This window comes from Schistocerca piceifrons, chromosome 6 (genome assembly GCF_021461385.2).
Source record: "Schistocerca piceifrons isolate TAMUIC-IGC-003096 chromosome 6, iqSchPice1.1, whole genome shotgun sequence".
In the NCBI taxonomy this organism is placed as follows: Eukaryota; Metazoa; Arthropoda; class Insecta; order Orthoptera; family Acrididae; genus Schistocerca; species Schistocerca piceifrons.
Window position 1 is genome coordinate 509,566,265 of NC_060143.1, and position 72,089 is coordinate 509,638,353.

Genomic DNA, 72,089 nt, shown 5'->3' on the forward strand with positions numbered 1-72,089 from the left:
TTAACCACCTTCCTTTAGAAGTTAAAAAGTGAAATACAGTACTGGCTGCAGTTACTATATACATTCTGTGTCAGGTCTGACCGAAGTCAAACCTTTGATATTAATTAAGGTGCACCCGCCTTCTCCTGTTGTAAGTGAAGTTTCAGTGTCACTACTTACAACATTCACTGATTATTACGACAGCTGTTTCGGAAGATTTCCATTTTCAAGTGCCTGAGTTTACAAAGATTGAGAATTACAATGTGCTATAGTTCTCTAGGAATTTTGGACTTAATTTTATATAAGTGAAGAATTTCGTGAGTTATTGAGGTATAATTTTCATTATGAAGAATTACGCATACAACTATGCTATAATTAATTTTATTATATCTGAATTATGTAAATAAGAGGGAGACTTATGTCTACGTTTTACTGGCATATAGCTGTTTGTGTACTTCTTGACAAGGTAAATTATGACTGCAATTTCTGTTATAGCTCACGAAATTCTTCACTTATAAAAAATTAAGTCTATAATTCCAATAGAACTATTGCACGTTGTAGTTCTCAAACTTTGCATACCCAGGTACTTGAAAACGGAAATCTTCGGAAACAGCTGTCGTAGTAATCAACAAACGTTTTAAGCAGAGATACTGGAACCTAACTTACAATCTCCTTTCAAGACGTATACTTCATTGCAGGCCAATCATCAAGAAACTTCTTACGTTGGTTCCACTGACGGAATTTTGCAGAAAATTAGTTTGCTACCAATCTACTGTCGCCAACCCATACATGCATGCTATGAAACGTATTTGGAAACATTATGCAGAATGGAATGCGTAAGGGTAATTGATCAAGCATGTTGCTGACCGAGATGGAAAAATAACATCCAGTACTTTTGCTGCTTTGACTCTACAGTACTGGAAAGAAGCAATATGTTACTTTAGATAAAAGAGTGTGTAATTGCAGGATAGATAATTTTGTGGACGAGAAAACTGAAAATACACTAAAATTTATCAACGTGGATTGGAACAAAGACTCGCCAGCATCGATCGCTACTGTGACATCGTGAGCCGGCTGGAGTGGCCGAGCGGTTCTAGGCGCTTGAGTCTGGAAGAGCGCGACCGCTACGGTCGCAGGTTCGAATCCTGCCTCGGGCATGGATGTGTGTGATGTCCTTAGGTTAGTTAGGCTTAAGTCCCATAGTGCTCAGAGCCATTTGAACCATTTGAACGTGCAGAGTTTCCTTCTATGCAGCATCTCTCTTATGATTTTCGTCAGCTATCCTTTATTTCGTGACTAAATAAAGACGTGAGAGCTCTTAGGATGCGATTACGCGTACCGCCGTTCGCGCCTCGAGGCCAGCACCGGGTGACGCGGACCCCATATGCGCGGCAGTGTTTCCTGCGACTCGTCATAACGTCTGTGGCGGCCATTAACGCCATGATTCATGGTGACCCAGTCGCCCCGTAGGCGACGCCGACATCTGTTTCTACAGCGTCTTTATTTAGGACCTCATAATCAGCTGCGAAAAAGATATCGTGCGCACTCGTTTTATTAGACAGCCTTAGAGTGTAACTATTAATGCGGCACAGTCAGCAGAGTGGATCAGATGATAAATAGCTCAGTGGGTATGGTGCGCATCTAGTCTGTGTGAAGACCCATGTCGAGTATATTGGGTATTGAGAGTGTATATCCGAAGATGACTCAGAGCAGGAGTCTGTGTTTCAGCTGAGATCTACGAATTCAGCCTTAAAGGCTTAGTTGGGGTTCTTATACTGTGACTGCGGAATGTAAGATCTTAACTACGTCATACTTGGATGTCGACGATTAAAAAGAATGACAGACACAGATAAGGAGATTTGGACATAGAGGACATTTTGACGTGGAACTCTGGCCGTAACTAGCTGTTCCATAGCAGAGAGACAAGACCGTAACCACTTTTACACTCTGCAAACCACAGCTATGTGCATGGCTGAGGGTACTTCCTACAGTACCAGTAATTAGGGCTTCTTCCAATATCATTGACGTATCGATCGCGAGAAGATGGCGTTATCGTCACTTATTAAGTAAATAACGCAAACCTAACGACCCGTAGGGAGTTGAAGTATATCCATACAGTCATCATTAGGGCCACTTCTCGAAGCTGTGCACGTAGGATTTCTCAGGACAATAAGGCGACCGTCTTCAAGTTGTAAGTAGGATGTTTAGGTTTTTATGTTGGTAACGCCACGTAGCGCTCTGTATGAAAATCACTGACTGTGATGTGTGCAGTCTGTGGCTGGTTGGCATTGTTGGGATATTCGCTATTGTAGTGTTAGGCAGTTGTATGTGAACAGCGCGTAGCGTTGTGCAGTTGGAGGTGAGCCACCAGCAGTGGTGGATGTGGAGAGAGAGATGCCAGAGTTTTGAGAGATTACTATGTGAGCACGATCTGGACGTGTGTCCGCCAGAAAATGGAAATTTGTAAAGATGTATGTCATGACTTTTGAATATTATTAAAGTAAATATATTGTTTGTTCTCTATCAAAATCTTTCATTTGCTTACCATGACTATCAGTAGTTAGTGCCTTCAGTTGTTAGAATCTTTTATTTAGCTGGCAGTATTGGCGCTCGCTGTATTGCAGTAGTTCGAGTAACGAAGATTTTTGTGAGGTAAGTGATTCATGAAAGGTATAGGTGATTGTTAGTCAGGGCCATTCGTTTGTAGGGATTATTGAAAGTCAGATTGCGTTGCGCTAAAAATATTGTGTGTCAGTTTAGTGATGACCAGAATAAGTGAAGAGAAAACTGTTTGAGTACTTCTACATCTACATCTATACTCCGCAAGCCACTTGACGGTGTGTTGCGGGGGTCCCTTGAGTACCTCCTATTGTTCGTGGAAAGAAAGATTGTCGGTATGCCTCTCTGTGGGCTCTAATCTCTCTGATTTTATCCTCATGGTCTCTTCGTGAGATATACGTAGGAGGGAGCAATATACAGCTTGACACCTCGGTGAATGTATGTTCTCGAAACTTCAACAAAAGCTCGTACCGAGCTACTGAGCGTCTCTCTTGCAGAGTCTTCCACTGGAGTCTATCTATAATATCCGTAACGCTTTCGCGATTACTAAATGATGGTGTAACGAAGGGCGCTGCTCTCCGTTGGATCTTCTCTATCTGTTCTATCAACGCCATCTGGTACAGATCCCACACCGGTGAGCAGTATTCAAGCAGTGGGCGAACAAGTGTACTGTAACCTACGTCCTTTGTTTTCGGACTGCATTTTCTTAGGATTCTTCCAATAAATCTCAGTCTGGCATCTGCTTTACCGACGATTGAATTTATATGGTCATTCCATTTTAGATCACTGTTGATGCCTACTCCCAGATAATTTATGGAATTAACTGTTTCTAGTTGCTGACCTGCTATATTCTAGCTAAATGATAAAGGGGCTTTCTACCATCACATTAATTCATAATCATTCTAAGGGGACGTTACAAAGTGTCTGGCAGTTCAATTTCTTCAGCATCTCTTTGACACCCTCCCAGGGATCAACCACGCCCCTGACCATTCGCCCTGACCATTCGTGCTGTCCTTCTCGGTACACGTTCAGTGTCTTCTGTTGGTCTTAGTGGGTACGAGTTCTACACACTTGAACAGCGCTTTAAGGTGGCTCGCACGAGAGATTTGTAATAAGTCTCCTTTGTAGACTGGTTTCATTCCCGTAGTATTCTGCCAATGAACCTAAGTAAGCCACCTACTTTACTTATAACGGCTCCTATGTTATTATGCCATTCCAGACTCGTACTAACTGGTACCCTTACAAACCTAGGTATATCTATGAGCTGACCGATTCCGGCTGGAACTCGTCGATATCATAGTCATAGGATAATATATATATATATTTGGTTTGTGTACAGTTTCACGTCTTTGAAATTTAATGCAAGTTGCCAATTTTTCCACCTTTTCAAAATCTTATCTAGGTCTGACTGAATAACAGGGCAGCTGTACTCAGACAGTATCTTGTTATAGGCAGCTGAAACATCTCCGGAAAGTCTGAGGTTGCTATTCATATAGTCTGGAGGGTCACTAACATATAATATGACACAGATCCTTCTTTATTAATTCATTGCCTATGTGAATGATATTGTATATTTTTATAATTTTCATGTGTGGTCATACTTGCACGAGACGTCAAGAACGTAGCCAGAGATCCACAAGTACATCATGGGAATCTCGCTTCTGAATTCATGACTGTAACGATGAATATGACTTGAATACGTCATACTAAGATGTTTGCGTAAATTAGGACATTTTCCATAAGTTTTAAATGGTATCTGACTACAAAAATCTAAGCCAGTAACTTTATTTGAAAATAGGTTCTTTACATAACAGCATGAACTGCCAATAAATGAACATTTCTTTGTTTCCAATCTGTATCATCGACAGGTAAAAAAACACATAATTACTGCAGTATAAATAGCGTCATCTATGATGTGGGGCCAATAATAAAGGATCTTTATAATTGTAGTTTTGTTGTTAACGCCACAGCTGTAACGGTTGCATTTTTAAGTCATCAGTTCTTCAATCTGGTTTAATGCTACCCTCTGGTTTTTGCAGTCTTGTGCCAGCATTCAGCTCATAATTTTGTGTACGTGTCCCTCATATGAAGCTCCATTCGAAGAAATTTTGAAGAGTTTCAAAAACTTTAATTTTATTTTCGACTTTTAGAGATACGCACTATAAGACTGAAAGCCTTGGCTTCACTTTGCACGTGCTTATTGTTGCGACTTCCGGCCGCTGCGAATGTAAGTCTAAGCAGCGTTAGCACTGTGGAAGTCTGCTGTTATGAGTACATTTTATTTGGCTTATTAACTGGTACAGTAGAAACAAATTGCAAGTACAAGTTCGATGACACACACACACACACACACACACACACACACACAGGCGCACACAGCTTAAGTTGTCTACATGTACAGACCAGCACAGAGAACATTCATCGAGAGAGAAAACAAAAGGCTCTGCGCGGCAGGCGCTCGGTTATAGCCGGTCGGAGGACACGGGGTCCTGTCGAGGCCTACGAGAAAGACAGGCCGCGGCTCGTCCGTCACGAAGGTAGGACGAACTCGCACGCTCAAGACGGCAGAAAAAATGCGTTTCTACACCTGTTAACTCGTAACTTGGTGTGTATGTACAAACGAGGATTGCATCTTCTACTGGAATCCATAATTATGAAATCTTACTGTTATTAGTCCTACAATGATACAGAGTGTATAGGCCTACTAATAATTTGTTATGGCTGTACTGCAGTATAATAAAATTAAAATCACGTGAAAAAGATTATGAGTTGCGTAAGGCACCACATTTTGTATGAAACGAGGACTGCTGCGCGGAAGAAACGAAATTCAAAAATGGTTGAAATGCCGCTGAGCGCTATGGGACTTAACTTCTGAGGTCATCAGTCCCCTAGAACTTAGAACTACTTAAACCTAACTAACCTAAGGACATCGCACACATACATGCCCGAGGAAGGACTCGAACCTGCGACCGTAGCGGTCGTGCGGTTCCAGACTGTAGCGCCTAGAACCGCTCTGCCACCCGGACGGCAGAAACTAAATGCTGCGAGGTTGAGAAACGCATTTTGTCTGCTGAGTAAAGCGAGCGAGCGAGCTCAGGCCTAGCTTCGTGACGTACGCGCCGCGGCCTGCCATTCTCGTGGGCCTCGGGTCCCGTCATGTGACGTCACGTGAGCTCCGGAGGCGAAGCGTCTTCGCGGATTGCTTCCTGTGAAGTCACCTTGTAGATTGCGGCACCACCGGCGGTGAGAGCAGGAGGCAGGGATCGATCTCCGACTATTGTGACAGTTCCATGTCACTATCGAGGCCGTTACTACTGGCACGGAGCAGAAAATTACCTACCTATTTTTCTGTAAAAATTTCACTGTCAAACTCGATAAACGTTAAATCCATAAACAAATTTCGAACGTCGTTAAAAGAAGTATATAGTTTCACTGAATAATAAATTGTTTCAGTATCATTTGCTCGAGCCTTTGGTTGTATACACAATATCGTGTTACGAAACATTCTGATTCAACCTGTAGACAGAGTGAAATGATGAAGGGGGTCGTCTTTGAAATACACACACACTATTTAAAAGAGGATCAATTATTCAAAAACAGTCTCAATCGCATTTATTATTATTATACCGCCAACCGGTTTCAACCCGACGTATGGGTCATCTTCCGGGCGTTTACACCATTGGTCGACTGCTGGTGGTGTCACTCCTGTCTACATAGCTTCCTGCCGTCAGCTTTGCTGCCAGCGCCTGTAACTCCGACGCCCTGTAGTGCTGTTGAATGACGTTTCCGTTCAAAAGTTCCTATCCTCGATTTGTTCCCCAAGTTCTACAAGTCCTCGATGTTTCTGGGACGCCCTGTAGAGAAATATTCTATAGATTGTCAGGAAGTTTCATATCAGCGCACACTCCGCTGCAGAGTGAAAATCTGATTCTAGAAACATCGCCTAGGCTGTGGCTAAGCCATGTCTCCGCAAAATCCTTTCTTTCAGCAGTGCTAGTTCTGCAAGGTTCGCAGGAGAGCTTCTGTGAAGTACGGAAGGTAGGAGACGGGTACTGCCAGAATTGAAGCGGTGAGGACGGGGCGTGAGTCGTGCTTGTGTAGCTTAACCGGTAGAGCACTTGCCCGCGAAAGGCAAAGGTCCCGAGTTCGAATCTCGGTCGGGCACGCAGTTTTAATCTGTCAGGAAGTTTCATTGCTGAAGCTGTTCAACAGAAGGACAATCATGTCCAGAAAAAACAGAACACCTAGAACGGCAAGATAAAGGACCTTCATATTCACAGGATATGTTCTGGAGGAATGATGAGCATTTGAAACTTGTCGACCCGCGGGTTCAAGCTCAACATCGACATCGCGGTGTAACACAATATATTGGAAATATGTGCCTGCGGCTCTAGTTGTCAGTATAAACAGATCAGAGTAACCTGAGCAGACGGGCAGGATGTCTCGCAGACGTATGTGCGAACCCTACTGTCAAGCCATTGAGTTTGAAAGAGGACGCATTATTGGCATGAGAGAATGTGATGCATCCATACGGGAAATTGCTGCTCGTGTGGGACCAAGTGTTTCGGCAGTAGAACACAACGACATGGAACAGGTCGCATCACCTAGACCACCCCCCGAGAAGAAGATCGACACCTCATCCGAATGGCATTGCAGGATAAATCTGCGTCCTCTTTTCCTCCGGCGCAACAGCTGAACAGTGTAACAAATCGTACACTATCTGAGGTGACAGTCAGTCGCCGTTTAGTATGGCATGGGTTACGTGCGTGTCGTCCACTTCTCCACCTACCTTTGACGAAGGTGCAGAAACATGCAACGTCAATGGGGACAGAAATGGCATAAGATAGTATTTGCAGACGAATCCAAATTCCGTTCGTTTGAAAATGATTGTCGCATTTTGGTTCGCCGCAGAAAGCGAGAGCGGTATAAAAGTGACTGCATTCGCACAGGACATACAGCGAAAGCTCAAGGCCTTATGGTGTGGGGTACTATTGGGTACAACCGTAAATCACAGTTGGTGCGTGTCCAGAGCACCGATGAGTGTGACCTACGTGAATAACGGTCCTGCGACCCGCAGCCATATTCTTTCTGCACAACACCCCAGACGCCAAGACAATGAACGACCACATGTTGCTGCACGAAGACGTGACTTCTTGGCGCCACGGGATGTCAGCTTTTTGCCCTGGACCTCCAGATCACCAGCACCGTAACCCAGTGCCATCCACCACAGATGAACTTTGGAACCAGGTGAATGCAGCATGAAGCGCTGTACCACAGGACGTTAGTTGCTCCTTGTACCCGTCAATGTCATACACATAGAGCAAGTTATCAGGGCCCATGTCCGATCCTGTGCCTGCTAGGCAACAGGACACGTGCTGAACTGAGGTGATTGAAATGCTAATAATCGCTGTAGGACATAGAAACGCACATGTCCTGTGAATATGAAAGTCCTGTCTCTAGTCGTTCAGGGTGTTCTGTCTTTTCTGAACGCAGGTGTATGTACCCGTAGGTGGGACATGGTTGTGGCAACAACGTTGCAAACACTGTTCTCCTCTAAACTCAACATGGTTACCGCCCGCAGGGTCAAAACAGAGGGGTGCACAGACAGCCTCTCGACCGCGATCTGCTCACCTATGGCACTGGCAAATGCATCACCAGCGCTACAACCTCTCAGTATTCACGTATTATGCCGAGGTGTCATTGAACATTCTCCTTGAGGGTGTTAAGTTTTTCTCCCGGCTGTGCATTTCCAACTGTTACCAGTGCCCTGAAGTTGGGACATTTGGCGTCCCACGAAAGCTTGTTTGTTTATCAAAACACTGAGAAAATGTTATCGTGAAACTTCCCATCGCCGACTTTCACACTCACACGAGTGAGTGCAGCATTACTCGGACGCAACGGCTTCCATTCTTACCATCGCCGCTTGAAAGATCCCTGTCAAAGGAAAATAATGACTCGTCATAGATAGAAAGTGCAGTTTTCTGCCAACAGTTTAGTAATGTTTTCAAATTTTCAGATAATTTCTCGGGTGTATTCTTTGAAGACATTGTGGCGACGCTAACAATGAATAATAGCATTCCGATGAATTCAGTTTCACAATGCGGAACTGTTTTTGGTCTAATTAACGGCAGCAATGTAAAAGACGGAATTTCTTGCACGAAAGACCTTTAACAAGCTATTTTCTAAACGTCTCGCATTTTACCTCCTGTTTTGCATGCGAAAAGGTGCAGAAAACGGGCTGGCTAACGATTGCTAATATACATCAGAAAACGCGAGTATCAGTTTTCTCCATCGCCTTGTTATGCTGCTGTAATGAAAGGGTTAGTAGGAGAAAACTACGAAATTAATGTCTCTGCTCACACCTCTACACTGATACCGTAGTAGAACTCGCAGCGCAAAGCGTATTATGCCACGATTATTTGCGTTACAAATGCGGGCGTAGTGGTCAAAGTGCGATCGCAGATTGCAGTGGGTATCTGAGATCTCGAGTTGCGGGAGGACGATTTTCCCCGACTATGTCTAATTAGTCTAACCTCCAAATAAGCTGGAAATGATGCCCATTACGGTCTTCCGCCACTATCTGACGAATTCCGGTAATTACAGTTGTTAATCGCGTCCTGCGGTGCTCGTAAATCATTTCCTGATGAAGACAACATAAATAGTGTGCGGCGTGTGTTTACTTTACCATCTAGCCCTGTCTCATCCCTGCACGTCTCGCGCGCCTACAGTGGCTCATTACAGGATCGGTTCGAGCTTTCCCGCAGATCGTACCCGAACGCCGCTCTCACCCTTAAACGCTGAGTTGGACAAATATGCGAAATCTCAGAGCTTACTGGAAAACGTAGAACTGCTGGTTGTTGTTAGAAGATGTGTCTTATACCTCCATGAGGGTACTGCTTGAAAACGAAAAAAAAAAAAAAATGGAAAGAAAGATTAGTGTTTAAAGTCACGTCGAGAGCGAGGTCATTAGAGGCGAAGCATGAGTTTGCGTTATGGAAGGATGGGAAAGGAAACTAGCCGTGCTCTTTCAAAGGAACCATACTGGCGTTTGTCTGCAGCAATTTAGCAAAATCACGGAAGACCTATATCTGGAAACCGAAAGGGGATTTAAACCGTCGTCCTCCGGAATGAGAGTCTAGTTTACTGAGCACCGCGCCACCTCGCTCGGTGGTACTCCTTGAGAGGAGAATATCGTGTATTTTTTATGTAATAATAGGACAATATGATACTGTGAGAACAGTTTAACAGAGCACCTAAAGACCTAAGTCGAAACAAGGCACTAGGGACTAAACCACATTCCCTCAAAATTATTGAGATCCTTCGAAGTAGCTGCTGACACATGTGAATATTACCATACTGCTACTTTCATAAGTCATGACTGTAATATACTGTAATGGGTTATTTACAGAAGAATAATTCGTAGAAACTGCTCCCTAAAATGTAGCAAAAAGTGAATGAATATTGCCCCTGCAACTTATAACACGTAATACACGAGAGTAAGGCAAACCTACGCGTATAGCATTTGTGAATTTAGAGAAAGCTTTTGACAATGTTGACTTAAATTCATTCTATGAAATTCTGAAAACAGCACGCATAAAACACAGGGAATGAAAGGTTATTTACAATTCGTACAGAAACCAGACTGCAGTTATAAGAGTCGAGGGGCACGAAAGAGAAGCACTGGTTGAGAAGGGGTGAGATATAGGTGTAGCCTGTTCCTGATGTTACTGAATTTCTACACTGATCGTGCACTAAAGCAAACCTAGTATAAATTTGGTAAGGGAGAATAAATAACAACTCTAAGGCTTTCCTATGACACTGTAATTCCCTCAGAAAAGGAAAAGCAGTTGGAAGAGCAGCTGAAACGAAAAGCCTTGAAAAGACGCTATCAAAAGTAAAACAAGTGTAATGGAATGCAGTCGAATTAGGGGGTGCTTTGAGACTTAGACGTGGTTTGTTATGTGGGTAGCAGAATAACTGATTATGGCCGAACGAGAGTGGATATAAAACGCAGACTAGCAACAGCAACAAAATAATTTCCGAGAAAGAGTAATTTGCTAACGTTGAATATAAACTTAACTTCTAGAAAGTCGTTACAAAAGAGAAATAGTTCGTTAAACTATTGTGACAATCGTGGATACCGGAGAGCGGCCGGTCAGATACCTGCCGAAGAAAAATCACCATACAGTCATGTGTTTTCATTAGTTGTTATTTTATTTACACGACAACACAAAGGAAGTATGTTACAGTACACTTGTTCGCCCACTCCTTGAATACTGTTCACCGGTGTGGGATCAGTACTAGATAGGGTTGATAGAAGAGATAGAGAAGATCGAACGGAGAGCAGCGCGCTTCGTTACAGGATCACTTATTAATTGCGAGAGCGTTACGGGGATGAGAGATAAACTCCAGTGGAAGATTCTGCAAAAGAGACGCTCAGTAACTCGGTGCGGGCTTTTGTTGAAGTTTCGAGAACGTACCTTCATCGAGGAGTCAAGCAGTATATTGCTCCCTCCTACGTACATCTCGCGAAGAGACCATAAGATCAGAGAGATTAGAGCCCACACAGAGTTATACAGACAATCTTTATTTGCACGAACAATACGAGACTGGAATAGAAGGGAGAACCGATAGAAGTACTCAAGGTACCCTCCGCCACACACCGACAGGTGACTTGCGGAGTATGGATGTAGATGTAGACTCGTCTCGCCACCCCCTTAATGTCCTCTTCATGGCCCCGTACCCTCCATGTATAGAGAATCAGATACATCGATGCTTGCATTTCCGAACATACCTGGATTCCCCTGAATTGTTTGTGGAGTGTGTACTTAGAAGACTTGGTTTGACAAGTCTTCGATCCACACACTCCACAAAAGACTCTCGGGCTCCAGGTATTGATAGCATCAGGTATGCAGGCAACGACGTTTGTTATCCTTTTATTTGAAGTCCATTGAGGCCGGCCGCGGTGGTCTAGCGGTTCTAGGCGCTCAGTCCGGAACCGCGCGACTGCTACGGTCGCAGGTTCGAATCCTGCCTCGGGCATGGATGTGTGTGATGTCCTTAGGTTAGTTAGGTTTAAGTAGTTCTAAGTTCTAGGGGACTGATGACCACAGATGTTAAGTCCCATAGTGCTCAGAGCCATTTGAACCATTTTTTAGAAGTCCACTGAGGTATGATGACCTTAATCAGATGCCAAAACTGGTGGTGTAAATAAAATAAAAACTTCTGAAAACATACGTCTGTATGGTGATTTTTCCTTAGCAACCTTATGAAATGTGGTGCTACAGAATATTGCTGAAGATTGGACGAGTAGATCGAATGATGGGGATGTGCTGAATCGAACTGGAGAAAATGAAATTTATGGCGCAACGTCGGATCGATTCGTAGGACACAGTCTGAAGAATCAAGGGATAGTCACTTTGAAATAGACGGAATTGTGGGGAGTAAAATTTGTAGAGGGAGACTGATGGATGAGAGTAATAAGCTGGTTCAAATAGTTGTATATTGAAGTAGTTATACGGAGATGAGGAGAATAGCACAGGATAGACTGGCGAAGAGAACTGTACCTAACAAGTCTTCAGGCTAAACAATGAAACAACATGGAATACACGGTATGATATATGACGCCCCAACGCAAAATTAATTCGACAAATACGCCTTTACCAATTCTTTAGGCTCATTCTTTAGGGTCATAATTACGCAGATGGAAGAGGAACCTGCATTTTTCTAAGGAAACAATGATTGAAAATGAATGTTTCGGGTGGTACAAAGACTAGAATGACCAACACGTGTTTGTAAGCTGCTCCCACTGCATAACAAACTACTGCCCACCGCACTGGCTTTGGTGACACTGCCTTGAAAAAACAAAACAGTGCAGAACAGTCTGCGATTTGTCCGCGGTTGAGATTAACAGATGTTAAGAACGTCTCACAGACCGCGACTCGTCGTCGAAAATGGTTTCTGTGGTGGACAGCTGGATACTTGCAAGAAGCACCCAACTTGTGCTAATCCTACAGAAATGCCTCATTTTAGCCGGTGAGTCCGTAGAGGATGGTAGCAGAGGAGTACAGTATGATTGGCTGTGCTTTTCCATATGAACTTCGGGGGGATTAAGACAATCCTTCCTTGTATTTTCTTAGTGAGTCGTCGTGTAGGATTCTTTCTACCCATTTTGCCAAGGAGCTCTCGATGTTTATGTCCTTCACAGAAGCACTATCAACGCCGTCGGGTTATCTGTAAAGTGCAGTTCTACTTCCTCCGATTCTATGTGACGAACCAAGAAGCTATATTATTCGGAATAACGTCAAAACTGCTGCCGTTATGATGTATTTATTTACTAAACGCCATAAACTGATGATATCGACACAACTAGTAATGATTAAGTGAAAACTAACAATTTCCTGAGACCATAGCCGGCCGGAGTGGCAGAGCGGTTCTAGGCGCTACAGTCTGGAACCGTGCGACCGCTACGGTCGCAGTTTCGAATCCTGCCTCGGGCATGGATGTGTGTGATGTCCTTACGTTAGTTAGGTTTAAGTAGTTCTAAGTTCTAGGGGGCTGATGACCTCAGAAGTTAGGTCCCGTAGTGCTCAGAGCCATTTGAACCTGAGACCATGATCTTACAACAGATCTAGATCTGAGGGTATCCTGTCGGTGATTGGCGATTGTGGTGCACAGCCTGTACCTCGCAATTACACTGGTGATATTTCATAGCGGTTCATACATATTCGTTAGTTTAAACATAATTCATCTATTTATTTAGGTGATGGATATCTTTCTTATATTGCTATAAGAAAGTACTTATGATCTGTGGGCTTCTACTAATATCTGTGTTGGAAAAAGCGATTTTTATTAGCAAATATTTATTGACAAGATTACTTGCTTCGCACCGGAATACTCTGTTTTCCCTACGTTCTCTCTGTTGACATAACGGGCGTTCTCATCTCTATCCACAGCGCCTCACACCGCCGTCCACTGGCAAATCCATATGATCCACCAGTTCCTTCAGCCACTGTGTGAACTGGAATTTTACTTCCGTCTGTGAGCGTCCTGCAGCACCGCTTTACTCACTGAATGCTACATGGTATCTGCAGATGTGTTGCAAAATTGTAAAACTGGTAAATAAGGATACAAAATGTGGCTTGAACAGAATGGGTACCTTATAATCATCTGCACATCCCGGGGAACACTGCGAGGCACAAGAATGAAATTCTGTACTAAACAACTGTATCACGAAAATATTTTTATGAAGTACGGCAATCATGGCAAACAGTAAGATATTTAGTGTTTGCTAATCTCCTTTGGCTCAGGGATGTGGTAAACATTTTTTTTATACAAATGACAACATTGTCCGCCTGGACTGTCGTATTTATTCACACTTGCAATATAGGACTATTATCCTACTATCAAAAGGTAGTAGCCACTAGATAAGCTGCGTTCAGTTAAAGCTTAAGAATATATCTCATCGTCAGTTAAAAAAAAGAAGAAAAAGAGACAACTGAGAACAGAGCATATTCTTAGGGTTGAAATGGTCTTCATGCAGTTTATGTTTTTACAGCTGACACATGACAATGGCATAACAATGTAATCATCCAGTTACATTAGAATCTTTATTCCTTCCTAAGGTAGTAAATTATAACATAAAGCTAGAATATTTATTGAAAATGTTTGCTGAGTCAAGAGATAAAGTGTAAAAGAGAGAAAATTTTTTAACTGTTTTCAGAAAATCTGTTGCCTGTTAAGGAGGGCTGTGTCGCCATCCAGGTGCGCACCCTATGGAAGGCGTAACCTGGTCGAACTTTGTTCACGCCAGTCTCTCAGTTGTTTAAAATTCTGTTCCTGTTCTACTGAGGTACAGGATGTTTCAAAGTCCTTAGGACAACTGTCTTGGGGTGATAGCTATCGTCGTGGGGAACAACTTTTGCGTCCAAGCGACTCTGCTGTTCTTCAATTCTTGCTGGCCCTGTGACGACGAGATTTCACCCTGTTCATAGAGTATAAACACCATCTGTGCAGCCCCACCTTAATGGTGAGTATATCTTAGCGGAGAAAGGTATTTTGGAAGCGAATCAGAAACTTAAATCCACTTGGTCTGCTGCCTTTCAGTAGAAGAAGAGGACTGGATTATAGGCAACACGCATGGCACACGAACGCTGCAGACTGCCTACGGCCTGCCATCTTTCAGGGGCATAGCTGGTCTAAAGCGATGCCTAGCGTCGGCGGAAAGCGTCAACAAACATTTTGTTTCCAAAGAAAATTGTTCCTCATTACGCGACCCTTAGGAGTTTGTCGAAAAGACTGTGAAACACCCTGGGTATAAATGCTAGTAATATTGAAATTTACACTGTTTACTTTCATTCAGAGAGCGTTAGTAAGCTATTGCAAGAGACAGCTGTTGCAGTTTTTTCTCGGACCATATAGTGCTGTACTTGTGTTTTGCACTTCAACGTTTTTCTTTTGTACGATGAGCACGTGTGAGGGAGTGTGTGATGACAGGTGGGAAATTTCTCGTTTATTGGTAACTACTACGTGGAACTGAGAGAGCTATTTAATTCTCGATCATGGGACACTGCTCCGCATAATTATTTCCACTCCCGGAGTGGAGCAACTGTCATAGAAAAGGACAAGATTAAAAACGGAGTCATACCGCATATATTATGCCGGCCGGAGTGACCTAGCGGTTCTAGGCGCTAAAGTCTGGAACAGCGCGACCGCTACGGTCGCAGGTCCGAATCCTGCCTCGGTCATGGATGTGTGTGATGTCGTTAGGTTTGTTAGGTTTACGTAGTTCTAAGTTCTAGGGGACTGATGTCCTCAGCAGTTAATTCCCATAGTGCTCAGAGCCATTTGAACCATTTTGTTTCCGTCTTCATGACAATTCTCGGCCACAAGATGCAGGTGCAAGGAAGACACCCCTGCATTTTCGATGGGAAGTGTTTGATCACCCACCATACAGCGCAGTCCGTCTTGGCTCCCTCTGATTTCCATCTCTTCCCTCACGTGAGGACATAATTTTGGTAGAAACAACTAGTTGCAGACCAGCGTACGGAATTGGCAGAAATCTTGGACGGCTGCCTTCTATGACGAGAGTATTGGAAAGCTGGCACCAAGCTATGAAAAATATATAAATCGGATCGGCGACTATTTAGAGACGTAGCTGGAAAGTGTAGCTAAAGATTGCAAATAAAACATTTCCGATTTTGACTGTAGTTTTCTTTCGTGATCGATCGAAGGTTGGAAGAAAAAGTAACTCTCGTATCGTTTGTCGACATTTTCCTTTACACCAGTAACGACCATTTCGAGACAGCAGAGTTAATGGCAGAGAAGTTCGTCAACATGAGCTAAACTCAAATTCATTTCCATTCACAGAAGATGACGTTACGGGTGATGTGGGAAACGTATTAGTCGTAGACGACGAATTGTTTCCCGAGAATGCAACCACAGCTGCTGACATTTGTTGCCCATTACTCTGAAGACCTACGGCGGCAACTAATGAAGAACGGCAGGGAAGACGGCAGAAAGTCAGAAAGTGCTTCTGCAGCGTGCCAGGAAAAGCCCACAAGTCGCTAACAGCGACTCTTCAGGAGCTTAGTTGGGAGGTGATTTCACATCTTCCACGCCTCTGCTGCGTTCAAGACTTCCACTTTCTACGTTCTTAGTTCAAAAACTCTCGGTGGAAATCCTTCGCCACTCAAGATGCCATTCAAAATTGGCTGGATGATTTCATGGCATCCAAATGCACACTATGTAGAATCGAGAAACTATTCTGCTATTCGCATAGAAGCAATAAATGTAGGAGGACACATTACTGATTAATTCGTACGCAGTGTTCATCTCAGCTTAGAAACTTACTAACGCTGCCAAATTATACGAATCTGTGACAAATTGTTCCTGATAGAAGTGGTATTTGTTCAAATGGCGCTGAGCACTATGGGACTTAACATCTGAGGTCATCAGTCCCCTAGAACTTAGAACTACTTAAACCTAACTAACCTAAGGACATCACACACATCCGTGCCCGAGGCAGGATTCGAACCTGCGACCGTAGCAGTCGCACGGTTCCAGACTGAAGCGCCTAGAACCGCTCGGCCACCGTGGCCGGCGTAGTATTTGTGATACAAGAATTTACTACATTGCTGTTTTGCTCTCAGACTGGGTATTACCCTTCGGTTTGCAGTGGTAAGACCTTTTTCATGGACAGACAAGATAATGCATTAACCATTTCTGTTACTGTTAAAAAGGGAAGAAATACAGTACCTCATCTATCATAAATGGCACAGAACAGTATTTCCTCAGGAAATTCTTCTCGTCATAGCCAAAATGAAAAATCTTGTGCTCTGCACTTATCAGCTTCTCAATACCCTTTAAAAATTACCAAAGAAAACAGACATTTAAAATACCTTAACAATAAACAAAGGCTTCACCAAAAAGCCTACAACTGAAGAAATATTTCACGTACAGAGAGACATAGCAGAGGGGCAACAGGTATAGATGAATAGACAGTTCGTTATGCTACTCAGCACATTCACAGTGTAATGAAGCTACTTTTTAACAAATCAGTTACTAATACATGACATCTACAAGTTTTTTGTCACTCCAAAAACATGTGAGGAACATGCGCACGATATGATCATCGACAACAGTAAGTACGTATGAGCATATTAACACGGCACACAGGAGATGCGGATATCGATAATATTCGACCGCACTCCTAAAAAAAATCATGTCACTGCATGATGTATACTAGAACCAAAGGGATTTTCCACAAACTGTCTAATCGAGTAATTAACGTACCATGAAACAAAACTCTGGAAAGCAGTAACAATAAATTTTCAGGCTTGTTTTCCACAGCAGCTATTATATTACTATTATTGATGCTTTCAGAAACTTAATAAATGTAAAGACACTTTGATCATGACACAGATAGCTGAGATATCTTCGAATAACGAGATAGGGAGTCACTGTTGATTTGGAATCAAAGGAAGAAAAAGTCGCGAACTATCACATTATATCCGTATTAAGCTGTGCAGTGCGGGACATCCCGCTCAACGATGCGATACGATCATTTCATTTTTGTACTGAGAAGACATAATGACGTGGTTTACTTACTTTTTAACCCTTAGCTTCCTAGGTCATTTTTTGTCACAGACTGTTCCAGATGCGGTCTGAGTGATCGCTCTGTTTAAACAGCCATAAAAAATGCATTCAGCAATTTCAACTGAACAGGTCAGATGTAGTGTAAAAGGTTTCATTAATACCATACAAAATATATATTCAAATAAATTTTGAAGTTTATTTTTACGAAAAACGCATTTAAACAATCAACTGTACAAAATACATAATATTACATGGTAACATTAATTCCATGAAAATTCAAATACCCTGCCATCCAAATTTTAATTTTTGCTACATTTGTATTGTTTATTACATATGTAATAACAAAAAAATAAAAACTCCCACAAACATTTAAAAAATGAATGTCACACTGGTACTTTTTAGGTGTTTAGTTTCCTTCTCAGAGGTTTTCTTTGCACTCGCTGGAAATTTTTGTAGAGATTTCAAGTCCAACATGCGGAAAAATAATGCCATTAGCAAGAGGCTTCGACGAGCAGCGGTATTTTTTTGACCTAATGTATTTCTGCAGAACCTATAGCTAAAGATTCAGTCTCCACACTTCTGTCTGCATCACTTTGATCACTTGTTTCATTCAAGGAATTCGCAAGTGGAAAAATACATTCATCTACACATTTGTACTGCTCCTGTACTGTGTTATGTTCAATTTCAATTTCTTTGTCATTATCTGATCCAGCATCACTTCCTAAATTGTCCTCAAACCATTTCACCTAAAACAGTATCCCCACGGTCAAGATTTATTGAACACGAATAGTAGACGTAGACCCGGCTACTGAATCAATGACACAGAGTCCCAGGCTAGCACGAAAGAAGCAGTAATAGTAGTACAGGTCCACATCATATCCAAGAGGCTGCTGACAAAGGAAACCACAGCAGCTTCGAGAAAGAGCAACTGCACAACGTTGTAATCTGCTACCCCACCACAATGCATTAGCAAAAGAGTAACAATAAACGCTTGCGGTCTGTGCGACCACACCTGGAACGTTAACGGTTAAGAGTAACAACGTGGTGTGCAGCGTCATACAGGTGCTTAACTGTTACGAGTTGGCGTTAAAGAGGAGAAAGTCATCTTAAGCACTATAACAAAATAATAATGATCCTTACGCAAGCAGGATATGTAAATGAACAAGATAGATGTAAAAGATCTACTGTATAGCGGTAGGCAATCTACCGCCCAAACAAACGCGCTGACATAGTATAAATAGTTAAACACGTGATTCGGGAACATTAGAGCAGTAAAGTACTGTTCTTGTGGATTGGGGGATGAGATATTTGTACAGCATCATGTCCTTGAAAGGTACGCATGTAACTGATATTATGTGGTTGCCGACTGCACACATTGCTGACGACTTACAAAACTCAACTTGCACGCACAGGAGATCGAGAATTCACGCAAGTGCGGTGCTGCAAGGTATCACAGTCGAAGAAGTTTTTGGCATCGACATTTAGCATACAACTGGAACAGACGTGTTGTGTGAAATTTTTGAATGGAACAAGAGTATGTGTCAGAGTTGTTGACGACACATTTGTTAAAGATGGATAGCTCTCTTGGTGCTACCTGAGAGCACCGGGCTCCACTATTCATATTCTTTGTCTCATGGGCATAGACAACAGAAGTGCTATGCAGTACATACCTCCCATTACAGCTACATATGTTAACAGACAAACGTAAGACATAACGCTCAGAAATCTTGTGAGAGAGGTGGCACTGGATGCGGAGGAATAAATTATTCCGAATTAGAAGACTATCCAGTAGCAATCACTGATTTCCATGCATAATCATCATATTCCCGTCTTCTGAAAACGTCACTGTTTACAGCGGATTCAGTGGCATGTACTCTAATTGGTTTGGTCGTCACGCCGCTAGGACTAATCGAGATCCTGACTATATGTGACTTAAGTGCAGTAATTTCTCTCACTACCGCAGCGATACGAAAAGACAACTTCTGGAGTAAGCCTGCTGAATATACTACCTACACTAGACCTGACCGTCACTTTCCGTAGTACTGCTGCGTGGTATGGAATATTTAATAGATATGATTGACGGACGACGCTGAAAAAGTATAAAGAAGGACGACTCGGTTCCTGCTATCGTGAAATAGGGAGGAGTGTTCCAAGTTTATAATCTAGATCTACATCTGTTCTCTGAAAATCAATGTGAAATGATGACAGAGCGTAGTTCCCTTTGTACCAGTTATTAGTGTTTCCGTTCCATTCACGTATCGAGAGCTGGAAGAATGAATACATAAACGCCACTGCGCACACTCTAATTAATCTAATCTTGTCTTCGCGATCGGTAGGCGACGATATGTATTTCTAGGTTCTTCACTTAAAGGTGATTCTTGAATCTTCGTACGTAGGCTTTTTCGGTATAGTTGGCGTCTATCTTTAAGCGTCTGTTAGTTGAGTTTCTTCATTATCTCTGTGACGCTTTCCACTAGTTGCACAAACTTGTGACTGCTCGTGCCCTTCTTTCTGTAAGGTCAGTGTTCGCTATTAATACTATTTGGTACGGGTCTCATACCCTTGAGCAATATTCTAGGATGGGTCGTACTAGCGTTTTTAAAGAATCTTCCTTGTAGCCGGCCGGTGTGGCCGAGCTGTTCTAGGCGCTACAGTCTGGTACAGCGCGACCGCTACGGTCGCAGGTTCGAATCCAGCCTCGGGCATGGATGTGTGTGATGTCCTTAGGTTAGTTAGGTTTAATTAGTTCTGAGTTCTAGGGGACTGATGACCTCAGCAGTTAAGTTCCATAGTGCTCAGAACCATTTCATTTTTTTCTTCCTTGTAGACTCAATTTCCCTATTACTATATCAATAATATTAAATTGCGACCTGCCTTACTTACGATTGCAGAGTGCGTGATCATTCCGTTCCGTATCAGATGTGTGTGATGTGTGAAATCTTATGGGACTTAACTGCTAAAGTCATCAGTCCCTAAGCTTGCACACTAGTTAACCTAAATTATCCTAAGGACAAACACACGCCCATGCCCGAGGGAGGACTCGAACCTCCGCCGGGATCAGCCGCACAGTCCATGACTGAAGCGCCCCCTAGACCGCTCGGCTAATCCCGCGCGGCCCGTTCCGTATCCCTACAACTTGTTTCACTCAAGTAATTAATGTGAGTTGATCGATTCCATGTGTGACACTATGATACTGCAGTCGTAAGATATTACGTTTCATCGTTTTATGAAGTCCACAGTTTTTCATGTCAAAACACTTAAAAGAATTTGCCAGTGTTACAACTTATCAAGAACCCACTGGATATTTGTGCTACCTTTTTCGGACAGTATATCTTATAGATAACAGATCAGCTGCGAAAATTTTGAAATTATTATTAATACTATCTGCAACGTCGTGCATGTGCAACACCAACAGCATCGGTCCCAACACACGTCCCTGGGGTACACATGAAGTTACTTCTTCATTTATAAATGATTCTCCATTCACGATAACATCCTGCGTCGTCCATACTCAATTCAGTCACAAATTTAGTTTGCTACCCCGTAAGTAAAGATATGCTGCATCTGCCTGACAGGTTTGATCAATGTCATTCAGAATGTGACGTCAGAGAAGTAGGAGGTGCCTTTCACATGACCTATGTTTGAGGAACCCATCCTGATTAACAAACAGGAGTTCATCCGTTTGAAATACTTAATTGAGTACCAGTTATGAATATCTTCTAAGATTCTGCAACAAATAGGTGTCAAAGATACCGGATATTCATATGGATATCGACAGAGATAAGACAAACGAGTTAAGCCGGCAATAATTGAAACAAAGGCATTCTTCGTTGCGGCGAGAACTTTCACGAAATTTCATTTCATCACTTTCTGCTCCGAATGTTGACTGCCACCTACATAGGGAGAAATGATCATCTTGATAAAATAATGAAATGAGATTTAGGTATTCATTTTTTCTGCCTGGCTTTTCGACAGTGTAAAGGCAGAAGAAAGTAAGTGTAAAATACAGAGTAATGTAGAACACACTGTAAAAGCTGGTTGAGCCACATCGGTACGCAATACCGGTGGAACAAGTACTTTGAGTAAGATATTGAGGAAGAAGGTGGTCGAGTCTTAATACTGACATCATGTCTGTGCCTCTGACAACGAGAGAATGTTATACACGGATGTAGCCATGAAGAACTCCGAAGTCACACGAGTAAGTGAGCCTCGTTCCAAAGGGTGAGAAGGACTTAAATGCGGTTCCAGTGTTTCCGATTGCGGTCACATATCCGTACTTAAATGTGGACACACTGGATGAAAACGAGTAGCACGACGTCGGAGAGGCTGCCAGGCCTATGCTCGACTACCTTTCTCTCACAGAAGATCGCTGTTTACGGATTGGGCCACGCCGTACGTGGCACCAGAACTCCATCTCATGGATGATTCCCAAATCACCTCCACAGGACAGATGTCACCGACTATCCGGTTAAGTATTACACATTGATTTACGGCGTCTGTTCTCTTTGGCTGAGCGATGTGTGGCCCCGCAAGTCACTTTCTGCCAGAGACAAAGCAAACTGAAACACCAGATCACCAACATGTATTTTCAGTATCCTCTTATCATAAAATACTACTTACAGCATCAATGCGGATTTTCTAAGATTTTGTACCCACGGAGAACTTCTATGCCATGTTGTGGACTGTCAGGCGATCGTATAAAATCTGTACGCTGTTTGTCCTTTACGTCAAGGAATCCGTCGTATAATCAGATCAACTGTAGAAATTCCATTTTAGAACATAGTAATAGATTTATTGTATTATTTACCTATTTTTTCAGGTATGTGAAAGAATTATGCAGGGCAGTTCCGTGCTGGTATTACAAACTTCCATGGATGATGGAGAAGGATAAATGTAACAATTTGAGACAAGAGACCCTGGTCCGGAAACCACAGAGTCGAAAATTGTTAGCGAAAATAGTTCTGATACGTTTGACAGTGGAATACATGTATTGGTACTATTGTTGCTAAGTCTGTAGCGTAGGCAAATTTCAGAGGTGATAGTACGGACGAGAACGTGAAGAAAATATACAGGGTGCACCAAAAATGTACGGCACAAATTGCGCGATACATTCATCACACATGTACGAAGAAATTATGTTATATGAACGTGGTTTCCTTGGTAAAACTCATTTTCTCCAGCTCATTAATTATGGGAAATACATACGAACAGAACTTACCAGCATACCACATGCTACTCTTGCTCATAGGAGCAGTTTAATATTCCCTCTGTAGGCATTGATACACGCATCAACCCGCCGTCTTAGCGAATCTCGGATGCGCTGATGAATTCCTGCAGTACTGTGTATGGCTTCACAGCCATCCATAATACGGGCACAGAGACTTTGAACGTCTTGTACTGGGGTTCCATACAAAAGCGCTTTCAAATGCCCCCACAAATAAAAATCCATTCAGTTTAGGTCCGGAGAGAATCATAGCCAGACAATTAGTCTATCTCTACCTATCCATCTCTCACCGAATGTGTTGTTTAGAGCCAAAGCACAGCAACACTGAGGAGGTGCTCCATCTTGCATGAAGTACATGTTTATTAGCACAACTAAAGGCACATTATTAACAAATCAGGTAGAACATTCTCAAAGAAATTATGCTAACTTTTTCTGTTGAGCGTGGATGGAAGAAAGTGAGATCCTACTAAACAGTTACGAACAATTCCGGCCGAAACACTAACAGAAAAGTTGCGCAATGTAGCCAGACGTAACCAACAGTGCATGTTTCCCATGGTTCTAACGTTCTGTTGTTTTGTGTTTCCCGTAATTAATGAGTTAGAGAAAACAGGTTGTAAGGTAGAAAAAAAGCGTTTTCAGACCCATCTCCATACAACATAATTTCTTCGTCCACGTGTGAGGAATGTGTCCTGCAATTTTTGCAGTATGCTTTTCTTACACCCTGCACATATACACTCAAGCGCCAAAGAAACTGGCAAAGGCATGCGTATTCAAATACAGAGGTATGTAAACAGGCAGAATATATAGCGCTGCGTTCGGCAACGCCTGTATAAGACGACAAGTGTCTGGCGCAGTTGCTACATCGGTAACTGCCACTACGAAGAACAGATTATGAAGATTTAAGTGAGTTTGAACCTGGAGTTATAGCAGGCGCACGAACGATGGGACACAGCATCTCCGAGGTAGCGATGAAGTGGGGATTTTCCGGTACGACCATTTCACGAGTGTACCATGAATATCAGGAATTCGGGAAAACATTAAATCTCCGACATCGCTGCGGCCGTAAAACGATCCTGCAAGAACGGGATCAACGACAACTGAAGACAATCGTTCCACGTGATGGAAATGCAACCCCTCGAAATGCAACCCCTCCGCAAATTGCGGCATATTTCAATGCTGGGCCAACAACAAGTGTCAGCGTGCGAACCATTCAACGAAACATCATCGACATGGGCTTTCGGAGCCGAAGGTCCACTAGTGTACCCTTGATGACTGCACGACACAAAGCTTTACGCCACGCCTGGGCCCGTCAACACCGACATTGGACTGTTGATGACTAGAAACGTGGTCAGACGACTCTCGTTTCAAATTGTATCGAGCGCAATGGATGTGTACGGGTATGAGAAAACCTCATGGATCCATGACCCTCCATGTGAGCAGGGTACTGTTCAAGCTGGTGGAGGCTTTTTAATGGTGTGGGGCATGTGCAGTTAGAGCGATATGTGACCCAGACTAGATACGACTCTGACAGGTAGACGTACGTAAGCATTCTGGCTGATCACCTGCATTCATTCATGACCATTGGGCATTCCGACGGACTTGGGCAATTCTAGCACGACAATGCGACGCCCCAAACGTCCAGAATTGCTACAGAGTAGCTCCAGGAACACTCTTGTGTGTTTAAACACTTCCGCCCGCCATCAGTATCCGCAGACATGAACATTATTGAGCATATCTGGGATGCCTTGCAACGTGCTGTTGAGAAGAGATCTCCACCCCTCTCCACCCCCTCAAATTCTTACGGATTTATGGACAGACCTGCAGGATTCATGGTGTCAGTTCCCTCCAGCACTACTTCAGATATTTGTAGAGTCCATGCCACGTTCTGTTACGGCACTTCTGCGTGCTCACAGGGGCCCTATACGATATTAGGTAGGTATACCAGTTTCTTTGGCTCTTCAGTGTAGTAAACATGGGCTCTACAATGCGTAGTTTAAGAGCTATGAGCACTTGTTCTTCGACACTATGAAACACGTAACTTTTAGTGTAAGCTCTTTTGTTTCTAAATTTTTTGGACGTAATAGTGTACACCAACACAAGAAAAAAATGTCCAGTAAATATTGGTTATAAGCATTATAAAATGCGTTGCTTAAGTGCTATGAAAACTTGTTCATCTTTTCTGCCGTGAAACACATCTCCTCTACTGAACAAGTGCTCTTTATTCTTAATATTTGCATTTTTGAGTCCATGTTCACTAGACCTTTTTCCTTGTTTTGCTCCATACTACCACCTCTGAAATTTGCATTCACTACAATCTTAGCAACAATAGTACCCGTACTTCTGTTCCACCCTCGAGGGTATCAGGACGGTTTTAGCTTATGTCTTTCGACTCGGTCGACCAATTGTAGGAGGGAACTTTACGACAAGTAAAGTACACATTACTATGGCGGGCCAAGTAAATTTTATTAAATATTGCACTATACCTCGAAGTGACACAGACATGTGAAGATATTTTCCAACATAGTTGACAAGTTTCTATATAGAACGATCGGAACGTTCTGCCAATAGTTCCATTCCTCGACGACAGAAGGCCGCTCCTTGGCCATGAATCCATTGAGAACCACTGTGTGAACGTCGTCATCGTTACAAAATCTGAAACTACTGTGAATCAGTTCTTCGACTGCCTGTACTTTTTCGTATGTTGTCGATGTCGATGGCCCTCGTTTCCGATCAGCATCAGCCATGTCTGTACGGCACTGATGAATTTGCAAGCAGCAGTTTACTACGGCTAGAGGCCTCATTGCATTTGGTCCACATACCGCCACAATTTCACAATGAACTTGTGTGTAGTTCAGACGTTTTGCTCTCAAGAACCGTGCTGTTCCTCATATTTCGTCTCTGGATTTTACGTTTTCAGTTGTCGCGCCGTTTCATTCTCACACTGTGATGCATCTGTTATCCGTACTGCAGCAGAACCGTGTCTGCAAGAAACCAGAAAAATGTTCTCTCTTCTGACAATGCGGTACTCCATCTGCGCTGTCGTCTTAATGTGAGACGACATCTGCAGCTTACGTTTTGCAAACTGACTTCTTGCAAACTGGAACTATACGACCTATGTAAATGTTTGGATAACGATTTATTACGTATTCATGTCTGTAAAATATTCATATTACCGGTTTCGGCAACTAGTTGTCATGTCCAGATGTTAATTTGAATATTTATATTTGCATCAAAGTGATCGTGGCGTAATAAATTATTATACACACAATTACTTTCTTAATCCCTTCCGTACCAGTGCTCATTTCACTGAGTGTACACCAAATCTCATTAACATCCTTCTGCGAATAGTGCTGCGTCAGCTAATAAATTACTTAATATACTAAAATAGTCGACTTTTGGGCCAAGTTGCAACGGTCTTCCTCAGGTCAGAAACTAATTAGTTTGGGCCAGGGGAGCTTCCATATATCGCTTTTCTAATGCAGTTCCTAGACCACCGATGTCACGTTATTGGACTCGAATGCTCCAAAGTATCGTTGGTATAAGGAGAGAGGGAGAGATATGTGGCAGAATATCTTTGGTTTACACGAATTGCCTGCAACTTGGTAGCACGCTGCGGATCAGCTACGAGTGTTTGGAGGCCGTGTTATCCCGACTCGTCCGCTCATGTAAAGCAGTTTGTTAATAAAGACTGAAGGACGACGGTTGCAAGTATTTCGAAGCCCTTGGGTTCATGGCAAAATCCGTGGGTTTGTGCAACGAGTCAGCGCAAACGAAACAGAGGGACCAGTATATCCTTGCTTTTCCGATATAAAATTTGTCACCAGTATGTTAGCTAGATGAGGAGCAGATCCAGGGTTCAGTTTTGGGTGGAGCGGAACGGGTTTGTTACTGTCTCTGCTCCCTCCTCTACCCCCTTCCCCCAAATGTAACTTGCGTCATCCCCACTTTTAACATGCAACAGATATGTATGATTTTAGTAGTAACATCACTAAAATATATAAAATATTTCAATATGATAATAATAAATTATTCTATGACCATAAAACACATAAAATATTTTATTTGAACCAATAATAACAGTAATAGTAACAATAATAATATTAAGAATAATTATTTCTTTACATCACTGATTAGTATTTTGCTATAGCATAACATTAAAGAGATTGGAATTCAGAAAAATATAGCCTTAGAAAAGCAAACGTCCAAAAACTTGAAAAGTAAATGTGTCATGCATTTAGTTTAAGAACTGAAACTTCCTGGCAGATTAAAACGGTGTGCCAGACCGAGACTCGACCTCAGGACTTTGCCTTTCGCGGGCTAGTGCTCTTCCTTCCAGGAGTGCTAGTTCTGCAAGGTTTGCAGGAGAGCTTCTGTGAAGTTTGGAAGGTAGGAGACGAGGTACTGCCAGAAGTGAAGCTGTGAGGACTGGTCGTGAGTCGTGCTTGGGTAGCTCAGTCGGTAGAGCACTTGCCCGCGAAAGGCAAAGGTCCCGAGTTCGAGTCTCGGTCCAGCATACAGTGTTAATCTGCCATGAAGTTTCATATCAGCGCACACTCCTCTGCAGAGTGAAAATTTCATTCTGGAAATTTAAAAACTGTTACAGCAAGAAACTCTCACAACCATGATAATGTCATAATTTACAAAATATAAAATCGAAATCACAGCCTTGTCGGTTGGGGCACGTCAAAAGAGTGGAAGAAGGCAGATGGCCAAGGAGAGTACTTCCACTGCAACCTGCTGGAAGGAAAAGAAGAGGAAGACAACGAAAAGGATAGCTAAGGAGTATCCAAGAAGCGATGAAGAGATGACGAATAGAAGAGGATGACGAAGAATGTCGGGTTCGAGACATTTGGCGACGGAGCTGCAGGATGCGGCGAAGCTTACAACCACCGCGAAAAGAAGAAGAAGAAAATTGAAATCCACACAACGGTTACCGGTATTTCAGTGAGCGCCACAGTATTGTGATTACCAGTCTAGAAACTATGGCTGTCCAGCCATGTAAATGTGGGGGATGTAGTTCTTTTAGTCGTTTACACCTATCTTTAGGAAGTAAGTTTTTTATGTGTTTGCTGTTTTTTATTTTATTTAAAGATTTTTCTTTACGGTCTTGCATAAATTTCCTGGGGTTTCAGGGCTCTAACTGTGGACTCAGTTCCTAAACTCAGTTTCTTTTCTACTTTAATCTTTCAAAATTAGCTGCGAACTCAGGAAACTGATATACAAGTTGTGCTAAGAAAATAACGGAAATTTTGCGATTTGGCGTGTTAATTTCTCCGGGTCCGTGCGATTTTTTTCGTTGTTGTGTTGGTAAAAACGTCTGAAAAGTACGTGTATAGTGTTAGACATGCCGGATATACGGTCAGGTGTCAAAAACGTGACATGTGTTTTGGCAGTAGCGACGATTATTCACATTGTATTAAAATGGATCAAAGAATTTGTTTAAATTTTCGTACAAGAACGCAATAAAGCGCAGGAAAGTATTAAAATATCAAATGTTGGTTTTAGTGAGTCTGCTTTGGATAAAACAACAATCTGCGAGTGGTATAAGTGTCGCAGAAGACTGTGAATACACTGAAGATGACGAGTGCCTTGAACACACCTGAAAATCATAAACCGATGAAATCGGGGAAAAAGTGAAAGAAATGATTATGAACGATCGTCGAATCACAATCAGAAGCCACTGATGATGTTGGCATATCAATTTTCTCATGCCACGACATTTTCTGGGATGTTTTGCATATCAAACGTGTGACAGTAAAATTTTTTCCATAATTGTTTCAAACAAAAACAATGCAATGATAAGGCAGTCTGTGCAGCACATGGAATACAAATATACACATATTCTCTGTAATACTTGTAATATATGTGTATGATATGCTATGTATAATATGCTATGTATGATAAATTATATTTAATATGTTATGTTCTGGACACGTATAAATAAAAAAAACCGGCAAATGTAAGCCTCCCATGAGTCGTTAAAGGAAGTCAGCAACGATGCAAACCCATCGAAATGCGTCATAACAGGTGATGAAACATGCGGTCACGGATACGACATCGAAATTAAGGTTCAGTCGTTCCAATAGAAGTATTCTGGTTTACAAGAACGAAAAAAGCACGAGAAACGATGTCAAATGAGAAAGTTATGCTCACTGTATTCTTCGATTTTAATGACGTAATGCAACATGACTTTCTGCCACAAGGTAGAGCGCTCAATAAGAAATAGGGCCTTCAACTTGCAAGTCCAACGCCGTTTGGGGGAAGTAATCCGGCAATAAAACGCCCAAATTTCCGACCAAACGAACCATGGTGCTTATCTTACCATAGTGCACCTGCTCACACGTCGTTGCTTGGCCGTGAAGTTTTGACCAAAAACGATAGGCTACTGTAATGATCCCATAGTCTCCATATTCGTCAGATATTTACGAAAAACTTTTACCTGCCAGTATTTTCGCAACGGTTCCATCAGTTAAGCATACCTAATTTTTGTTGTTTTTGTACTGTAGATGCAAGTTGTTGTTGAGACTGCGCTTTTTTTTTATATTCGACATTCGCTGTTCTTCTGTTTGCACGATAGCACTACCTACGGACGATTAGATGATTCTGTACAAGTTCTTACCATTGTTCAGTATGAATACATTGGACACACAACATTCTAATTGACAGGCGTACACACGGAAGAGACTATACACGTCGGACACCTGGTGGGCAACTGCTCCTTTGCCCTGCTCGTTTTTCATTCCCTTTCTCTGTGAGAAAACACACGTCAATTCTTGTAGAAATTACAATGTCTGTCAATTTTTAAAAAGTTATCGCACCTTATTACAACTGTATTTGATATTTTACACTCTTCATATAATATGTCAATTTCATTTGGTTGTAAGATTTTAAAAACCTTCTTGATTAAAGGAAATCTTTATGACGTAACAGTTAATACTGCAGGTGTTGACGTCTTTATATCTAGAATCTAGACAATGAGCTATTTCACCCACGGTATGCGACAAAATGGGCGCTGTATAACGCCTTGGCCGTCGTGTTCTGCTCAGTATGACAAAGCATAAAGTGTCGTTGAGATCGCAATTCTTTTATTTTATATATATGTAAAAACAGCTTGCTATTTATTTACTCCTCTAAACGTAGAACCGGCGAAATATAATACTCTCCCTGGTTTTAGTTCTGGTGATGCCCTGTGTGGGCCGTTATCCATAAACATTGTGAATAGTTTTTTGATTGTGTGAAATAAATGAAAAGTATTTCTCGATACACCTATACTCGTTTGTTTACTGATGTTAAATACTTAGAAACAACGTCTAGATTGTTTTTAGTGCAAATACTGCAAACATGTTTAGTAAATTTTCGTTAGATTAGAAATACTGGCAACGACAAAGGATATTAACGAATATATGTTTTGTAAAACATTTTTGAAACAAATTATCATTTTAAAGAAGTCGATGCATAAGGGTCGGAAACTATCATTATGTTTCATTGGAACGATTCACTTCTCTATTCTGAAAATTCCTGTAAATCGAGATTCTGCTCAAAAACGAGTTCTTGTGTCATTGGTAAATTGGAATATACGGAACAAACATGTATTTTTCTTAGTTACTTACAGTTGTAATCATATTGTAGCTGAAATGAGGCAGGGCTTCATAAGTATAGTTTGTATTTCGATTAATGTTGCGATATATTCGTGGCTTAAATAAATAAATAAAAAGACAACGCTCTCTTCCTTTTGGATTAGTTTTTGTTTCCACACTTCTGTCATCTGGGAAATTGTGTACGGTCTGTCTATTGACGTTGCAAGTGACAGATCATTAATTCAATTTTGTTTAAATAGGTAATCACGTGTATGTCTATTAAAGCAAATTCTCTACTTAGCTCCCCGAAATCGACACAAAAATCTATAATTATCATTTATTATCCATTTCGCTATACGAAAGTGAGACAACTCACTTCTTTAACACTTCTTTCTAAGAAATGGCTTTCGTCACTTGATTCACTTCGTCATCTATGCAGACCTCGATTTCGGTGTCAAGTTTCTTGTTAATCTCATTTCTGCTGCTTCTCAGTACACTCGAATTTCTTTAATTTATCTTCAAGGAATTTTCCTTGCTCATTAGGCTGTTTATTACATTCAGCAGGCACTGTAATTCTTCAGTTTCACAAAATTTTATCGTGTATTTCAATTCCACTTCTGATAACTTTTATTTCTTTATGTTCTTTTTCTGAACAGTTCAGAAATTCCTGCCTTATACTTTTCCAATCAAAGTAGTTACCTTCCACGCTATTGCTCTTATCTTCCCTCTTGGAACTGTATACATTGTGAGTCATATCTACCCTTGTTTCAATGTACCATGTATCTAACAATTTTTTTGAAGATTCTAGACGTTACGCACCCCTCAACATTGTCGAACGATCTTTCTACGTGAACTAACACTATGGAAATATTTTTTTCTTAACTCTTGTTTCCGTAGCAAATTACAACGTCACCGCAGCCAAGTTAACAGTGCAAAAATTCTTGCGTTTATCTGTCATTGCTAACTTCCGGAAGTCTGATACCATGTCTCCTTTCTCATACATTCTACATACATAATCATTTGTTTGCCTCGTCCCAAAATGATATTTGCAATTCCAAAGATACGTTATCCACACCCACTTTGTTGTTTGATCGCAAGTCTTCTAATTTACCGAGCGAGGTGGTGCTGTGGTTAACACACTGGACTCGCATTCGGGAAGACGACGGTTCGAAACTTCGTCCGGCTGTCCTGCTTTAGTTTTTCCGTGACTTTCCTAAATCGCCTCAGGCAGATGGCAGGATGGTTCCTTTGAAAGGGCGCGGCCGACTTCCTTCCTCATCCTTCCCTAATGCGATGGGACCGATGACCTCGCTATCTGGTCCCCTACCCCGAATCAACCAACCAACCAACCATTTTCTAAACTTCCGTCAAACTCCTATTCTAATAACAGATTCCTTCTATCTTCTAGATAATCAATTTATTCGCCCTAACAAACATTTCAAGCCTTCTGTGGAGACCCTTAAGTATTTCCACCTCTTCTGCGTTTAACACTGGAATTCCTTTTGCAGTTTTACTCTAGACGAATTTGCTTTTCAATTCTTCGAAAATTATTTAGGCATTTATGTGCACTGAATATGATCTCCTGCTACTCTAGCGCAAGGTGCAGGGCCGTACATTGCGAGACAGTGACATTAGCCAAACCTGGATCAATTCCGTGCGGCCAGTTAACAATTGCTACTACAGTACAGCATATGGTTTTAGGTTGTTTTCCTCCCTCGTTTAGGCAACTGCTGAGGAGGTCCCGCCTCAGAAAATACGATACATAAGGGGTTAAAATAAGATCACATACAGAAGAATGTTTTCATGATGCAGAGAGAGACTCCGTGCGCTAATGAACGAATGACAAGGCACTCACTTTGTTTTTCCGTTTCGGCCTGGGCATTGTTCGAAACTAAGCAGGAAAATACAAACTTCCATTATTTGCAAATCGAGACAGCGAAGCCAAGGTCGAATGAAATGTGGTGGAGTTTCTCTCGGGGCGAAACAAAGAACGGCAAAATACAATATTCGCCCGTGATTGCGAAGCGAGCAGAAGTGGGCGTGTCGGAAGACGAAAGATGTGGCGCCTCTTCTGCCCCGTCGTCCCAAACGGTAGCCCCTGGGCGGCCGCTTAGTGCCTCTGACACTACTAGGAAGTCACGCTCGGTAGACGAACAATGCCCGCTGCCGAGGCGGCTCCCTTGAACTTCCAACTTTTCGCCCGATCCCGCGCGCCGCTTTCGCCCAGTCACTCCGACGTATTAAGGCGCCAGGCACATAGGTAACTAAGAGAGAGAGAGAGAACGGAAAATTAGCTCGGCCACCCCGCCCGCGCGCACATCTTCACCCGCGTTGCTCTTTGCTTTTTTATGGGGGACGCATTTCTGAGCTCCCATCAGTCGCGTCCGGGCCTCCTGAAATTGGATTCTGCCGGGCGCCGACTTTTCGGGGCCTTCGTGATGGGCCGTGGAACGCAAAACGCTTTTCCGACTTAATTGTCGGGTGGGGGGGGGGAGGGGGATGCGAGATATATGTAAAGGGCTGCCAGCAGTAATTAATTGTAAAGAGGATAATTAGAAAATATACAAAAAATTATACATACCGCAATGGACCGGTTCCGTCTTATTAAGCGCGATACCGACAGTTGATTGGTTACCTATTCAATTCGTCGGAGCTGCACCCTGAACCCCTTCCCGCCACGCCTTCCCCCACCCCCGCTTTCCTACCTACTGTTCACGCACGTAAAAAAGACGATTCGGAATAGATTCATCGCAACCATTCGAAGGGCAGGAGACAGTGGTAGAGTGGGCAGAGGGACGGTGGAGGGGCGCGAGGGGGCAGAGAAAAGAGGAGAAGCCTATTGTTAACTCGCTGAGTCCTGCTCGATGAGAAATAAATTCGTGTGTCAGTGGCGCTGGTGGGGGGGCAGCGGACGGAAAAGCGAGCGGCGCGTGAACAATTAGATAGGCGGCGCCGCGAGCGAGCAGTGACCGGTGGGAGGGGCCACGGCCACCCCCCACCACCGCCGCACCGGCGCTCCCCCTCCCCTCCCCACCCCCCACCCTTACGGTGGCCACGCGGTAACTTTTAATTACGACCGCCACCTGGAACGGGGTAGGGGGGAAGTGGGTGGGAGGACGACAGAGAGGGAAAGAGAAAGACGGCGACAGAAACCGAGGACCTGCCAAGTGGTGGTCACTTTGCTGCACGGTGGACCGCGAAAGCGGTCGGCGCTCATCGCGAAGTACTTGGTTCCTCCTGACACTGCTGTCACCAACTGATCAAGGTGTTCTACCTTAATGAACTGTCCAAATATGCATTCTTCTTGTTCTTCTTCACTTCAAGGTCACGGCTACCTATCTGTTCCGACTTAACGTTTCTAAGAGCATCTTTTTCTAGCTGTTCTCACATCTTTTTTTCCTGTGGTACTGTACTTGTTTAGAATGAGCACGTGTATTCTGTCTTCTTCCATACGTTTAAGATGTTTGCCTCCATTTCTCACACTGTTCTTACACTTTGACGCTCACTCGTATTCCTCTGTGAGATTCGTTACTGTTGATTGACATTAGATTTAGTGTTGATTTAACGAATCTTTTTCGACATGTATTGACTTCCACTTACTTTTTATTCAGTGGCCACTACTACGAGCAGACAGACGGAGTTGCGATGGGAAACCCGTCGTTACCTATTATTGCCAATTTGTTTATAGAAGATATCGAGGAAGCCTTGGAGTCGGCGGCTATGGTACCTGTGTGTTTTTGCAGATATGTAGACGATATTTTTGTTGTTTGGCCTCGTGGCAGTGCGAACGCGAACAACGTTTTAGAGCACCTGAATTCAAACCACCCGTCTATTCGGTTCAGAATGGAGTGGAAAAGGATAGCGTCTTCCCTTTCTTGATATTTTGGTCAGGAAGAAGGTGAATGGTACGATGGGAAATGCTGTTTATAGGAATCCTACTCACACTTGTTTACATCTGAAGGCTGGGAGTTATGACTGTTTGGCTCAACGTCAAGAGGTACTCGTACCTTGGTTCACAGCACCCATGTAATTACGAAAGGTGAGGTATTAGCCGAGTTAGCCCATGTCGAAATCATATTTCGTCAGAGTGGTTACAGTGAAAGACAGATCAGTCGTGCGTTGCGCGATAATACCGAGCTGGCACCAAAGTCTACGGCCTTTTTTCCTTTACGCAGGGAACATTTCGAACAGGATTGGCCTTATTTTGTGGAAATATGACGTGACGCGTACTTTTCGACCACCATCTAAGATCAGGGTCCATCTAGGTCACGTAAAGGATGATCTTGGTTTGCTTAAGGCAAGTGCCTACTGTATTCCTTGCAATTGTGGCACGTCAAGTATCTGTCAGAGTTTCAGGACTGTGGATGACTGGTGTAGTGACCGTAAGCGGCAGACAATCTTAACAACAGCCTAGTAAATCTGCCATTGCAGAGCATTGTGTTGGCGCCGATCATCCTATGAAATACAATATGCACTTCCAACTATTGAGATAGCATTACTAATGAAACTGTTATAAATAGAGATGGAGGTTTTTGTTAGAATTCTGCATGGAATCCTACTCTCTCGTCTAAAAACAGAGACATAGTTTATGCTACCTCAGCCGTTGATTGTTAATTTTGACGTAGCTCATCTTCGGTTTGTGATGGCACTAGTGTTTACAGTGTGTGTGTGTGTGTGTGTGTGTGTGTGTGTGTGTGTGTGTTGTGTTATCTTTATGGATTTCCTCTGAAAACTGAGGTATCAAATTTGCTTGCACAGCGCTTACTTGCTACAGGTTTTCCTTGGAAATGGCAGGGTGTGCTCCTGCCGAAATATCGACGGTGGTCGATAACGTCACCCGGCTGCATTCCCGTAATTTATCTGAGCATTGTATACGCCGGGAGAAACTGAGGTCTCACATTCCTAACTCTTCTCGTACACTCTCATTTCTTAAGAGAACCCTCATTGAGCAACCTTTCGCGGGTCTTACAAATCTAGTTTCCGCCGATTGTATTTGCTTTTGCCTTCATTTTTCTCATTCCAATATTCGATTGAATTTTCTCACGGTGAGAAATGAGAAGCAATGATGAGTTTTACTTGTTATAAAAACATCGCTCTCATCTTCTGGCCTTCAAAAATTTTCCAGAAGTTCGAAACCTACTCATTGCGAGCTGGAACGTCACACCAAACTGTCATACTAGTGGACAAAATGAAACATATTACACAAAGGACTTCCAGAAGTAAAACATTTACGGTCAAAAACACATGGCCATATCCGTATCGGTAGCGCTCACAGATGATTATTAAGTCTTAAAAATCACAATATACCGTAAGATGCACATTAGAAGATCTATTTAAGCAAGCTTTACATGTTCAATTCTCTGACGATCCACTTTAGACGGTGCATACGGTGCAACTCCATTTCTGACAGTATTCTTACACTGGAGTTGTACCGCATACGCCGTCTAAAGTGTATCATCAGCGAATGGAATATATCAAGCTAACGTAAAGATGTATGTTAATTATTGTTATTTTCAAGACTTAACAATCATCTGCGAGCGCTACGTGTACGGACATGGTCATGTGCACAAGGTACCTTTTGATTGTAAATGTTTCATTTCCGACTAACCTTTGTATAATGTATTGCATTTTGTCCACTAGTACTGCAGCTTGGCGTGAGATTCTAGCAAGCAACGAGCACGTTTTGTAGCAAGAATTTTTGAAGACCAGAAGATGACAGCAAAGTATGTCGACACCGGTTGCCGAAAATAAAGATATATTTACACGTTCTTGGCTATAGAATGTTTTGTTTTACCAAATACAGCATTCACTGTCACAGGGCAAGATAGGCGCAGCCATTGTTTGGTAAAATTTTAATTTTGTGTGTTTGATCGCCTTGTTCTTTAAGGTGTTTTTTTGGGTCCTGCACATCTACTGAAATTTATTGGTTTTCTTTCCAATGAAATTCCAGCGGCAGTTGCACTTTAATGTTTAATTTAAAAACCACTTCCAGTTTCGGCCCCTTTGGCCATTATAACAGGCGTGTACCAGGCATCCTGGGAGAACACAAAACAACTCTATGGCCTTTCAGGACGCCTGATATAATCGCACCACCAGTGGATAATGGCCCTGGGGCCGAAACCGGTCTTGGTTTTTAAACTGCTGCTGGGAATTTTATTCAAAATCAGCACTGCAGTCGCGAAACCTGCATCAACGTACATTGTTAACCTTATTTTAGTTGATACCGCACTGCAAGTATGTACACTGGACACATGTTCCAGTGCCTTGTCTACGATAACAAATTTTGGTCGGACTGGTTGCTTTCCGAAGCAAGCGGTAACTTTGGTTTTAATGGTAGACTTTTTCAGATTATAGCATTGTTTTTCTAGACCATATAATCTATGAACCGAATGTTGTAAGTTAGATACCTAATTCTGTATTAAGACTATATTATCTGCAAATAGCACAGTATTCAGCTGATGGCTTCTTCTGAGTTGTATACCTCAATGTAGTTCATAATTCAATTTTCTTATGAAATCCACAACATAGATGACAAAGAGAGTCGGTGACAAGCTTCATCCTTGCTTGACGCCTTGATTTACTGTTCCACTATTTTTGAGCTGCCTGTGTTTGTGATTATTTACCTTCTTACAAAAAAATGTTCAAATGGATCTGCGCACTTTGGGACTTAACTTCTAAGGTCATCAGTCCCCTAGAACTTAGAACTACTTAAACCTAAGGAGATCACACACATCCATGCCCGAGCCAGGTCTCGAACCTGCGACCGTAACGGTCGCGTGGTTCCAGGACGTAGCGCCTAGAACCGCTCGGCCACCCCGGCCTGCTTTACCTACCTACAAGTTTTTGGTTGTCTGTACAAGTGCATGAGATATATCTTCCTTTTTCCATTATTGTCCATAGTCTGTTTCTAATGACCAAAAATGTTTTTTCGAGACTGGCAGTCACTTAAAGGCAGGCGTCTCAACTAACAACACGAAGGCCAACGTTCAAAGTATGTAAATTAATATAGTAAGGGAAAGTAAGTAAATTAGTTCTTTGTCTTTACTGAATTAGTTTACTGGCATTGCAAGTAGGCCTCTACGGCGTTAGTTGATATCTGTTCTCAAGCGTCTGCCTACGTGTCAAACAATGCCGTGACCACACAAGTTTGCTTGACTCACGAGTCAACGTCACGGAAATTCTGGCAAACCTGATCTGGTGCACCCTTGAGTTTGGACGTCACCTGCCCCCGAAGACCTATTTATAAAGCTTCAAGAGCCTCTATGAAATGAGGAATTCACAAGGAGACATCAAAAACTAAGTGATACATTATTGTGACAGGCCAAGTGTGTTTTACTGAGTGGCGCATTGCACTTCAAAGTGATACAGGTACACGACACTATTTGCAACGTAGTCACTAATTCCGTATAAGACCGCCGAGAGCGTTGTTCACGGAGCAATTCGACAACCACAGTATGAACGCACCCATCATTGGAAATCCTCTTTTCCCCCGAATGTTCGGTCGGCGAAATGGAAATCGCATGGTGCGAAATCTCAGTTTCCCGTTTAGCATCACCCACGTCTCTGCGCGACTGATCGAAATGCATGTACAATTTCGCTACGGCTGGATGCGACATTGCATTTGGCCCATACATCGCCAGGATTTCACTGTGGATCTACGTGCAGTTTTGCCCACAAGAGTAGCACTTTTCAGCGTACCTCAGCGTTGGAGTACGTTTCCAGTTGCCATGCCATTTCACTCGCACACTGCGATGCACCGGTTACCCGTACCGCGGCTGCACGGGACCCGCAATATGGAATCTTCTGACGATTAACCACTCTTGTACCGCAGTGCTCGTAGCGTGTGTTGACATGTGTAACGTGCTCGCTGAAGTCGTTCCAGTGTGCGAGAGCGTGCTGAAAAATAATGCCTCCAAATATTTCATGTAAGAACTGTTAAACATTTTTAAGTGAGACAAACTTTATTAACATTCTGTATATTTAGACTTCATGTTTCCGTGTTTATTTCTCAACGTAGTCACCCTGGCGTCGAAGAAATTTATCCCCAAGAGAGACCAGTTTGTTGGTACCGTCGTTGTACAAAGTTTGACACCGTTGATGGAGTTACAACATGACCTCTGCTTGCACCGATTCATCACTCTCGACGTGAAGTACTCTAAGATATTCTTTGTTTTGGAAATAGATGAAAAAATATCATGGAGCCACGACTGGACTGTATGGAGGATCTTCGATGACAGTCAACCCAAGACGTCTGATTGATGCAGGTGTAGCAGCGCTTGTGTGTGGTGTGGCATTGTCCTCCTGAAAGAGAGGGTACTCCGTGTGCGCAGGAACTCTTTGAATTCCAAACTCAATTACAGCACGCCGTTTCTCACGCACCAACATACTTACGTTGCACACCGCGAAGCTGCACCCTACAATTCGGAGCCCTGTAGCGGCAGAGCGCTGCACGGAGAATAAAGAAGCAGAATGTTAGTAATGTTCGTTTTATTTCAAAAGTTGTAAGTTTTCACAAAAAAATTTGAAGGCATTTCTTTTTAGCGCAGCCTCGTAGATATGGCGATATGATAGCATCACCCGTTGGAAAACAGAATTTTCCTTGTTCCCTGCAGTACAATGGCTACATTAAACCACGCTTTCTTTGCTGTATCGACTTCTTACCTGTCATAACAATGTCCCAATGTCACACAGAAAATATAGCTTTACTACCTCACGATCCACCCATTACTACGTTTCATATGACCGTTGTCTCCCTTTGTACGACATGATGTTCTGTGCTGCAATCACGAATGAAATACTTGCAGAGAAAGCGTATCAAAAATATGCTGCTACCGAATCATTTCAAATAATGGTTGCTGTCCCTTTTTTTCTGTCTTAGTCTACTTGCAGTGTCGATATTGCCAACCAGAGTCATAGACCGATATTAGCTCCTCGTCACCATCTTTTTGCTTTCTTTCTTCTTATTCCCTTTGTAAGTTTTGATTATTTATTCGTATTATACAAGTAAATTACAAAATCACTTATTGTAACTGATTGTCAATGTATCCATATACTGTATAGACAGTAACCAGCCAAATCAAATGAATATGATATAAGCAACAAAGCTATCTAAGGTATTAATGACCGATTCTGGAATTGCGAGCGGTAGTGCAAAATAGTTTTAGGAGAGTAATACCAGACACTCGCTTTGTACCCAGCACTCAAAATATTTTGATATCCAACGCGACTCAGAGGCAACTGTGTGTGTGACGATTAACGGTAGCATTATATTGCAGTCGATTTTTTGTAAAGCGTTAGAGCGGTGGTTTAGAAATAATGTAGACAGAAGCTTATTTGTGATGTGTTTATGGTCTTTATATTTCCATCTCTTCACACGTGCAGCTTAAATATTGACAATATTTATGCAGCAGAAGCATTGACGTCCGCAAGAGGGTAGAGGGCTAGTCGGCGTGCTTGCCCCCTATCTTGGAATCTGGGGCATTTCTGGAAATGATCGTCTGATGGGCACATTTAATACTGATGAGGTTTCCCTCATTCATCTAGTCGAATGCTAACTCTAGACTTCTTTTCACCCAAACAGTCCACAAAATGCACTCTTCAGAGCGCGTTTCGTTGAGCTTTTATGGCAGTCAGTATTAAAAAATTGAAGGCATGGTAATAACGCCTTACGTCCGTTAATATGATGAGATGTGATATTTCATAATTTATAGAGGCCATAACAGTTGTATAAGCGTTTATCTTCACTCCGAAGACTAACCATCAAAGGCATTTTTGGTGGTTATTTTCTTGGATATGTTTGTACCAATCGAAAATTTTTAATTTTCCTCGCTGCCCAACATTATTTACGTGCAAGCAGAAATTTATTTTGTGAAAATTTTTTAATCTAACTCATTCGATGTAGCTCACTGAATCATGTCATGATGTTATTTAAAATCATTAACTCAAAAAAATGTTATGTCCACTGTTATAACATAAAATGAAGTACTTTACACATATCAATAAAATGTTATTACCTTTCAGTTAAGAAAGTATCTGCATTCAATGACGTATTGCGTGGATAAATTAAGTTAATATACCTCTTTTCAAATTAAGTTCTTGAGGCACGACACGACTTCAGAGGTACAGAAAGAGCCATATAAAAATGGCAATTTTAGAACCTCGCTTCCTCTTGAATAAATTGCTGCGAAAGCCCACGAACAAAAGTATGGTATACAATCCGCAGCACTACTGTGCAAATAAAATAAAGCAACAACAATTTTTGGTCAACACTTTACTGACTCCAAAGGTGACCACAGGGGGTGTGTATCGGTTTGCTACTTTTATGACTTGATTGCATTTTCGTTAGATTTTCATGGTTAGCCAAGATCAGACACATTGCCACTACTTCAGCGTCATAATACATTGTATGACATTCTGCACCAGCTGTATATAGTTTACGCTAAATCAACGGTTAAGAATAACTGGTAAGAAAAGTAATCGTTATTCCATCCCAGTTACAGCTGACACTACGTTCTACTTCATTGTTCGGCACTACCACAATAATTTCAAACGAAACGACCGGTTTCGCGTGGCATCGGCCATACTCATATCCAAAACACATGTCGTGGTTCAATAACACCACTGCGGAAACCTCATTGCCACCATCAGCGAAAAATAATGGCAAATCATGTCATCAAGTCTTCACGGGTGTCTTGCTACGTAAGGTAGCATGGGCTGAAAAGACTGGTCTCTCTCGTTCTGTCTGCACCAGTAGCCTTAATACGCAATTTGAAACCCTAGATGGAACGAGAGGGAGAGGGGGAAGAGAGAGAGAGAGAGAGAGAGAGAGAGAGAGAGAGAGAGAGAGAGAGACCATACCCAAATTGTTGCTATCCCACTGTAATCTTATGAGACAAGATACTCGTGAAGAAGATATTGTACTCGTATTGACACGCTGTGAAAACCTTCCCCGTCAGCTTTATTGTGTTCCAGTGTCTACGATAGCAGTCAGCACTGCCAATTGATTTTTCTTGGACGGTATATTTCTTTGTGGAAGGCGTGGTGTCATTCAAACCCTCGTGTCAAGTACCTGTAGTACAATGAAGACACTTTATGCAATGCACAAGGTACACACGCACCCGAAGTGAGGGGCCTCCACTTCAAAGTTCGTTGCACGGCCGATTACGTGAAAGCACTGTATCATCTCACCACAGCGAGACAGTGTTTGCCGCCATTCGCAACGAAGGAAGATCAACAGCCAAAGAAAGTGAAGAAACATGTTTATTCCGCAAATAGTTTTTTTTTTCCTTCGTGAGAGTGATTTAAGGAAATGTTGATGAACCCGTTAATAGCCTTTTTTATGCATGAATCGCAAATGGAACATGTATTTTAATTTTCTGGACGGAAACCGTACGTATTTCTAAAGTGTACAGTTTTCGACCGTAAGAAGTGAACCGTACGTAATGTTGGCTGTTTTAAACATTTCTAGAAGAATTGTAAAACCAGGACATGAAAGAGTATATCTGTGGTAGAAGCGGTAGACACACACACACACACACACACACACATACATACACACACACACACGCACGGACCGAGAGAAAGAGAGATATTTGTACATATATTCTTCTTGAAGTATTTCGCCTGTCTCATACATCTTGCTCACCAGATGGTAGAGTTTTGTCAGGACTGGCTCTCCCAAGGCCGTCAGTAGTTCCAATGGAATGTTGTCTACTCCCGGGGCCTTGTTTCGTCTCACCTCTTTCAGTGCTCTGTCAAACTCTTCACGCAGTATCGTATCTCCCATTTCATCTTCATCTACATCCTCTTCCACTTCCATAATATTGTCCTCAAGTACATCACCCTTGTATAGACCCTCTATATACTCCTTGCACCTTTCTGCTTTCCCTTCTTTGCTTAGAACTGGGTTTCCATCTGAGCTCTTTATATTCATACAAGTGGTTCTCTTTTCTCCAAAGGTCTCTTTAATTTTTCTGTAGGCAGTATCTATCTTAACCCTAGTGAGATAAGCCTCTACATCCTTACATTTGTCCTCTAGCCATCCCTGCTTAGCCATTTTGCACTTGCTGTCGATCTCATTTTTTAGACGTTTGTATTCCTTTTTGCCTGCTTCATTTACCGCATTTTTATATTTTCTCCTTTCATCAATTAAATTCAATATTTCTTCTGTTACCCAAGGATTTCTACTAGCCCTCGTCTTTTTACCTACTTGATCCTCTGCTGTCTTCACTACTTCATCTCTCAAAGCTACCCTTTCTTCTTCTACTGTCTTTCCCCCATTCCTGCCAATTGTCCCTGAAACTCTGTACAACCTGCGTTGGTAATAAAAACAAAGTGAGTACAAGTACAAAGAAAACCTTTTCATTCGAAAAAATACGATCTTAAACTATTTTTCTCGATAGCTCTTACCATTTTGCAGTCACTAGTCATAGCGTGGCACACGTTCTTTGAGCTGGGAATCGTTATTTAATTTTTGTACACGTAACTATACAATTAGTGACGCTTTTATGTTCTTAATAGTTTTTTAAATATAAACCGGATGGTTTAAATGAAAGAAAGTTGCTACCAAAGCGAAGGAGGATTTTGCGACACCAGTAACAGATGCATATAGTTCAGACAACGCGAAAGTTTTGAAGTCTTCTACACTACGACATCATATTTTTCTAGAGAGACGACCACATTCATATTACCTAAGTACACACGACAGATCTTACAGAAGTATGTGGCAACAAATGCCCCCGCACAGGTCAACCAATAACCGCAAATGACGTGGCGGTGGTTTACGGGCACGCAACTGGTACCCGATAACTGTTCCAATGGGTAGAGATCAGGCGCATTTCCTGCCCAGGACATCAATGCTAGTTCATTATAATGCCCCTCAAACCATTTTAGCACGAGATAGACTGCAACACAGACTGTTATCCTCCTGGGAGAATTCAGGCGGAGACTTAGAGCATGAAACGGCGGGGGTGGTCCGCAATAATGTTCACGTAGTGCACTGCTGCCTTCTATTACTACCACAGATCCCATGGAAGCCTAACTCAATGTACCCCATAGCATAATTTTGCCCTGATCACGTCGTATGACGTGGAGCTCAATGTTCAACAATGGTCTTTGAACGGTGTGCTCCGAAACACTTGTGATTGCACCAGAATTGTACTCTGCCATCAAATCTACCACAGATCGCTGCCTTCCCTGGATTACACTGTGGGGAATCCTGCGACCTCTACGTTTTGTGATGGGACATGGTCATCTGCTATCTCCTATGGCCTAACCCTCTGGGGTCATAATAAGGCAAACATGAAAACCATCTTCACCTTACAGAAACGAGCTGTCAGAACAATTTCAAACAGTAAAAGGCTAACACCTTCCAAACAGTTAGTTCAACATCTATATATTCTACCCTTACCAGGCCTCGATATTAACAAAAGTGTTGTTAATATGAGAATTATAAAACCAACACAGATCTTCACTCGTACAATACAAGAATGTGCAATAACATGCACGTAAAAAGAGTAAACAAGGCTTTAACACAAAAACAAACCAACATTCAGGGTACTATTTTGTCAACAAACTTCAAACTCAGCTAAAAGAAATAAAATATTGTCCATATTCAAGGAAGTAATATTTAAATTCTTAATGACCAACTGCTATTATAGTATAAAATAATATCTGCAGTAACCATGTGGCAAGTAAGCCGGCCGGAGTGGCCAAGCGGTTCTAGGCGCTTCAGTCTGGAACCGCGCGACCACTACGGTCTCAGGTTCGAATCCTGCATCTGGCATGGATGCGTGTGATGTCCTTAGGTTAGTCAGGTTTAAGTAGTTCTAAGTTCTAGGGGACTGATGACCTCAGCAGTTAAGTCCCATAGTGCTCAGAGCCATTTTGAACCATGTAGCAAGTAACTACATTCATTTACTATATGTTAATAGTACCATAAATCAAATGCTTGCCACAGCGTCAATGTTAATTTTTCTGAACAAAAGTGTTAAATCAGTTACTTACTTCTAATGTATTTCATGTAAAAGGCCCCGAACAACAGTGTTAAATCAGTTATTTACTAGTAATGTATTTCATATAGAAGATCCTTCTCATACTTTTATATCATTACAGTAATCAAAGTTGTATTGCCCAAAAATATTGTGATGATTACAATGAACCATTTTATTATGTATGAAACTGTACACCCTTATCTTATTTTTGTTATACCATGTTCTTTGACGAAATCCATACAGTATACATTGCCTCTGCATGAATAAACTACTACTACTACATCCAATGCCATACGGCCTACTCGAATTTCAGAGATCCTCGTTTTCAGCCTCTGCCTCCACAACAGTCTCCCATTTCCCAAAACCTCTTATATGAGTGAATATCGGCATTTGCAGCCCGTATCTTCGTTATAATGACTCTTCATTCGTCTCTCTTCCTCTTACATTCTTTCCTTACTGCGTCACGTGCCCGCAATACCATCAGGGGGTTCAACATCGCGGCGGGCAGTGGTCATAGTGTTTTCGCTCATCAGTGTACAGTTCACTGTAAACAGATTGGTCTTATACTTGCTAATTCGGGTATATGTCATGCAAATTACAATGCACTATTATAGCATATACATTTTCGTTCGGTTTCGAGGTACAATTTTGTTTGATTTCTAATGGAATCGTTATTGGGACAGAACCTTTCAGCAAATAAGCGTGACAACATTTCGTACATAATCTCTATGTAGTTCTGTTACATACTGCTCAAACAGGGCGACCATTCACGATTTCCTTAGACAAGTTTTGTATCATGATCGATTTGGTGCTTCACCTATCTGCAGATAGAAGCAAACGTTTCTTTTCTAAGTGCACTACAATATTTATGAACGTGTTTCCCGCGCAAATTTTTTCCAGAGTTAAGATGTGTCTCACCTGTCATGAATAATCGTATTAAGTTAAGCAAAGTCCAGTTTCTCTGAATGAGATATACTTCCTCAGTTACGTATTTCATCTATTTTCATTCCCACTTGTTATGGAGGAGGGCAGGCTGTTCGAAGACTTTAATTACGACCTTTTCAGCAGTTGTGTTATCCCATTCTATCCGCATCTTTACTGTTACGTCTGTGATGCTGGTGGTTTCTTATGTCCTCCAATAGGGAATTTATTTGCAGGGTGTTGTTGGCGATCGTTCTGGTCATCACTCACCTGAAGCCAGCGAAAAACACCTGAAACTCTAGCCAGAACGGCCGGTGTTGATTCCTTATTTCACAACAAGTATAAAAAATTAAGTCATTACAATTTGTATACTGCAAGCATCCTGCTGCCCGGAGATGGGCTCAAGCTCTAAATTGCTCTCGGCAGAATAAAGCATCGATTTCTAAGTGTACATCTACATCCGTGCCCTGGAAGTCCCTGCGAAAATGTTCCAGGGCTTACTTCTATTGCGCAACGTATTGGTGTTTCTTGCCACTCATTCGTGTACGCAGTGCGTGAGGAAGAGTCGTTACATACCTCTGTGCGCGCTGAAATTAGTATAAACTTTCATTCGCGGTCCCTACTGGAGCGAAACGTAGGAAGCTATAGTGTATATCTAGATTCTTAACTTTATAAGTAGGATTTATAAGTAGTTCAGAATAGTTAGCTGGCGTCTGTCTTCAGGCGCATGCTGGTTCACGTTCCTCGGCATTTCCGTAACTCTCTCCTTTGAATCAAACATGCTTGTGAGCATTAGTGCCGCTCTTCTTTTTATGCACTCTATATTTCCTGTTGATTCTGTTTTGTACAGATCCCACAAACTTGAGCATTGTTCCAGGAAGTCACACGAGTAATTTGTAAGCACCTTTTTTTTTTTTTGAATAGACTGACAGCTTGTCACCAACGACCCGCCAATGAACAGCCGTCTCCCACCTGGTTGAACTACTTTTGAGCCTATTTGATCAGTCTATTACACGTCCCCACCTAGGTATTTATATGAAATGGTGATTAGAGTTGTTGGCCACTGATACTGTAATCACAGAATTGAGAGGTTGAAAATTTTACATTTTAGAATATTTAAGACAGCATCTATATATATATATATATATATATATATATATATATATATATATATATATATATATATATATATATAGTGAACAACTTACCGTCTGTGGCGGAGGGTACTTTGTGCACCAATGTCACTTCTCCCTTTTCCTGATTCAGCAGCGAGTGGTTGGCAGGAAAAACGGTTGCTAGTAATCTTCTGTGTGATCTAGAATCTCCAGTATTTTACCTTTATGCTCTTTTCGCGAGATATGCGTTGGAGGGAGCGATGTATTGGTTGATTCTTCTTGGAACGTACGTCACGGAATTTTAACAGTAAACCACACCATGATGCAAAATGCCTCTCCTTCAGTGTCTGCCAGGGAATTGTCTGAACATCTCCGTGACGCTTTTGGCTTTTCTAAATGAACCTGTAACGAAACGCGTTGCTGTTGCACTCAACTGGATATCTATAAAGGTTTTCTCAGATAGTACTCCGTCATAGATTGCATCATACGCTGTGAAAGTCTGAGGTTACTATTAGTATTGCCTACCATATGAAAGAGTTTATCAGTACTTCAAATAGGTCTGAAATTTGAATTAAATTTCTTGGAACGTTCGTCTGAAATACATAACTGTATGCAGCTGAATCGTGAATTGCTTGGAAACCGGTAAAGAAGAGAATCGAAGTGCTTGAAATTTGATGTTACAAAAGAACGCTGAAAATGACAAATGTGGGGTTCTCCGCAGAATCGGCGACGAAGGGACAGCATGGTAGGTCGTGGGTTAAAACATCAGCGAGGAATAATTTCCATTGTACCAGAGAGGGCTGTAGACGATAAAACTGTAGAGGAAGACAAAGAATGGAATACATCCAACTCATAATTGAGGATGTAGAGATGGAAAAAGTAGCACAGAAGAGGAAACCATAGCAGACCGCATCGAACCAGTCAGAAGACTGATGTCTCCAAAAAAGGGGACGAGAAGAAGCCACCAACACAACAGCAAAGGTACACCAATAGAATTTTGTATATGTATGATAAAATCTGAGCGACATTTGGAAATGAAAAGCCGCGGACGAAAGTAGAATGCAGGACGTGGAAAAGAAATTTCTGAAAAGACAGTATATGTGTTGGAGACTAGAATCGAGCTGTAAACTCTAAGGACTGAAACTAAGAAGAATTGAATGTCATTGCTGTGAGTAGTAACTGCAAAGACAAATGATGTTGGCATCACTACATCAGTGGAAGCCGAATGTTCAGCTGTCCGCACCACAGAGAAGATTAAGAAAGTGACCAAAAGGAAAGAGGCGGATGGACCTGTACGGGCAGCAATGTGTAATCTGTTACGTGTGTAATGAAGATGATGATGAAGACAATGATTCGAAGCTCGAAAGTACCAACTGTGTTGTTAATCGTGTTAGTGTTCTTCTACTGTAACATCTGTCTCTCTACTGAAGCACGCCTTACAAACAATTGTACGTTACACTATATCCTACATATATGATCGACACTTGCAGAAACGTGGCTATTGGTCATAGTCTGTGGTTTGAGCTTGTCAAGCTTTCTCCAGCTTTTCTCATGCACACGTAAGGGTTTCTGGATGAGGTATCGAATATATTGCTTCCCCCTACTTATACCTTCCGAGGAGATCACGAATGTAAAATTAGAGAGATTAGAGCGCGCACGGAGGCTTTCAGACAGTCGTTCTTCCCGCGAACCATACGCGACTGGAACAGGAAAGGGAGGTAATGACAGTGGCACGTAAAGTGCCCTCCGCCACACACCGTTGGGTGGCTTGCGGAGTATAAATGTAGATGTAGATGTAGATGAAGAGCGTCAGTTTTGTGGCGGATCTTCTTCGTAGATCACGTTTGCTGCTCTTCACCTCAAAGGAAATGTGATTGTATGAACTTCAACTGTAACAAATTAGACGAACAAATAATGATGCAAGAAGTTGAAATTCACGAGTTCACTTACCTGTTTCTTGTAGTGGCCATTTTCGAGGAAGCTGTATATAAATTGCAGTTGTTTCTAACAAAACGCTTTTTGTGCATCCTGCACTTCGAAACTTTTATTTTTATTTATGCACCCAGACGCGTTTCACCTTTTTCACAAGGCATCTTCAGTGGGTGTCAGGTAAATTATGGTTCATTGCATCTATGCAAACTGCTGTTACTCATCTGGCAACCAGGTGGACGTCTTACAGTTCACTTTCAGTTCACTGTTTACGTTACACATCCACCTGGTTGTCAGATGAGAAATTGCTTAGATGCAATTAATCAGAAGTTACCTGACACCCACTGAAGATGCCTTGTAAAAAGGGCGAAACGCGTCTGGGTGCATAAATAAAAATAAAAATTTCGATGTGCAGCATGCAAAAAAGGCATTTTTTTTTTCAAACAACTACAATTCACTTACCTGTATTTTCTGTTTTTTCTTTCTATTTCTTCGTTGTATTTTTTTATTTTAATTAGGACACCACAAATGTTTCCAACACCTCTTGGTTACTGCGCACCTTGTTGCCCGAAGAAGTATAGTAAACAGTGGGGACGTTATACATTTGTTGCGATTTCGTACATTGTTAATTCATAAACAGTCACGAAACATGAAAAGTTGTCGTTGTCGAACATTCTCTTTAAATCTTTTCTCAGTCAGTGCTGTCCATTCGAAAAACCTACATTATTTCTTCTCCTTGCCATATACTAGTTGATCAATTGGACTCCTATACTGAAGCGCCAAAGAAACTGTTATAGGCATGAGTATTCAAATACAGAGATATGTAGACAGACAAAATACGGCGCTGCGTTTGGCAACGGCCTATGTAAGACATTTCTGGCGCAGTTAGATCGGTTACTATCTCTACAATGGCAGGCTCTCAAGATTTAAGTGAATTTGAACGCGGTGTTACGGTCGGCGCATGAGCGATGGGACACAGTATCTCCGAGGTAGCGATGGCGTGGGGATTTTCCTGTACTACCATTTTACGAATGAACCGTCAATATCAAGAACCAGGTAAAACATCAAATTTCCGACATTACAACGAGAGGAGAAAGATCCTGCAAGAACGACACCAATGACGAATGAAGAGAATCGTTCAACGTGAGAGAAGTGCAGCCCTTCCGCAGATAGCTGCAGATTTCAATGCTGGGCCAACAACAAGTGTCAGCGTGCCAACCATTCAACGAAACATTATCGATTTGGGCTTTCTGAGGTGAAAGCCCACTCGTGTACCTTGATGACTCCATGATATAAAGCTTTACGCCTTGTCTGGGCCCGTCAACACCGACATTAGGCTGTAGATAACTGTAAACATGTTGCCTAGTCGGGCAAGTCTCATTTCAAATTGCATAGGGCGGATGGGCGCGTACGGGTATGGAGACAAGCTCATGAATCCATGGACCTGTATGTCAGCAGGGGACTGTTGAAGCTGGTGGAGGCTCTGTAATGGCATGGGGCGTGTGCAGTTGGAGTGCCATGGGACCCCTGATACGACTAAACACGATATTGTCTGATCACCTGCGTCTATTCATCTCCGTTGTGCATTCCCACGGACTTGGGCAATTACGGCAGGACAATGCGACACCCAACACGTCCGCAATTGCTACAGAGTGGCTCCAGGAACACACTTCTGAGTTTAAACAATTCCCCTGGCCACCAGACTCCCTAGGCATGAACATTGTTGAGCGTATCTGGGATGCCGTGCAACATGCTATTCAGAAGAGGTCTTGTACTGTTACGGATTTATGTACAGCCCTGCAGGTGTCAATTCCCTCCAGCACTACTTCAGCCATTAGTCGAATCCATGCCACTTCGTGTTGCTGTACTTCTGCGCGCTCGCGGGGGCCCTACACGATATTATTCAAGTGCACCAATTTCTTTGGCTCTTCAGTGTATATCTACAGTTTGCACGCTTGACTGACAGTAGCCAAAAGGAGCGACGGTGGTCAAACTGCACAGCACATTTGTGTCATATTGCGTAAGTGATGGTACAACAGATTAGGAGGATTACCGACAGTCATCGACGGCTGAACAGTTTTTCCGCTCATATGAAATTCTGATACCTACACGCATCATTGGAAGTCCGCAGCTCGTAGTCTAGTTGCTACCGTTGCTGTCTCTGGAATATGAGGTTCAAAAATGTTCAAATGTGTGTGAAATCTTATGGGACAACTGCTAAGGTCATCAGTCCCTAGGCTTACACACTACTTTACTTAACTTAAATTATCCTAAGGACAAACACACACACCATTCCCGAGGGAGGACTCGAACCTCCGCCGGGACCAGCCACACAGTCCATGACTGCAGCGTCTGAGACCGTACGGCTAATCCCGCGCGGCGGAATATGAGGTTTCAGGTTCGATTCCCGGTCGGGTTGGGGATTTTCTCTGCCTGGGGATTGGGCGTTTGTGTTGTCCTCATCATTTCATCATCAACATCATTGCGCATCATTGAAAGTCCGCAGCTCGTGTTGTAGTTGCTACTGTTGCTGCCTCTGGAATATGGGGTCCCATGTTCGATTCCCGGTCGGGTTGGGGATTTTCCCTGCCTGGGGATTGGGCGCTTGGGTTGTCCTCATCATTTCATCATCACCATCATTCCTGACGGTGGCTAGATTGGAGTGTGTAAAAATTGGGACTTTGTACAGGCGCTGATGACCATGCAGTTGAGCGCCCCACAAACCAAACATCATCATCATCGTATCATTAAAATCTCCATTCTTCGACTCTGTGCGTTTTGAAAAACCTGTAAGTTTTAGTTCAGTATCTGTACTCTTATTATAGCATTTTAATCACATTATGCAGTAAAGTATTTCTGTTCCTTTTCCTGTGAAGGTATAGTCAGATACATACAATGGTTCAAATGGCTCTGAGCACTATGGGGCTCAACATCTGAGGTCATAAGTCCCCTAGAACTTAGAACTAGTTAAACCTAACTAACCTACGGACATCAAACACATCCATGCCCGAGGCAGGATTCGAACCTGCGACCGTAGCAGTCGCGTGGTTCCGGACTGAAGCGCCTAGAACCGCTCGGCCACAGCGGCCGGCTATATACAATGTCATTGCATATTTATTAATGGTATCCTGATAGATCAATTCATTTAAAATACATTTTACTCCTGCCAACATCCTTTCCAGGATTGTTCAAACTCCTTATATCTTCATATCTATTCCCAATTAGTTACTTCATCATTTAACGAGATAATCGCTTGTGTTTTTAATTTTCCATTTCCACTGTAAACAGATGGTACCGTAGAAATCGATCAAAGAAATCGACGGAAACAATACTGCACTAGACAATGAAGCACCGGCGAAAGGGAAGAGTGGTCAGAGTACAACACATCGACAACAACTAGGTCAATGTGTCAAAGAATTGCCTCATTTTAATAAACATAAAATAGGAAAAGCGAAATTAATATCTCCATTGGCGAAAGTAGACAAACAACCAAAAAATTAAATCGTGTTTTTTGGAGAACACATATTAGATCGGATAAGATTAGGTTATTTTAAATTATTGTCGAAAGTATAGAAACATGTGGAGCAGAAATATAGGGGATAACTGAAACAATTAAGAGTAATTTACTGTCAATTGAGATTGGATTTTGGAGATGTTGCTGAAGGTCGACACTACGGGACAAGGTTACGTCAGAGAATGAACCTGGGGGCCACTGTGGTGGATACAATCGATGAAAAACAACTAACATTGTGTGGGAAAGTATGTTGTTTGAATGAAGGGAGATGGCCTAAGGAGATGATGGAATGGATTCTGACTAACAGAACAACAAGAGGACTCCCGGAAACGACAGGGGAAGAGAGAGTCAGAAGTGCTTTGTCAGAGAGAAATTTGCGAGCGTAACGAACGTTTCCTCTGACGTTTCTAATCTATACGGTTGAGTACTGGGATAACTACAGTCTCTTTTTGTTATTGCTGTAGGTATATTACAACCATAGGAATGGAATATTAGGAGCTCTATGAGGTATAAACGTGTTTTTATATTCGGTAGTAAGTCGAGATGCAATTAAATAAGTTAAGTCGAAAAAGCTGCAAAAGTCTCCGCAAAATGGACTGTGAGACTTTGTATCGTAAGTGGTATTTGCTGTTAGGGAGGAATACATATATTGTCTTTTATGCAGATAGTATGTAAGTCAAAATACTATTCTGGGTAAACCATTGAGCTGTTTTATTGGTGTCACATGAACGACTATGAAATTATAAAATTGTATAGTCTGATGTGGTGGTGGCAATCAGCAACAAAACTGTCAAACTGATTATGCAACCCCAAACTATATTAATGAAATACGCTAAATGCCCCTAAGTTCACACTCAGGAAGATTAATCACATCAAAATAAATGTGTCTTTCCACCGAGTCTTAGCACCTGGTGTGTTGGGTACTAACAGTAAACTGTTAAAATAATGTACTTGTGTCCCAATATTTATATTAAACACTGACGTGTCGGATGACCTCTAGCGAATCCGCGAGAGTTATTTCATGGAAAGAAAAAGTCCTTGAATGTCTCACAAGGCAGCAGCGTTGAAGCGTGACAAGACACCGTCGCGTTGCGCTACACGCCTCCTCAAAACATTAAGCTGGGTAATTAACCCCAGACAGCATCCTACGCGCTGTCGCACTTTCACACTTCCGCTTCTACTCGTGAATGCAACGTAACACTCGAGTTACGAAAACTGAGAAAAATAAACAATTCGATCCGTGAATTATTTAGATATTGATAACGTTTCTCCTTAGATGCAGTTCTCTAGAGAAACAGTAAATGGCCTACAAGTCGAAATATTTGGAGCAGATTTTGTATCTGCTTTTTGCCTTTCTTGCGGATCCTTTTATATATAATTTTCGATTATTCCCTTTTGAGAGAGCGATTGAACTTGGGTAGTCATGGTTTCTTCTTCTTTCTTCGTTCTTCCCAAATTCTCTTCATACGTTCCCTGTGTTCTCTCTTGCGTTCTTCCGACCATCTTTTTCCCGTTCTGTTCTCCGTATGTTCTTGTTTAAGTGTGTGTTTCTGTACGATGTTTGTAAACTGTCCCCTACTGTTTATGTTGTCTTGCCGGCCGCGGTGGCCGTGCGGTTCTGGCGCTGCAGACCGGAATCGCGAGACTGCTACGGTCGCAGGTTCGAATCCTGCCTCGGGCACGGGTGTGTGTGATGTCCTTAGGTTAGTTAGGTTTAAGTAGTTCTAAGTTCTAGGGGACTTATGACCTAAGATGTTGAGTCCCATAGTGCTCAGAGCCATTTGAACCATTTTGTTGTCTTGAGTGATCCCCAGTTCTTTAAAGTCTTCTTCTGCTTCAGCGATCCACTTTGTCTTGTTTTTGCTATCTCAAAGATTTGTCCTGTGAGCCTGCTTTTATTCATCCTGCTGATACGTCCATAAAATTTCATCCTTCTCTTTCTAATGGTATCTGTTGTTGTTTCTATGTCTTTGTAAATCTCTCTAGTTGGCCTCTTCACCCACATTCCTTCCCGAAACACTGGTCCATATATTTTCCTCAGAATTTTTCTTTCTTGCTTTTCAATCTCTCTGATCATAGTATGACCATGAATCACGGTAGTTCCTGCAGCATTAAGTTCTTCTGCTAGGACTACTGTGTTGTAATGCCTTAGTTTTACATTGACAGAAATAGATTTCTTATTATAGTGATTCCAAGTGAGCTTATATGCTTTTTGTAATCTGTAGATTCTATCTTTATTGGCTATTGAATTCAGCCCTGATCGTTGGATTTTCTCTCCCATATATCTGAAGTGGCAACTTGTGCCACTTACCCGTATTGGGTAGTAATGGGAAGATTATCTATAGGTTTGTTTTACATATACTGTGTTTTCTCGTAGGAGATTTGTAGCCCAGTTTTCTGTGAGATTTCGTGTAGTTCTTACAATGCGAGTTTGGCTTCCTCTCTATTGTTCCTTAGAATGGCAAGATCGTCAGCGAAAGCCAGACACTTCACCCTAATTCTCTGCTCTTTTTTAATCCCAAGCTGAATTCCTTTTATTTCCTTTTCCCATGTCCTCACATGTTAAACAGAAGGGGTGACATTCCATCTCCCTGGCGAACACCAGTATGAATATGAAATGCTTCTGATGTTTCTCCCATGAATTTAACTTTTGAGGTTGTATCTGTTAATGTCTGTTGAAAATTTACCATGTTTTCTTGTCAATCCTGAACTCCTCTAAGGTATGAAATAGTGCTTATCTATCTATTGAATCGTAAGCCCTTTTAAAATTGACAAAAGTTACCACATTATTCCTACATCTTCTCATTTACAAAATTGTTTTTAAGTTCGATCTTTGCGAAACCCTGCCTGATACTCCCCTATTAACTGGTCCGCTTGTTCTTCTAGTCTGTTCAACAAGGCCTTTGAAAGAATTTTGTACATTACAGGGAGCAGTGAAATTCCCCTGTAATTATTTGGATCGGTTTTTGCACCTTTTTTTTGGAGAGGGTATTTGTTCAGTTTCCCAAATATTTGATATAATTCTATGGGTTGCTTGTGTGAGATCATTGTCATTTAACTTCCATACTTGTGCTATGATTCCGTCTTTCCCTGGAGACTTGTTGTTCTTCAAAGAACTGATTGTGTATATAAGGTTCCTCAAGAAAGCCAAGTAACCGATATAAGTCCTGCTCCAAATATATATATATATATGAGGCGTTAGAAAAAGCCTTTGTTTCTCATTACTTTTAGTTCACTATAAAACCGTAGATGGTTCGTACGTATAGGATATTTCCATTTCTTGGTGAACCACTAATCAGCCAAAACACTGACCACCTACCTAATAACCGGTATATCCACCTTTGGTAAAACCGCTTGGCATGGAAGGAATGAGGCCTTGGTAGGTCGCTGGATGAGATGGCACTACATCAGCACACACAACTCACCTATATCTCATAAATTCCGTGGAGGGTGCCGATGATCTCTGACGCCACATTCAATTTATGTGTATTTGCAGTTGGGGATATTCAGCCGCCAAATAATTGTTAAAACTCATGGTGAATCTTCGGCTGTCCTTTATTTCACACAGTTCGCTCCGCTATTAATTTCGGTCAAACGACCATTCTCAAGCGTAAGGCTAGAACTAATAAATCCAATTAATAGAGATCACACAGTTTACAGCTTAAATAGTGTATCACTTACTGGCATAAATGACTGAAAAGTTATACCATAATAAGAGTAATTTGCTCTTTTGAGCCCACCATATGAACAAAGTTTTTTTTTCAAAAATAGCTGTGCACAATAATTTTCGTTAAGAAGCCAAGTTCGCAACGACAGTTAGTATCACACTGACAGACGTAATGAGGCAAAACATTCAAGGATACAGTCAAGGACAACGCCATGTCAAAGATAAAAACAATAGTACATAATTATAATAGCGGTATCAACTTAACAAGTGATAGATTAGAATCTTTGGTTTCATGTAAACACTGTAAATTGGTGAAACAGATCGTGAAACTAAATATATACAAACTAATACATCAAGAAATGGCACAATGGCGACTTCTGTAATCTAGCAATACATCATAACTGCCGAAAAGAAATCGGCTTAAACCATAGTAAGCCCCTTATTGACATCAGATGTCGCGTCACGCACCTTGAGTCAACACCGATTAATGACGATTACTGGGTCACCACGAACTGTCAGTACGACGACCACTGTTGCGGCTTTCCTTGAAATGGCTGGAGAAAGAGGCTCACCGACGGTGCTCCCACCAGGAACAACACTAAAGACAGGAGTGGAAATATGTCTTTCAAGGCGAGTACCACTTCTACGTACGGTATCACGACATACTTGTCTGTCTGAAGAGTCTGCGAGAAAACGAACATTCCCAGACTGAATTTCGTCCTGATCATACGGCCCATCTCCTGACATGGCGATAGAGGGCGCATTTTGGTGAACAACATGACTTTCTCTGATTTCCATACCCGGTAATTTGAACAGCAGCCGTAACACTTAGGTTTGATACTCGTGGCCGCCGCGATGGTCTAGCGGTTCAGGCGCTCAGTCCGGAACCGCGCGACTGCTACGGTCGCAGGTTCGAATCCTGCCTCGGGCATGGATGTGTGTGATGTCCTTAGGTTAGTTAGGTTGAAGTAGTTCTAAGTTCTAGGGGACTGATGACCACAGATGTTAAGTCCCATTGTGCTCAGAACCATTTTGATACTCGTGGGCGTGACAAAACATCCTATTCTAAGAACTACCTAGAGCAGGTTGATCGGAGCCCTACTCAGAACGGAAATATATTGGATCTAATGACAACTAATGCAGTGACGGGGAAAAAAGCGCAACTCCAAAAAATAATTAATGTAGAGTAATGAAATTTCTGGAATAAATTGTCTAGGTAACACATTTAACTGATAAACATGGCAAGTTCACTGGGTAATGTAAGCGCGAGAAATGCCATTGCAGATGTGAAATGCTGGTAGATTAATAACCGGGGTAACCGCCGGATTGTTGAATGCACTTACGTCCATTGTGTTGCACAGGAGCCGTATTTCAGTTCTCGGGGTGGAGTTCTATACCTATTGCATCTGGTCCGTCAATACAGGGACGGTTAATGCTAGTTGTGGATGACGCTGAAGCTGTCTTCCGATGACGTCGCGTAGGTACTCGATTGGAGACAGATCTGGTGATCGAGCTGGCCAAGGCAACATGTCGACACTCAGTAGAGCATGTCAGGCTACAACAGCGGTATGTGGGAGAGCTTAAATCTGCTGGAAAACTCTTCCAGTAATACAGATCAAATTACCAGACTGACGTACAACTATCAAATCAGGGTGCGTGGGATAACGACGAGAATGCTCCTTCTGTCATACGAAAGCGGACCGCAGACCATAACTCCACGTGAAAGTCCTCACACACACGTTGGTTGCAGGTGCGCACCTGGTCTCTTCCTATCGAACACACGGTCATCACTGGCGCCAAGGAAGAACTACCTTTCGTCAGAAGACGCAACAGACCTCCACCGTGACCTCCTGTGAGCTCTCGCTTGGCACCCACCGCAGTTGCAAATGGCGGTGGTTGGGGGTCAATGGAAGGCACGCTACATGGCGTCTGTCTCGGAGGTGTTCTTCAAGTAACCCGTGTGTAACAGTTCGTGGTGTCACTGTTGTGCCAACTGCAGCTGAGGTTACTGTTGCAGATGCATTACGACGCGCAAGAGCCATACGCCCCACACGACGGTCTTCCAATTCAGTAGTGCCACGTTGCCGTGCGAAACCCGGTCTTCTAGCGACCGTACATTCCCGTGCCCACGGCCACCGGCAGTCATGTACAATGGCTACATTCCTGGCAAGTCTTCTGCAGTACCGTAGAAGGAACATCCAGCTTCTCGTAACACTATTACACTGCCTCGATCAAGCGCAGTAAGCTATTGATAATGGCGTAGTTTGAATATTTTCAAAAGATCTCTCACAAAATTCGAAGAGATTCTGTTAGTATGTACAGGCTGTTGTGGCACCAAGTTAGTGTCCAGACAGTCACAGACGAAACAAGAATTGAAAGTAGCAAAGCGAAAGCAGAAAGCTTTACTACCTCCGTAAAACGTTCCTTTACGAATGAAAACCCAGAAGTATTACCTCAATTTGACTTCCACGCAACTGCAAAGGTGACTGAAATAGACATTACTCTCAGCGGTATAAAAAAAATGGAAATTTGTGGTAAGTACTATGGGACCAAACTGCTGAGGTCGTCGGTCCCTCGGTTTACGCACTACTTAAACTAACTTGTGCTAAGGACAACACACACATACCCATGCCCGAGCGAGGACTTGAACCTCCGTCGGGGAGAGAGGGCGCAAACCGCGATAAGACGCCTTACACCCCACGGCTACCCCGCGCGGCTTGTCAGTGGCGCTCATAAATAACTGAAATGGTTCAAACTGAAGAAAACTCCACGGCATGAAGGAATCCCTATGAGATTTTATACTGAATTTGCGGCTGAGTTAGCCCTCTTTAAACCATGATATACATAAGAACCATGAAAGAAAAAAAGGGAAACAGCATATCTAGTTCTTGGAAGAAAGCACACGTGGCATCTAACTCCAACAAGGACAGCAATACATTTGACCTCAGAATACACGAAGTGGAAACGTGAAGGGACACGTACAGCACAAAAGCGTACAGGCCGACCTCGTCTGTTGACTGACAGAGACCGCCGACAGATGAATAGGGTCGTAATGTGTAATAGGCAGGGCCGGCCGCGGTGGTCTAGCGGTTCTAGGCGCTCAGTCCGGAGCCGCGCGACTGCTACGGTCGCAGGTTCGAATCCTGCCTCGGGCATGGATGTGTGTTATGTCCTTAGGTTGGTTAGGTTTAAGTAGTTCTAAGTTCTAGGGGACTGATGACCATAGATGTTAAGTCCCATAGTGCTCAGAGCCATTTGAACCATTTTGTAATAGGCAGACATCTATCTAGCCAATCACACAGGAATTCCACACTACATCAGGATCCACTGCAAGTACTATGACAGTAAGGCAGGAGGTGAGAAAACTTGGATTTCACGGTCGAGCGGCTGCTCATAAGCCACAGATCGCGCCGGTAAATGCCAAACGACGCCGCGTTTAGTGTAAGGAGCGCAAACATTGGACCATTGAACATGGCGAATCACGGTACAAATGTGGCGATCCGATGGCACGGTGTGGGTATTGCGAATACCCGATGAATGTCATCTACCAGCGTGTGTAGTGCCAAGAGTAAAATTCGGAAGCGGTGGTGTTACGGTGTGGTCGTGTTTTTCATGGAGGGTCCTTGCACCCCTTGTTGTTTTGCGTGGCACTATCACAGCACTGGCCTACATTGATGTTTTATGTACCATCTTCCTTCCCACTGTTGAAGAGCAGTTCGGGGATGGCGACTGCATTTTTCAACACGATCGAGCACCTGTTCATAACGCATGGACTGTAATGGACTGTCCTGCACAAAGTCTAGACGTGAATCCTATAGTACACCTCTGGGACGGCGACTTCGTGCCAGGCCACATCGACCGACATCGATACCTCTCCCAAGTGCAGCACTCCGTGAAGAATGGGCTGCCATTCCCCAAGAAACCTTCCAGCACCTGATTGAACGTATGCCTGCGGGAGTGGAAGCTGTCATCAAGACTAAGGATGGGCCAACACCTCATCGAATTCCAGCATTACCGATGGAGGGCGCCACGTACTTGAAAGTCGTTTTCAGCCAGGTGTCTGGACACTTTTGTTCACATAAGTATACATTCACAGGTTCTAAAGCAAACGAATAACATGGGTACACAAAATTACCGTACAATATCCTTGACATTCGTTGTTTGTAGAATCTGAGAATATACACTCCTGGAAATTGAAATAAGAACACCGTGAATTCATTGTTCCAGGAAGGGGAAACTTTATTGACACATTCCTGGGGTCAGATACATCACATGATCACACTGACGGAACCACAGGCACATAGACACAGGCAACAGAGCATGCACAATGTCGGCACTAGTACAGTGTATATCCACCTTTCGCAGCAATGCAGGCTGCTATTCTCCCATGGAGACGATCGTAGAGATGCTGGATGTAGTCCTGTGGAACGGCTTGCCATGCCATTTCCACCTGGCGCCTCAGTTGGACCAGCGTTCGTGCTGGACGTGCAGACCGCGTGAGACGACGCTTCATCCAGTCCCAAACATGCTCAATGGGGGACAGATCCGGAGATCTTGCTGGCCAGGGAAGTTGACTTACACCTTCTAAAGCACGTTGGGTGGCACGGGATACATGCGGACGTGCATTGTCCTGTTGGAACAGCAAGTTCCCTTGCCGGTCTAGGAATGGTAGAACGATGGGTTCGATGACGGTTTGGATGTACCGTGCACTATTCAGTGTCCCCTCGACGATCACCAGTGGTGTACGGCCAGTGTAGGAGATCGCTCCCCACACCATGATGCCGGGTGTTGGCCCTGTGTGCCTCGGTCGTATGCAGTCCTGATTGTGGCGCTCACCTGCACGGCGCCAAACACGCATACGACCATCATTGGCACCAAGGCAGAAGCGACTCTCATCGCTGAAGACGACACGTCTCCATTCGTCCCTCCATTCACGCCTGTCGCGACACCACTGGAGGCGGGCTGCACAATGTTGGGGCGTGAGCGGAAGACGGCCTAACGGTGTGCGGGACCGTAGCAAAGCTTCATGGAGACGGTTGCGAATGGTCCTCGCCGATACCCCAGGAGCAACAGTGTCCCTAATTTGCTGGGAAGTGGCGGTGCGGTCCCCTACGGCACTGCGTAGGATCCTACGATCTTGGCGTGCATCCGTTCGTCGCTGCGGTCCGGTCCCAGGTCGACGGGCACGTGCACCTTCCGCCGACCACTGGCGACAACATCGATGTACTGTGGAGACCTCACGCCCCACGTGTTGAGCAATTCGGCGGTACGTCCACCCGGCCTCCCGCATGCCCACTATACGCCCTCGCTCAAAGTCCGTCAACTGCACATACCGTTCACGTCCACACTGTCGCGGCATGCTACCAGTGTTAAAGACTGCGATGGAGCTCCGTATGCCACGGCAAACTGGCTGACACTGACGGCGGCGGTGCACAAATGCTGCGCAGCTAGCGCCATTCGACGGCCAACACCGCGGTTCCTGGTGTGTCCGCTGTGCTGTGCGTGTGATCATTGCTTGTACAGCCCTCTCGCAGTGTCCGGAGCAAGTATGGTGGGTCTGACACACCGGTGTCAATGTGTTCTTTTTTCCATTTCTAGGAGTGTATTTTGAGGTCAAATATAATGAATTATCTTGAACAGAATGACCTCCTCCATACCAACCAGCATGGATCCCTAAAACATCGATCGTGTGAACTCCAAAACGCACTTTTCTCACATGACATCCTGAAAGCCATGGATAAAGGCAGACAGGTAGAAATATTGTTTCATCACTTTTGAAAGGCATTTTACTCAGCACCACTCACACGCTAATTATCGAAAGTACGATAGTGTTGGGTATCAGTCGGCTACGGGAGCGAGGACTTCTTGGTGGACAGGACACAGCATGCTATCTTATATGGAGAGCCATCGACAGATATGAAACAAGTAACTACAGGTTGCCACAGGAAAGAATTCTGTATATTAATGACGTTGCAGGTAAAATTAATAGCAATCTCAGACTTTTCTCAGATGAGGTGGTTATTTTTAATAAAGTACTTTGTAAAAAAAATCTACACAAATATGGAATCAGATCTTTAAAAGATATTGATACAAAGAGCACATCTATCAAAAATTGATAGATTGCTTTAAATATTCAGAAATGTAAAATTTCGCACTGTAAAGAACGAAAAAACGTAGTATCCTACGACCACAATATCACTGTGTCGCACTTGGAATCGGTCAGCTCATCCAAAAACCTAGGTGTGCCATTTTGTAAGGATTTGAAATGGAATGATCGCATAAGCTCAGTTGCAGACGACGCTAGTGTCAGACTGTGCAGACAACCTTAAAGGTAGGGCAACCACAGTTATGAATAGTCGTCTTGAGTATTAATAAACCATTTCAGCTGTATTTAGTCCTTTTATTATTGGATCACTGCCGGTTTCCTGGAACTAAAAGCCATGTCTTCGGGCGAACATATGACTAATGTTTCAGTGATATGTTCACCTGAAGATGTGGTTTTTACTGATACGAAATTGGTAGTGATCAATCCGTCTTGGTGCATCAGAGCGAGTAAATGGGCGCTACTACATTTATAGTAAATAACTACAAAATACACTGTGGCCGACGGTGAGGAAAGGTAAATTAGACGTCATTGTATTCAGTTTCATTCAGCACAATCTCATTGTCTCTGACTCCTTACGCAAACTGTCCCACTGCCACATCTATATATACTTATAACTTAGTTTTTACATCTTTACTAACTCCATATCCTGCTTCAGGTAACTTTAAACAACTTCTAATTAGTAAGGATTTTACAGAAATATATCTTTCCTGCTACCTACAGTCATATTCTACATTTTTAATTTCATTACTTTTTAAACAGTACTGTAACTTGTATGAAACACGGCCAGGCCATTCAGATCACCTGGTCTTAACCCGTGTGACTTCTGGCTGTGGAGTTATGTTAAAGAAGTGTTCATTGCTCCTATTACGAAAGGAGCTGAGTCGAAGGCACGCATTGCACATCACATTTTGAACGTGATCTCAGAGACACTCCGATCTGTTGTGGAACATGCTATTTGTCGATTACAACTTGTGACAGAAAACGCTGGGCAACATACTGAACGCGTTTTACCCCAGGGCCACGACAGTTACAAACCGATGTCATTTTGCTTTTTATGTGATTTCTGGCCTCAGGACAAAAACCGATTTTCCTCCTCCGATGTTGTACGATCTTGTCGTGGTGGATGGGGTTACCTAACTGACAGTGCCAAAACTGTTGACCGTCGAATTTGTGCAGTCAAGCGCATTGAACAGTATGGATGGTGTATTGTGCAACTCAAACCATATCCGTCATATCGCGATTCATCGGTCACCTGTAGCCTACCCCATCTACGTTAAGAGGACTAGAGCACCATCTATTTATAAAATTTTCATTAATTTTTTGCCTGATGTTTCCCAAGAGTCCATAATATGCTTTTACAATTTGACTTAATTCTGAGAAGTGGTTCTCTGACTCTGGCGTTTTGAAATCTGAACATTAGTTATGGACATCCCATACAAGAAACTAGATATAAATCTTTGAGTATTTTGGGGAAATTAGTGAAATTTTCGAAAGATATTGATGTTTTGATGTGAGAAGTAGGATTTGTTGGAAACTTAAATGTATTATTTGGATTATATTCAGCTGTTAAGTACTGACATTGTGAAAACATCTGAAGTTAGTGACAACTTTGACCGAAATGGAAATCTTGATATTATATTTTCACAGATTGTGTCAACATTGTTTTATTGCTGTTTAGTTCTGAGATGAAAATGTATTAGATGGATAAATTTGTCAGGCCATAATAGTAAAGAGATTATAAGAACTAATGGCTACATTTGTACACATGTCAGAATTTTGAAGAATATGTTGTTATGTGAAGCATATACTGTGAGGTCTATGGCAACTATAGTCAGAACACTTACATAATGAAGCAACTATGATGATGTTTATGGAGTCTTGTAGAAGATATGGGAAGTGTTGTCCGATTTTCATGGTATTAGACTGCAGTCCATGGAGTTTTTAAGAAGTTACAGAGATGTATCTTGTGATGTTTATAACTAGATTTACTGAAATAGGTCACAATGATAATGATAGGCTGATGCTGAGTTAGAGATTTCTTTTTCTCTCTATTGTAGGTTTACATATTCATTCTGGAAGTATATTTTGTGGAAATATTATACTGAGATTGTGATACCTCTTGTGGCAATTTTGGTCTGCAGTTACAGTGATGATTTCTTGATGTGCTTCCTCCTGATCTGACATTTCTGTAGTATTTGAATTTCGTTTGATAAATTCATAGTAGTGATACCATTGGGATGAAAAATTAAAATGATGTACTATGTGGAATGTTGAGCAAAATGTTGCAGCTGACTGTAAATAAGCATCATCTGTTTATAATTTTTCAAATAATAATCTGAGACATGTAAAGCAAAATTAATGTAAGACTAATAAATGGAACCAGGGGTTAATTGAAACTAAAAAAGTGTTAAAACCAAATTCAAGGCTTTAGAATTGTAATTCAATTGAAGTAGACAACTTATATGAAGTCTGACTGTTACAAAGCACACTTTTGGGATAAATCTTGGAAACGTTTTGAAATTACTGAAATTTATTTGGGAAATAGGAACATTTTGTGTATTTTTCAATGATGCTACACGATATTTGTTTAAAATTTTTTGGTCTGTAAGGAGAAAATTTATTTAAGACTTAATTACTGAGGTATAAAGCTGAGGTCATTAATTTTACTTAAACACAAACTGTCTTTAACAATTTCTGATTACTGTGTTGAAATATCAATTACAGATTTCAAATATTATCATTTCTACCTGTCATTTTTTTTAAAAAATTTGAAACACAGAGTGTCTTCAAAATCTTCTAATTACAATGTTGCTGTATGAAACTTACAGGCTAAAATAGTATCATTTTTTACCTGTATGATTTCATACTACCATATTGTGAAGATTAACTGATGTTCATTCCTTCCCTCCTCAAACATTTTTGCAGATTCAAACAATTTTAGCATGTAATATGAACTGTGAATACTAGCATATCTGTTGTTAAACTACCTAGCGAGAAAATAACTAAGAACTATGGTGTAGTAAAAGTTAGATTTATGAAAATTTTCAAATTTCTTTTGGTCATAATATACTAATTTTGAAGATTTTTTTACTGCTTTTGGAAGGAATGGTAGTCGAAGTTTGATCCAAACTGCTACCAAAGATGTTTCATGAAAAACAGAGGATAAATTATTTTGCAAGCAAGTTATACATGACAGTTAAGCCCATAGTGCTCAGAGCCATGACAGTTAAGTTATTTTTTAAAAAATAATAAGTAATTTTGGTTTTTCTAATTAAAGCTAAAATTTCCTCTTCTTCAGTACTAAAATAATACTTAAGGTCCTATTTGAAAAAAATATGTGTGAAATCTCAAATATCTCTATTTTTGTAGTATTTTGTAATATATTTATAATAGTTGTTAAATACAAATCTATTGTACTCAGTAGTTCCAATACAAATTTAAAACAAAAATATTGATTTTCCATGTATAACGGTCTTCCATATTGACACTTCATGTTTTTTTCTGAAACTAGTTTATCTTATTCAATAAAAGACTGAATTAAAAGGAAAATGGTTTTGGGAAGGAAAAGAAAAACCTAACCACAAATGGTATATATGAATGCAAAATGAACACAATCTTAAGAGAAAGAAAGCAATGACTCCATTGTACAAAAGTGTGAGTGAAACTGATGAGTACAGGGGTTTTTCTATATTTTGATACTATATGAGTGTATTTGAGAATTTTCTGAGAGCATTATGCGAAAAAAAGATTGGCAAGAATATTCATTTCATTTATGTAGAATATAAAGCAATGTATCTGATTTTGAGAGTCTAGTTTCTTTCTGAAAATCAAATGTTAAGTCAAGTGATTACATCTCATTAATATGACAAAAAGGACTGAATTTTAAAAATACTTCACAGATTTTCATAAAATTCATAACAATCAATGCAATCCAAAAGTATTGTTTCTAGCAGATTTTTATGTAAACTGATTTTTGCATTAAGGAGCCCATTATCACAATTTGGACATATCGTTCTCAAGTATGTTTAATATGTATATGTTTTCTGCAAAAGCAATTTATTATCCCATAAATGATAAATGCATACCAACCTTTACACATGGGATACTATGATTTCTTTAAATTTATTTTCGTAAATATATAAAATACGTTTTAGTACTATTTTTGTTCTTAGTTTGCTTTAAACTGTTACTAGCACAAAAATCAGATGGCAGTTTTATCTCCAATTTGAACAAAAAACTTACAGAACATTCTAGATAACAACACTTTGCCGTATAGAAATGATTGTGCCTTATAATTCGGTCTGGAACCAAGCATTCTGTGCTTCATATCTGTCTCTGTAAGCATCTGAATAGCATGTCTAGTATGTTAACTGTTTTCAACAGTGGTGCGAAACCTCTCTTGTATGTTAAAGCTCTATTTTATATTTTGTGAAACAGGCTTCTTGTAATCAAAAAGTGTGATTAGATATCTTCAAAATAAAAATGATAAACTTAAAGTCCACCTACCATACTTGCTACTAAGATACTTAATTCTTGTGCAACTAAAAACCCAGACAATTCTTAATATAATCAAGACTAATTTGGAATCATTCGCTAGATGCTGAGGCCAAATGAAGATGCATACTTATACGATATTTTCTCTTGAGGCATTAAATAATAAGTGCAATATTACTGATATCCACTGGAAGTGATGGCATGAAGAATTTGTAGTTTACCCAAGAGTAGTTTACCCAAGAATTGTTGTTATAAGACGATATTTTTCTTGGTCAAGGATGAAATTAAAAAGCCTGAAGTAATTGAAACAATATTATGTGAAGAGATTATGGAATAACAGGAAAGAATAAAGCCCAACTTAGATCTCCACGTAGTAGCAACAAAGAAAATGTAAGTAGCAGATTGCACAACACTGCAGATCAGTCAAAAGCTTAGAGGATCAGCTACAGACATGAGGGTTGAATACCATGAGAGAAATTTTAAACCTGAAGGAAGAGCTATATAGGTTACAAAAAAAAAAGTAAAGGAACTCACAATTGGAAAGAAAAGTAGTGATGGTACTATGCCTATGAGGCCTCAAATTGTGACGAGATCAGATCCTTCTAAAGTTCAAGGAAGGCTACTGTGACATCAGTCAGCATCACTGAAGGCATACACAAGAATTACATGTAAAGAGAAGGTTAAACAGCAGTTCTCATCTCGAGAGAAAATAGCTGTAGGTGTCATGGGCTGGAACAATACGATTCCTGATACAAAATTGAGTGGGACTGAGGACCTGAAGATCATGGACCAACACACAGTATCAATAGTAATAGAAATGTCCAAGAACTTCCACCACGACCAGAGATGGGTTTGGCTACAAACATTTCTTGTTGGTACCAAAAGTCGAGGTCTATCGTAACTCACCCAACAGTACCCATCCAAGTGCACGGTTGGAGCAGTTTCACTATTCAATATCTCCCATGTGTTACAGGCTACTGCAGCGAATTCAAGAGCAGATATTTAGAGGGTGAACCACTCCTTAGAGTAAGACCTCTTGCATGTGAATTTTCTACACGTAGGAAGTTCTGTCGGGCATTCTTGCCACCATACTGGCCAAAGACTATACAGGTCAAGTAAAACATGATATAATTTCGATGGAGAACTACAATGAATCAGTTATTTATTTGTAACTTGCGCTACCAGTAACTTTTTTATTTTTTGTTTTATGTTTATTCTAACATAATACAGCTGGTTTCCAACATACTCTGTTCATCTTCAGGCGTTTATACATACATACGTAGAGAGAAATGTTACTGAAAAATAAACCATCTTAAACGAGATTAACCCAGAACTTATTGTGCATTGTTCGTTACTGTAGTGGCTGGTGTGGCATTTGGTGGGGGGGGGGGGGGAGGGGGACGGGGGTAGTGGATGGCCAGAAATTCATGTGAGTGATGTCTTCTGCTGGTTTTTTTTCCTTGTGGTTGACTATGCATGATATCACAGCCTGTATAGGATGCAGATAGATTTGCATCAGTTGTGTGTTGCGGAAATAGCGTGAAAGGCTTTTATATGACAGTTGATCACTTAACATTTTATCGCCTTGCAGCTTTACTTGCGTCACTGGTGTTATGGCGGAGCTGTTGAATAACATTATACTATTGCACATTGTATTGCACGGTTCACAAACGTAGCCATTATGGCCGAAAATAACAATGAATCAGGATTTTATGGCTCAGGCGGTTTCTGTCAGCAGATGGTTCAGGAGATAAATTCGTATACAACCCATATAGCCTGGCAGAACTGATTAGACTCTACATAACGAAGTTGCTGCTACATCTTCAGCGCATCATCTTATCTGGGAGATGCACACATGAATCTGTCACTGGAGCTGGAGTATGACAAATGGGAAAATAATATATAAAACTACGCAAAATCACAATTATGACGAAAATCCATCACCCAGTACAGGTCGTACTATGAAAGGGTGCGACAGGTGCGGAAGTATACTTGGATATGATTATTTTCATACAAATGTTTACAATCAGAAAACTGTAGTAATTATGAGCAGAGGAGCAGTCATCGTTGGGTACACGTTCGACGGGCGTTTTGTAGGACGTGGAGGACGCATAAATTGGCCAGCCCGTTCTCCTGATCTTACACCTCTGGACTTCTTTCTGTGGGGTACGTTGAAGGAGAATGTGTACCATGATGTGTCTACAACCCCAGAGGATATGAAACAACGTATTGTGGCAGCCTTCGGCGACATTACACCGGATGTACTGCGGCGTGTACGGCATTCATTACGCCAGAGATTGCAATTGTGTGCAGCAAATGATGGCCACCATATTGAACATCTATTGGCCTGACATGTCGGGACACACTCTACTCCACTCCGTCTAATCTGACAAAGACAGTGATGAAAGAAATAATCAAGTTTTTCTAGACTGCACAGTTTCAGAAAGCATAGAATATGGGACTTACAAAACGGAAACCACGTGTGTACGTGTGCCTCACCCCTCATGATAATGTACATGTGCGTCAGTGAAAAAGACCAATAAAAAGGTGTTAGCATGTGGACGTAATGTGCTGTTCCAGTCTCTTCTGTACCTAAGATCCATCACCGTTCCGCTTTGGATCCCTACGTAATTCGGTGCTCTCCGATACACACGATCGAACAGCGGAGGAGTGATACTCAAGCGTCAACTTTAGGTTACAATATCTCGGGGTGTAATTAACATTGTACAAAGCAACAAACGGCACTGATTACGTATTTGTTTATATGTTCAGATGTGCTAACAAAACTAACGGGGTTCCATTTAAAAAAACGTAGGTTTGTGGTAAAAAACATACTTCCGTGCATTTGTTTATGGTTTGTATTAACCAATTACACTAGCCCCCCTCCTCACGTTCGGTCTGTGGAATCGATTCGGCAGTATTTGATGTGGTTTACGTAATATATCCAGCGGTAACGTTAGGTGACTCACCCTGTATATATATGTGTGTGTGTGTGTGTGTGTGTGTGTGTGTGTGCGTGGGTGGGTGGGTGGGTGGGAGGGTGGGTGGGTGTGGGTGTGTGTAGGTGTGTTATGGGCGTAAGTGATGATATTTTTATTAATAACAGAGGACAGTGTTGTAAACTGCATTACATCAGTGCTTACTTCATTTGCAGACTAATAATTGTAGCTATGTGGGGTAATATGTTCTTTTGTTGGTGAGCACCTCTAAGTACATGTGGCAAGAGCAAGCCACTGATCCTTATTTTGCATTAGAACAAATGTTAACATATTTTGCATAATATTCACTACTCATACAGGCAATGCAATTGGAGTTAACAAGTCAGGAAAAAGACAGATCATTACGTTCAACTCTTTAAAATTAGTCAAACAGTATTTACGTTCACTGTAGTGAGAGTTTCATTGAAGATACCTAATAGTAGTGTTCTACAATTGCTTTGTGTGGTAACTGCAAATGATTGTGATATCACCTGATTTTGAAGTACATGTGTTGTGAGCGGGTCTTACTGCTTCAGACAAAATACACAGGGTGTCACAGGGGGAATGTCCAAACTTTTGGGATATTACATGAACAGTCATTCAAAGCAAAAGTCTAGAAAACATGCATATATTTGTTCTGTCACAGCTCATGGTTAAACTTGACTTTGTTATACATACAACCTTGACATGGTTTATAAGCCATTACGAAAAATACAGTTTGTCCAGATGATATAAACATCGGTTCAGGTAACCTGAAACTAGTCATGTATTAAATAAAATGTGAATCTTACAACATTGACTGTTTCTATATCGAAAGTGTATACCAACCAGCATGTTCACAGTGTTTTATGTCTGCCTAATTGAGTCATAGTAGAAATGGCCTTGGAAATTCTACTAACAAAAGTATTAATTTATGATAGAGTGAATGTGGGACCATAACTTCAGTTTACTGTACTTGCAGAATTTGACATTGGAAAATAATGTTGCTTTTTCTGTGGCGCAGATTGCTCAGGAACAAAATAAAGGTTCTTTATGTAAATGTTTAAAGGAAACGTGGTATGATGGAGAACAGATGGCCTTATGCTAATCGGTAAAGAATGATGTGCTATACAGACATCAAAATCTGTGGTATTCTTGGCAGGTATTAGTAATTCCAGATGGGATAATAAATAGCCTTTTTTTCGTGAGTTAATCTTTGTTGCAATTACTTCAGCTCACACAAGTGTTTTAACAAATAGTCGGATATGTGCTATTTCAGTAATATGTTGACAAGGGTTTTTCATGAGTTGTAAGACTTGTCAAAAGTCAAAACTGACCGTCAGGGTCTTATGCTGTGCCATTTTACCCCATTATTTCAAGAAAAGTACGAGGCTTGGACGTAGGTGACGTCTTTAGGCCAATCCCATGGACTGGCTCACGTTTTTCGTATATTTCTTTTCATATGTTTCTGTTCCCACAGAACTAACTTCGAAATTTCCCCGTTTTGTGCCCTTATGAAAGGCTATGACAAAAATGTTTACTGTAGCTTTCATGAAATGTTTGTTACATGAAGTATTTTCCCACAAAAGTATTTTGCTTAAGTTTAGATAACAACATTGCTTAAGCATGATGAGAGGGCATAGAATTGGGTAGATCTTCATTTGACTGTACCAGACATCGTCTAATCTGACAAAGACAGTGATGAAAGAAATAGTCAAGTTTTTCTAGACTGCACAGTTTCAGAAAGCATAGAATATGGGACTTACATCTCAGTCCTTCTAAAATGTCTTAATTGGACTACTTCCTCTGGTTCTAATACAGAGGAATCAAGAGACTCCGTACACAATTGAGGAAATCATGCAGTAGCCAAAGGAGGACCGACTCTGTCAATAATTCATTGAAACTAGCATTGGAACACAGGACACAGTACAGTGGTATATGGGCAAGACAAATTACTTGCACGTTCTACACAAGCCAGAAAGTTCTTGTACATTCCCACTGATTATAGTGGTAGATATTTTTCAGAATTTTCTGCAGACAGCTTAATGCCGTTGAAATAGAAACAATCCAGATGCAGAAATCTTGAGGACTGCATTACATCTCCCACATGAAACCTAGGATAGAGTAACGTAATGAGAAGATAATGAAATGGAGAAGTAACTATACTTTGATAATGATAATAAACTTTGATAATGGTAATAAATAAGGGTGAGTGTAATTAACTTTAAGTTAGATTTATTTGTAATGTATCATGTGTGTATTTTTCCTCATGTATGTGGAATGTTTGCACTTTAAGCGTTGGCATGTAAGATGATTTTTGTTTGACTGGAATCTGAGGACTTTCTAGTTGATTATGTGTGCTAATTCATTTTCTAAGTTTCAGGAATATTCATATCTATGTAATTGATTGAGAGACTGGGATGTAACTTCTGTTCGTATGTTTATTTTATATAATGGTGGTTAGAGATGTAGGAAGTACCAAGATGAATCCCACAGAGACATGAAGTAATAGGAATAGTAATGGGACAGTATAGTGGAAGAAACATGGAGAGAGTTGCAAGTCAAGGAAAGGTAACGAATGCAGCTATAATGAGGACAATATCTGGATTTCAAAGAAAATTTTTGCATTATGATTTTATTCTTCAGGATTGATATTTGATGTGTGCAGATTGTAGATCTCTTTATGTATTGTTGATTAATCTTATGAATGTTTGATGTCTTTTGGAATAGGATTAAAGTTTTTGATTTGAGAGTAACTAAGATATCCACTAGAGATGGAGTTGATATTGTGATTAATTATGTGTGGTATATGTTCATATTGTTATTGAGTCGTGGTTTAGCACATAATGATGGATATAGTGATGTGTCATTTGATAGAGCAAAGGATAAGTCACAGGGTGCAGCATTTTACACTTTATGAAACTGCAGTTGAAAGTGAACAAGCAGTGGAAACCAGATGA

The 72,089-nt window shown here is 41.7% G+C and overlaps 1 non-coding gene across 1 annotated transcript; it reads left to right on the plus strand.

The window, feature by feature from the left end:
- The first annotated feature begins 27,297 nt into the window (after positions 1-27,297).
- Positions 27,298-27,372, plus strand: Trnas-cga. Its single transcript has one exon. It is a non-coding gene; the product is annotated as a tRNA-Ser (tRNA).
- The last annotated feature ends 44,717 nt before the right edge of the window (positions 27,373-72,089 follow it).